Source organism: Mobula hypostoma, chromosome 6 (assembly GCF_963921235.1).
Source record: "Mobula hypostoma chromosome 6, sMobHyp1.1, whole genome shotgun sequence".
Lineage (NCBI taxonomy): Eukaryota > Metazoa > Chordata > Chondrichthyes > Myliobatiformes > Myliobatidae > Mobula > Mobula hypostoma.
This window is the reverse complement of record NC_086102.1, coordinates 45,075,727-45,147,815: the sequence shown is the minus strand read 5'-3', so window position 1 is coordinate 45,147,815 and position 72,089 is coordinate 45,075,727. Positions and strand designations below refer to the sequence as shown.

Genomic DNA, 72,089 nt, shown 5'->3' with positions numbered 1-72,089 from the left:
AGAAGAAATGTCACCAAATCCCGGCCCATCTGGTCTTGCTTCAGGCTTTGTGAATCGCCATACAGAGAAGCAGATGAAGAGATCAGCTGCAGAGTGCAAAATATTTGATATAATAAGGATTACTTTTATTACTTAAATCAGATGTGGAAGGAAGCCTTGCGGCCCATAGGTCTAAGGCAGCTCCGATCAAAGCAGTCCCAACAGTCCCATTCCGCCTCCTTACTTTCTGTAATCTGCAATTTATTCTCTCTCCCTCACGCACCCATCAACTCCTTTCATCCTTCTACCATTAATCTACATCAAGGAGTCATTTACCGTAGCTAATTAATTTAGCAGCAAATCTTTGAGATATAGGAGGAAACTGGAGCAAAGTTACAGGGAGATCATTCAAACTCCACACAGCTAGCATCAGGATCGGGACCAAACACAATTTCTAAGCACTGTGGGCAGTTGCATCAACTGGTGCCATGCACCCCTAATGTTGTTTGTGGACAGAGTGATTCTTTGTGAATCAAGCAAAGATGTTTGCAATCTTCATGTTGGAACAGTCTTTAAAACTTGCTTCTGAGGCCATGTCACAGTAAATAATAATGAAGAAACTTCTGCCGTTAATAATACCTAGCATTTGCTTCTCTGCCATTAATTATTCTGTAAGGCTGTGTGCCTCTGCTCATCATTTGCTGTGAATACTTGACCACTAAACATGAAAACAGTTAGCAACACTGCTACTGTATCTTCTTGCCCCAAGTTCTGTTAATATCATCCCTCTGCTAACCAATCTCTTCTATTGTTTGATAAATTAACCCCACTCTTTCAAAAATTTCTCTTCCTTCACCATTCCTGTTAACTCTTCCAAAACTGTGCACCTCCAATCATGCCTCTGATGTCAGTCAATCTATGCATTGGTTTCAGTTGCTACTGCTTAAGACACTTACACTTCTTTTAAGTTCCTTTCTACCTCTTAGTCAAAGCTGTTTAAAATCTGTCCTTTTGACATTGTGTTTGGGTCGGCCACACTAATTTTCACCGAGCTTGAAAGTATGGACCTCCAGGGTTAAGGACAGCTCTTATCCTTCTGTAATAAGAATCTTGAATGAGTCCCTTGTATGACAAACATGATCTTTCACTCTACCCTGTCATGGCCCTCGCATCTTATTGCTTACTTGCACTGTGCTTTCTTTAACTGTATCTTTATCACCACATTCTGTATTTTGTTAATGCCTTTCCCTCAATTAACTTGTGTTTGGAATAATAGTCATACAATACTGCAGGACAGAAACAGGCCCTTCAGGCCATCTAGTCCATGCTTGAAAATTAAACTGCCTAGTCCCACCAACCTGCCCCCAGACCATACCTCTCCATACCCCTCCCATCATCTACCTATCCAAATTTCTTTTAAATGTTGAAATCGAATCCACATCCACCAATTCTGTAGGCAGCTCAGTCCACATTCTCACCATCCTGAGTGAAGATCCCCGCAAACATTTCACCCCGCCCTCTAGTCTCACCCAACCCCAAAGGAAAAAAGCCTTACATTTACCCTCAATTTTGTATACCATCAAATTTCCCTCATTCTTCTAACTTCTAAGGGAATGAAGTCCTCACCTATTCAGCCTTTCCCTGTAACTCAGCTCCTCAAGTCCTGACAACATCCTTACAAATTTTCTCTGCACTCGTTCAATCTTACTGACATCTTTCCTGTAGTAAGGTGACCAAAACTGCACACAATTAGGCCTTACCAAGGTCTTATACAAATTCAACATAACATTCCAAACTCCTGTACACAGCACTTTGTTTTATGAAGGCCAATGTGCCAAAAGCTTCTTTAGGATAGCTACCTGCGACAACACGTTCAATGAATTATGGATCTGTATTTGCAGATCCCTCTACTGTACTGCACTCCCAGTGCCTTACCACTCACCATGCAAATCCTAACCTGGCTGGTCCTCCCAAAGTGAAACACTTCACTTGTCTCTATTAAATTCTACCTGCCATTTTCCAGCCTTTTTACCCTAGCTGGTGCAGATCCTGTTGCAAGCTTTGACAACCTTCTTCACTGTCCACTACAGCCTCAGTCTTGGTGTCATCTACAAATTTTCTGATACAGTTTAGTACATTATCATCCAGATTGCAGCTTAAAGATAATGTGGTAAACTGGATCAGCGGGTACATAATCTGTATGAATAGCATGCAAAATAAAAATTTCACTATCTCAGTAAATGTGGCAATAAGGAACCAATTACAATGACAATTAATGTAGCTCAGTTGTCTGGCTGCTTTGAAGAGGTACTATATGCATAAAAAAATACTCAAGTTGCTGTGGTCTAATTTAGGAAAGGTAAAGCTGGCACATTACTTTATGTTTTAGAGTAGTTATAGCAAAATACCACTAGAAGGAGCCCTCTGCAAAGGTAAATGTAATTGTAGCAAGGCATGATGGAAAGGAACAATGCATCAGATGATAATATAGTCTTGCCCAACTGATGTAAACCTGTACGCTGTAGAGAAAGCATAGAAACATAGAAAACCTACAGCACAATACAGGCCCTTCAGCCCACAAAGCCATGTCAAACATGTCCTTACCTTAGAACTACCTAGGCTTACCCATAGCACTCTATTTTTCTAAGCCCCATGTACCTATCCAGGAGTCTCTTAAAAGACCCTATCATTTCCACCTCCACCACTGTCACTGGCAGCCCATTCCATGCACTCACCACTCTCTGTGTAAAAAACTTACCCCTGACGTCTCCTCTGTACCTGCTTCCAAGCACCTTAAAACTGTGCCCTCTCGTGCTAGCCTTTTCAGCCCTGGGAAAAAGCCTCTGACTATCCACACAATCAATGCCTCTCATCATCTTGTACAATTCTATCAGGTCACCTCTCATCCTCCGTCACTCCAAGGAGAAAAGGCCGAGTTCACTCAACCTGTTTTCATAAGGCATGCTCCCCAATCCAGGCAACATCCTTGTAAATCTCCTCTGCACCCTTTCTATGGTTTCCACATCCTTCCTGTAGTGAGGCGACCAGAAATGAGCGCAGTACTCTAAGTAGGGTCTGACCAGGGTCCTATATAGCTGCAACATTACCTCTCAGCTCTTAAACTCAATTCTACAGTTGATGAAGGCCAATGCACTGTGATTAATGAAAGCAGTTTTAAGCAGTACTTTTTGTCTAAATCCTGAATGTCAAACATTGACCAAAATTCTACAGTGCTTAAAAAAAAGTCTGTGAGTTTAGTAAGAGGGAAGAGTGGCATCATAAACTTAGGTCAAAAAATTCAAGAAACAGATCATCTAAAAGCTCGCGAGCACAAAATGCTGGAGGAACTCAGCAGGTCAGGCAGCATCTACTGAAATGAATAAACAGTTAAATTTTCAGGCCGTGACGCTTCTTCAGGACTTGAAAGGAAGGGGAGTAGTTGCCAGAATGGAAAGGTGGGGGGATGGTAAGGAAAAAAGTTAGAAGGTGATAGGTGAAGCCAGGTGAGTGGGAAGGGTAAAGGGCTGGAAAAGGAATCCGACAGGAGAGGAGAGCAGATCATGGAAGAAAGGGGAAAGAGGAGGGGCACCAGGGAAAGGTGATAGGTAGGTGAGCAGGAGAGGCAAGAGGCAAATGTGGAGAATAGAAGGGGAGGAATAAACTACTAAAACAAAATATAACCACCGTTTTCTTTGTAATTGCATCAATATGTTGGGCCTAGTATAATCTTCATGTTGATACCTAGGAACTTGAAACTACTCACCCTTTCCATTGCTGTTCCCTTGACTTGCCCTTCCTGAAGTACACAATCAGTCCCTTGGTCTCACTGAGTGCAAGGTTGTTGTGTCACCACTCAACCTTCTGACCTATCTCATCCCTCTACACTTCGTCACCATCTGTAATTCTGCCAACAACAGTTGTCACTGGAAAGTTTTAGATAGCATTTGAGCTGTGGTTTGAGCTACACAGTCATGAGTGTGAAGCAGTGAGCTAAGCACACATCCTTAGTGTGTGCTAGCATTGATAGTCAGCGACAGAGATGTTGCTTCCATCCGCACTGGCTGTGGTCTCCCGATGAGTGAGTCAAGGATCCAGTTGCAGAAGGAGGTACAGAGGCCCCTGTTTTGGAGCTTGTTGATTAGTACTATCAGTAATTCCTCCAAGACAGCAGCAGAAAGTGGCAACTCTTTGCATGCCGCTCCAAAGGAAATCCTGGTTAGGACAAGAACAGCTGAAATCAAATGCACCTTGGTTGAAGTTACTCCCTCCAGATTGTTTCCTTCAGTTTTGTGGTGAGAACCATGTCCATTTTGCCACTGAAGGGAAGTACCCAGGTTTGACAGTAGGCTCAGATTAACTTTTTGATTGTGTATATAAAACTGACAATGTCACTTGCGAAAAACTCCAGGTCTTATTCCTTATTATTAGAATGTAGTACAGTGTATTATTAAGTAAATAGGGTAGCTGGTATTCCAAAACACTGAAGTAGCAGCTAAAGTAATTCTAGCCTATAAAATTACAGAAAAAAAAAAGAATCATGCACAAGTAGAGTCTGGCCTTGTATTTTAGAAGATCAGCAGCAATGCTTTGCCAATGTGTGTTATGTTGAAGTACCAGTTCGTTAAATGAGGAAATGATAACAGCTCACTTTCAATTTCACTTCTGGCCAGAGTTTGCTGAATATTAGCTCACAGTTTATCTTGACTTGCATTACTGCCGCCACAAGAATTTGTTCCTAATGTCCACATACAAATGGAAATCAGATTGTTCAGCTCAAGTGAAAAATCTCTTACAGGTATTTCTAAAAGATAATCTGCTCAGTGTATTTTTCAATACTATCTTTTTCTTTTCTACTTAGATTATTTGCACATAATACAATTACAATCTAGGTATCATTCCCTTAAGTATCATGAGTTTCATTGCTTGAGAACAATTGTTTCCATAGATATGTAGTTCAAGCTTATCATAGGCAACATGCTAAACATTCTTTTTTGATTGATGCTCTTTTCTTTTTTTTGTAATTTTTTATTGAATTTCATCATCAAACAAACATTTCCACAAGATGTATTTCAGACACTGTACATATATATATCATATAATCATATTTGTCACAAATCTCCATATAATACTTATCTGAGGTATACACTTATAGAAAGGAGAGGAAAGAAAGAACAATCGAAAGAAGAAAACTATGTACAGAGTAGGGAGTGATTTTTTTTACGACATATTCATTGACTTGTGAAAATAAAATCGGGCCTATGAGGTGTTATGTAGTTAAACCATTTTTTCCAGTATGAATAAAATTGTTCCAACTTATGATTAACAGATGTTGTTATCTTCTCCATTTTGTAAATGTCCATTGTAATTTCCATCCATACATTTAAAGTTGGGCTCTCCTGTGATAACCATTTCCTGGTAAGGGTCTTTTTACCAGCCACCAGCAGTACATTCATTAAATGTTTATCTCTTTTCAACCATTCTTGAGGTATATACCCAAAATATATGGTCTTACTCTCTAAGGGTATTTCACATTTAAAGATGTCTTGTAGGGCATTGTGTATCCCACTCTAATAATCTTTGATAACGGGGCACTCCCAGAAAGTATGATAATGGTTTGCATTCTGATTTCCACAATTTCTCCAGCAAACAGGGGGGTTACTATCGTAATGGGATTTCTGAGAGGGTGTAATAAAATATCTTATCAAGTTTTTCCACCCGAACTCCCTCCATTTCTGTGAACTGGTACACTTCCATTGATACCTCCATATTATTGTCCAGTCTTCCTCAGATATTATTATCCCTCCTTCCTTCTCCCATTTTGTTTTAATGCATGAAGTCGAATGTGTTTTAAGATTTGACAAACCCTTATACATGCTTGAAATTATTCTATTACCGTTGTCTGAATTGTATGCTTTTCTAAATAGCTCTATCAGACATGTACTTGCCTTGGTTACATTTTTAACCGTCCTGTTAACATACTGTCGCATCTGTAAATACTGGTAAAGCTGTTGTTTTTCTATTAAGTGTTTCTCTTTGAACATTTCAAAACTGAACAGTGTTCCTTCTTTCATTATATTGCAAATAGCTGTTATTTCTTTAGCTGTCCAGTCCTTAAATCTAGCATCCAGTTTATTCGGCGTAAAATCCGAGTCATATGCACAGCTTTTAAGAATTGCAATGTCTCTCTCTAGTTTATATTCTTTTATAATAGTTTTCCATATTTTAAGAGTCCATTTCACCCACGGGTTGTCATGGAAAGAGCATCAACCTTACCTACAAAGTTACATAAATAAGATTGATGCTCTTTTCATATGTACTTCTATGAATGCTCTTGACATGAAGTCAACTGGTTTTCCATAAGGCCCTATGCCATTCCGGATGCATTGCATTGAAAAATTATCTCTTAGGTTTATAATGTTTGGGATGTGATGTTAAGCCTTTCTCAGTGCTCCTTCTTGGATTCTCCAAGACATTCTATGCCTGTCCTCGGTAACTGAATGTCTTCACCATTTCTGATGGATGACGGAATGATTTACTCCACCAATGAGCAACTCCTAACAAACATTAGATCCCTGTCACATATGTAAATATTGGCATCCCCAAAACTGTTTTAACCCTTACATACTAATCATATTCTATACTTTCACAGTATGGCCCGGGTCAATTTTGACCAGCTCAAGAATCCCCTCATAACAAGTGTCCATACCAAATTTTGAACCACAGATCTATTTAGAATGTATAAATAGCCTATCTGACATTAATAAATGGGTGATTAATCCTTAATTAATGTTTCAGAGAGCAGGGAGAGCATATTTTTTAGGTTTTACACCACTCGTTTATGGAGGTAAAACATCTACTATCACACAATGTCATGTCCTATTTTACTTAAGACATGAAAACATAACAGCCATAATGATTTAAATATATTTTACTGACGCTGAAAATGGCAAGAACATTCTGGAACTGTGGGGTTTATTATATAACCATTTATAACCATTACAACTATCAGACACTGTCCTCACTGTTATATCATAAAAAAATCCTCATAATTGCTATCTAATTATAACTACTAATTCAACATTAACTAACATTTAACCAACAAACAAAACAAAAGAAATAATTCCCACCTTCAAATCTCTTACTAGCTCTTCTTTCAGTTAGTCCTGACGAAGGGTCTCGGCCCGAAACGTCGACTGTACCTCTTCCTAGAGATGCTGCCTGGCCTGCTGCGTTCACCAGAAATTTTTATGTGTGTAGCTTAAAAAAAATTGCTATTTGCAAACTAGTCTTCGCATTCAAAGCAGTGTTAGAAAACCTTGCGTGTGTGGTGCTTGCATATGTGTTTCCCACATTTGCAGCAAGTTGCCCCTGTTTTGCAGTCCTTTTTTGCAGAGCAGAAGTTGCATCTCCTTCTCTTCTGTCCCCTTGTGTTGGCTTCTTGTGGGATGTGTAGTTGGTTAGGGCCAGGTTCAGATCGCTGCACTGCCCTTACCAGTGCTGCTGAGGTTGCAGTGTGTGGAAGGTGGTGACGCCTTTGTATAAAAGGAGTCACAAGGGCCTTCCAAGCTCCTCCAGAAAGAACCTCCTCCAGTTCCTCTTGCTTGCCTTCCAGGTAGGGTTCAGCTCACTCCATATGACAAAGGCATTGTAGGTCGATATGTCAATGATGTTATGGAATATGGCAAGAGGCCAGCAGGCTGTTCTCGTCTTGCAGCTGCATGTGTCTGTTACTTTATCAAGGTTGTCCACTCCTCCCTTGTTGGCACTGTAGTCAAGGAAGATGGCTGGTTTTCTGACCCCCTGAGCACTGACCTCTGCAACCTTATGTAATGTGCTCATAAGGATGACATTCTTGTTCTTCTTTTGCATATACCAGACAACTGTGGTGTCATGGGTGAAAGCATTAGTAGAAGACAAGATGTCTCTCCCCCTTGTTACAATCAGAGCAGGTGACAGCTCCAGCTTGTTCCGCCTCACAGTGCCCGCCATTGTGATTTTCTTCTTCGGGAGCGCCTGACCAGGCTCATGAGATGTGAAGAAGTTGTCACAGGTCACGTTGCATCCTCTTAGCCCTTCTGTCATCTCTAACACGACGCGCATGCATTGTTTTCTCTCTGGGGCTTCGCCAGCTGGCTTCCCAGTATATACCTGCATATTCCAAGCATAACTGGAATGTGCATCACCGGCTGCCCATAACTTTATTCCATATTTTCCTGGCTTGCTAGGCATGTATTGGCGGAAAGGACAGCAACCTGCAAAAACTCAGAAAGGGGAAAAAATCATTTGATATCACAACCAATAGCATGTGTACATTGAAGCAGTGATTAACTAGTCTAACAATAAAAGGGCAGGCATTTATTACCTCTGAAAGGAACCAGTCTTTCATCCACTGTGACCTCAGGACCAGGGTTGTACTCGAGAGGCAGTGTTTCACCCACTTGTCCTGGACATCCCTGATTGCTGCCAGTTTGTCAGTGGCACACCGCGCAGGTCTTATCTCACAGTTGTCAAACCTGAGCACCACCAATATGGTACAGAACATTTCCAGGGACAGGGTGGCACAAAACATTGCTCTTCCCGTCTCAGCATTCCAAAGACTAGGAGCAGCCTCACCTCAGGACCTATACACACCAGCAAGTATTAGAAGCCCCATGTAGGCATGTTGGGCAGTCACATCCATGGTCTTCCATTTTTGACCATACCATTAATCCCCTCCATGTTTCTCATTTCAATGACAATTTTTTCAATGGCTGGGGGGAGGAAGAGCTGGAAAGTTGATAAGATGTCAGATGCATGGGAAGTAGACAGTCTTTTTTTTTGGCGTGTGCGTCTGTATCCGTGTGTGTGCGTCCGTGCGTGCGCGTCTGCATGCCCTGTTGGCGGGACGATGTCTTTTTCATGCCTTTACAAGGCGTGGAGCAAGACAGAGAGACTGTGTGGCGGGCCACTCCTCACACAGACATTTTGCAGTATTTTTCCCTTTATTTTACCGGGTTGAGTTGTGATCTCAACACTTAACCCGGCACGGATGGAAAGCGGACTCAGGAGCGGCCCCGACTGGGTTCGAACCCGGGAACCTCCGCTCCAGAGTCCGGCGCTGATGTCATTGCATCACCAGCTTGCTCAGGAAGTAGCCAGTCTTGTGGGTCCTGGAGTCATTCGAATGACATTTCCCACTGCCATCCTGCCTGCAACCTGATATGGAAGTGAGGACCAACTGATTGCGTTATCCTTGGACATAAATGTCTCCCTCGCTGCCTGCTCCTCTCTCTCAGAGTCATCTTCATCTGAGGGGCTGTAATCAGAGTTTTCCTCCCTGTTGTCCTCCCGCTCTGACACTTCCTCCTCCAAACCACTGTCTGCTTGCTCATCTTGGAAGACCAGATCAATGTACACTAAGTCTTGGACACTAAGTCTTGCTGTCATAACCTCAGTCACTGAGATGGCAGTTCAGGTACCTTTATAGTCCTATGACCCCTCCAACCCCTCTTTTGATCTGTTGGTTAGCTGGGTGCTTGTGCTTACAGGTGCAGATCTTGCGACAGTGTCAAGGCCTCTATGACCTCTGTCATGAGAGGTCATTTGACCAGAACGGCCTCAATGTACAAACATTTGTAGCACCTATACAAAAATATTTGCACTTTAGGAAAAGTCATCAAATTTCGGCTAAAACAAAATGGCAGTCACGGCGTCTGTTTCGCAGCTGCGGGTGTCAATAGATAGGGGTCAAATTTGACCTGGAATAGCCTCAATGTACAAAAATTTGTAGCACCTGTACGAAAGTATAAAATTTTTAAATATTTTCATTTTTTGCGCATTTTAGGTCACTTTAGGAAAAGTCATCAAATTTCGGCTAAAAGAATGGCATTAGGGTGCTTTTTCCTGCTGTCAAATGTCAAAACGGGTCAAATTTGGCCCGAACAGTATGCATGGGTTAACTTTGGCTGTATTAGCATTGTCCTTTGACCCACAGCAATAAGTCCAAATAATTAACTTTTAATCATGAACTTTCATTGCATCCTTATTTAGAACAAGCCTATAAAAAAGCCATCTAGATGTTTATCATGGCTTTGAAATGATCTTCCAGCTTCCCTCCAAAGTCTACAGGCTCAAATTCATGGGCACCGATTGTGATCCCCTGAAGTTCTTCCACTAACTCAAAGAATTGGATCAGGTGAGCTTATTTGAAAGGAAAAGCATGAATGGAAAGTGGGTTGTTTGTAAGTGTGTGATAACAAATGTACAGCAGGAAGTGTGAAGAGTAAACTTGGTGCATTTAGGGAATTTAAAAATGCAAACACGAGAAAATCTGCAGATGCTGGAAATTCAAGCAACATACACAAAATGCTGGTGGAACGCAGCAGGCCAGGCAGCATCTATAGGAAGAAGTACAGTAGACGTTTCGGGCCGAGACCCTTCGTTAGGACTACCTGAAAGAAGAGATAGTAAGAGTAAGGAACCTTGGCTGATAATACATATTTCGGTTGATATAAAGTAGGAAACACACATTGGGTTTGGGGATCAGGGATATGCGATGGCCATAAGATAAATGATGACCATAAGATAAAGAATACATATAAGAGGGAAATCAGGAGCCAATTAATTCCCAGAAACATCCTTTGACTTTGTAGGATACTAGAAAGAAAATTGAAGGGGGTCTTGTGGAAATGTTTGCTTCATCATTAGCCACTTGTGAAGTTCCTGAAGAGTGGAAGGTGACCAGTGTTGTTCTGTTCTTTAAAAATGGTAGCAGGGACAAGCTAGGAAACACCAGACCAGTCAGCTTTATGGTGAAGTTACTGGGGGGGGGGGGGGGGAGTGGAGGCAGAATTCTGAGGGCCAGACTAGACCAACCTTTGGCTAGACAGAGTTTGATTAGGAGGAATCTGTATGGTTTTGTGCACGAGAAGTCATACTTGACAAACCATTTAGAGTTGTTTGAAGAGGCACCCTAAAAGGTGGATGAGCGCAGGCAGTGGATGCTGTCTTATTGAATGAGTTCCCGCTCACATGGAGCCTAGTGACTAGTGGTATGCCATAGGGATCTGTATTAGGAATTTTATTATTATTTACAGTGCCTATAAAAAGTACTCACACCCCCTTGAAAGTTTTCATGTTTTATAACATTGAATCACATTGAATTTGGCTTTTTTGACACTGATCAACAGAAAAATACTTTCATGTCAAAGTGAAAACAGATCTCTACAAAGTGATCTAATTTAATTACACATAAAAACACAAAATAATTGATTGCATAAGTATTCACCCCCTTTAATATGACACACCAAATCATCACTGGGGCAGCCAATTGGTTTTAGAAGTCACATAATTAGCTAAACGGAGATCAAGATGTTTCAATTGATTGTAGTAAAAATAGACCCATATCTGAAAGGTTTAACTGCTGGTGAGTCAACATCTTGGCAAAAATACACCGTGAAGAAAAAAAACACTTCAAGCAACTCCACAAAAAGGTTATTGAAAAACACAAGTCAGGAGATGGATACAAGAAAATTTCCAATTCATTGAATATTACTTGGAGTAATCAAGTCAATTGTCAAGAAGTGGAAAGAATATTGCACAGTTGTATCAGTTATGGCACAGTTATCTACAGCACCTTCAAAAACTGAGTGATTGTGCAAGGGGATCAGTGAGGGAGGCCAATAAGAGACCCATGACAACCAGAGGAGTTGCGGGCTGAGATGGGAGAAACCGTGTTGCCTGGGTGCTTCACCAATCATAGCTTAATGGGAGAGTGGCAAGGAGAAAGTCACTGCAAAAAAAAAATCGCACATGAAATCTCAATTAGAGTTTGTCAGAAGGCATGTGGGAGATTCTGAAGTCAGCTGGAAGGAGGTTCTATTGTCTGATGAAACGAAAGTTGAGCTTTTTTGCCAACAGACTAAACGCTATGTTTGGTGTAAGCCAAACACCGCTCATCAAAAACACACCATCCCTACCGTGAAGCATGGTGGTGGCTACATCATGCTGTGGGATGCTTCACTGCAGCAGACCTGGAAGGCTTGTGAATGTAAAGAGTAAAAATACAGGGAAATCCTGCAGGAAAACCTGATGCAGTCTGGGAGAAGATTTTTTTTTCCAGCAAGGCAATGGCCTCAAGCATAAAGTCAAAGCTATACAATAATGGGCTTAAAAACAACAAAGTTAATATCCGGGTGTGGCCAAGTCAGAGTCCAGACCTCAATCCAATTGAGAATTTGTGGCTGGATTTGGAAAGGGCTGTTCACTCACAATCCCCATGCAATCTGACAGAGCTTGAGCAGTTTTGTAAAGAAGAATGAACAAAAATTGCAGTGTCCGGATATGCAAAGCTGATAGAGACCTGTCCTCACAGACTCAAGGCTGTAATTGTTACCAAAGGTGCATCTACTAATTACTGACTTGATAAAGGTAAAGGCATCCGTTAGTCTTGCCAGACCATGGATCTGCGCCTGGAAAGTCTTCACTCTCCAGGGCGCAGGCCTGGGCAAGGTTGTATGGAAGACCAGCAGTTGCCCATGCTGCAAGTCTCCCCTCTCCATGACACCAATGTTGTCCAAGGGAAGGACATTAGGACCCATACAGCTTGGCACCAGTGTCATCGCAGAGCAATGTGTGATTAAGTGCCTTGCTCAAGGACACAACACATGTTGCCTCGGCTGGGGCTCAAACTCATGACCTTCAGGTCGCTAGTCCAATGACTTGAAGGGGGTGAGTAATTATGTAATCAATTATTTTGTGTTTAAGAATTGTAATACATTGTAGAAATTTGTTTTTATTTTGACATGAAAGTGTCCTTTCTGTTGATCAGTGTCAAAAAAGCCAAATTAAATCCACTGTGATTCAATGTTGTAAAACAGTAAAACATGAAAACTTCAAATGGGTTGAATACTTTTTTTTTAAAAAAATAGGCACTGTATATAAGTGGTTTGGATGAGGATGTACAAGACTTAATCTGTAGGTTTGCAGATGACATGACATTTCTTGCTGATAGTGAAGAAAGTCATAGATCACAAGTAGATCTTGATCAGTTAGGGAAGTGTACAGAGGAGTGACAAATGGATTTCAAAAGAGACACATACAAGGTGTTGCATTTTGGAAATTCAATTCAGTGCAGCACTTGTACTATGAATAGTAGGGCACTTGGGAGTGTAATGAAAAAGAGGGACCAAGAAGTACAACTGCATAGTTCATAGAAAGTGGTATCACCGATAGACAGGGTTGTGATGAAGGATTTTAGCGTGCATGCCTTCAACAGTCAAGGCAATGATTATAGTAGTTGGGATATTTAATTGTAGTTGTACAAGTTATTGGTAGAGTCTCACTTGGAGTACTGCATGCAGTTTTGATCACCCTGTTATAGGAAAGATTTAAGTGAGTTTCCGGTACTAGAGGGCCTATTTTATAGAGAGGAACTGGCCAGGTTAGGTCTTTGAATGCAGGAGAATGAAGGGCAATGTTATAAAAATATCTAGAATTATAGGAGGCATATTGAAAGTGAATGATAGCATTTTTCCCCCCAGGTAAGGAAATCCAAAACTAGGGACACAGATTTAGGGGAAGTGGGGAAAAATGTAAAGAGGCACCTGGGGTGCAACATTTCTTCCCAGAGGACGGTGGGTATGTGGAACAAGCTGCCAGAAGTAGCTAAGGCAGATACACAAGTATCATTTAAGGAGGTCTTGGATAGGAACATGGAGGGGCATGGCTTGGAGGGATATGGGCCAAATACAGGAAATTGGGACTGGCTAGGCGGGCACCAAGGCCAGCATGGACTCATTAGGTCAAAGGCTGTCTTGCTCTACAACTCTAAACTTGTGCATTTCTCTTTGGAAATCTGGTGCAGTAAAAGTACTCCCAAATCAGCTATGTTTCTAGCAACATCTTCCAAAAGCGGTATGAAAAGTTGTAAGATATAATAACCCTTCATGTAAACACATGCAAGGTGACATTTGAATATCTGGAGGCATAAAACCCTCAACAGATATCTATTTTGTATACAAATCTTCAAACACTGACAGTGGGTCAGTGTCCTTTTCACAGGTACATTCTAAGCCGGTGTCTGAACGTTTTCGCAGCAATCCATCTTTCTTAGATATTGGACCAAAATATCGAAACTGCCATGCAACACATTCCTTTAACATGCCACTTGGCAATGCCTCATCTGTCTGAGTACGAGAGTCTCTCCTTTGGTGACTCACACACTTTGCTCATCCCATTATTGCGCAAGGAAGTCACACGTCCGGCTCTTACATGCTGATCATGCAACACAACTATTTTTCACTTACCAGACAATGCCCAATAATATATTCTGTACACAATGCAGTTAATACAGTTGGGTTTGTCATGTCTCTAATTTATATAACAAGTAAGCTTTCAGAGATGGGGAGGTCTGCAACAAAGATTGGATATTCCCTTCAGTCACTTCATTCAGTGTCAGCTGCATGTGTCCTAGAACAGTAATCAGTCTGGAAACAAACTGGCATACTGTCGATTCAAACAGGTCTTTGGTACCCATGGCTGACATATAACTAAACATTGCAGTTTCTCAAACTGCAGGTGCTTGTGAGAGCTCTACCCTTCTAAAGTCTTATTTGGGTTATCCCTAGGGTCATACTCAGGCAGATGACCTGCCAAACATTGTCCTCATTGATCTGGCAAATCCTCACACTCCACCCTGATCGACTGCCTGACCAGCTCTCCTAATGTAGTCCGTTAATCCATCCCTTCCTGCAGTCCTCTGAAGAGCCTCATTGTTAGCAGACGACAGGTAGTTCTTCAGTCCATCGAGACTGCACTGACAGTCAACCACTCGATTCACTAATCATACATAATCTTTCTTTTCAAATCTTTTTATTATTATTATCCAAAATTAACACGAGTACATCGAAGTAAGCAACACTTACAATATCTCAAAAAAAAACACATTATTTTAAAGATTGAAAAAATTTTGGTGGTAAGAGGGAAAAAACCATAAGGAAGAAAAAATGAGAAATATAATCTCATTTGGTGTTCAACCGCAGAGCCATGCATCATGCAAAAAGCTTCGAAAGATAAACATCAAACCACCAGCAAGAAAAAAAAAGTACCAAGAATTTACAATTAGATCGTGGAGGAAATCTATCAATGAACTCAAATGATAATAACCAGCAAATGAACCCCATCTTTTCTCAAAATCAAACATAGGTTCAAAGGTTCGACTTCTAATTTTCTCCAAACTAAGACATAGCATCACTTGAGAAAACCATTGTGACAAAGTGGGAGACGATGTATCCTTCCACTTCGACAAAATGGCCCTCCTAGCTATCAACGTAACAAATGCAATAACATGTTGGTCAGACACAGAAATACCATGAATATTTTGAGGAATTATTCCAAAAAGCACAATTAATTTGTTAGGTTGTAAATTAATTTTAAGTGCTTTAGAAATTGTCAAAAAAACTGACTTCCAGAACTGTTCCAGTATAGAACAGGACCAAAACATGTGTGTCAGTGTAGCTGTCTCAGTGTTACATCTATCACAATAACTATCAACATTAGGGAATATTTTAGACAGTCTCTCCTTTGTCAAATGGTAACAATGTATAATTTTAAATTGAATCAGTGAATGACTAGCACAGATCGAAGAAGAGTTAACCAGCTTCAGAATCCACGTCCAATCCTCCATCATAAAAGTCAAATTGAGTTCCTTTTCCCAGTCTTGTTTAATCTTAAGTAAAGGACGCTTATCCCATTGTAATAGTAAATTATAAATTCTTCCAATGGAACTCTTCATCGAAGGGTTCATACTCATAATAATATCTAACAGGTCAGCATCCAATATGTAAGGAAGATTACTTAAGTATTTTTGTAAGAAATGTCTAACTTGAAGGTATCGTAAAAAGTGTGAGTATGAAAGAGAATATTTATCAATTAATTGTTCAAAACACATCAGTCTATCTTTTTTTAAATAAATCCAAAAAAGAATTAATACCTTTATTTTTCCAAAGTAAAAAAATTAGATCACTCAAAGGTGGCTTAAAAAAGTAATTTCGATAAATTAAACTACAAAGTTTACATTTTTTAAGATTAAAAAAATTGCAGAACTGGAGACAAGTTTGTAAAGAATGCTTAATCACAGGGTATAAGTTTAAATTAGCAACTTTAGCTAACTGCATAGGTAAAGCAGCTCCCAATAAAGAGGTTAAATAAAACTGTTTCATAACTTTCAATTCCAAGTCTACTCAAATCGTTCTTATCAACCCAATGTAACTAAAAGGACATGTATTGCACATTAACAGCCCAATAATACATTCTTAAATTAGGCAAAGCAAGACCTCCATCCTTTTTCAACTTTTGTAAGTGACACTTACTAATTCTTGGTCTTTTGTTATTCCAAATAAAAAAAAATAATAAAATCAATCCGATCAAAAACCTTCTTAGTCAAAAAACAGGGATATTCTGAAATAAATATAAAAATTTTGGTAAAATCATCATTTTGACTATATGGACGCGACCAACAAGTGAAAATGTAAGTAGACTCCATCTACTAAATAAATGCTTCATAGAATCTACCATGGGAACAAAATTGGCTTTATAAAGATCCTTATATTTTTTAGACATTATAACACTTAAATATCTAAAAGAATCCGTGACTTTGAAAGGAGTATTATCAAATATAGAAACAGATTCACTTAAAGGAAACAATTCACTTTTATTAAAATTTATTTGATATCCTGAAAAATCTCCAAATTCATTAAATAATTTTAGCAAGGCAGTAATAGATTCCTTGGGATTAGATTTATAAATCAATAAATCGTCAGCATAAAGAGAAATCTTATGAATGGTCTCATTCACAAAAATCCAATAAATATCCTTAGCTTCACGAAGAGCAATAGCAAGGGGTTCTAATATTAAATTAAATAACAAAGGACTTAATGGACAACCTTGTCTTGTCCCCCGTGAAAGCTAAAAAAAAGGAGACCTACAGTTATTAGTAATAACAGTAGCAATAGGAGTTTTATATATCATTCCAATCCAATTATTAAAATTAACACCAAAGCCAAATTTCTCTAAAACATTAAATAAATATTTCCATTTGACTCGATCGAATGCTTTTTCAGTATCCGAAGAGACTACGCATTGTGGAGTTTTAAAAGAGGATGAATATATAATGTTAAATAATCTCCAAACATTTGAAAAATAACAACCCTTTATAAAGCCTGTTTGATCTTTAAAAATAATTTTACCCAAGATATTCTCCAACCAATTGGTCATTATCTTTGACAGAATCTTAGCATCGACATTCAATAATGAAATAGGTCTATATGAGGCACAATCAGTAGGATCTTTATCCTTTTTAAGAATTAAATAAATAGAAGCCTCATAGAAAGTAGAGGGTAAATCACCTTTCACAAAAGAATCCTTAAACATTTCCAACATATACGGAGAAAGCAACTTTCCAAATTTTTTATAAAATTCTACAGGATAGCCATCAAGTCCAGGGGCCTTACCAGATTGCTTTGAAAAAATAGCTTATAAATTTCGGCTTCAGTAATTTGGGCATCAAAAGTTTTTTGATCTTCAACAGAAATTTTAGGAAAAGTAATCTTTCGTAAGAAAGCATTCATTTTAGAAAAATCTACTGGACATTGAGATTTATAAAGTTCAGTATAAAAATCTTGAAAAATCTTATTAATTTCTTCATATTCCCAAGCCAGGGTACCTTCTTTCCTACTGTCACACAGGTGAGAAACTGCTAGAAAATTCAGCAGTCTACTGAACAAGGAGGCAATTAAAAGAGAGAGAGGACTCTGACTTTGTTTTGATAACACTTTTAATTGTGACCTTGAGAGAGAGAGAGAGTATGGCGCCAGCTGAGACACGAGCTGGGACGTCACCATGGTAACAGCTCAGAGCGGTTGAGCTAATGGACAGTTGGAATTTCAGATGGATTATAAAAGTTGATCCTTTTGTCTGATAAGGCAGAGGAGACACGACACGGGAGAACTGCGGAAGCTACCTGAGAAACCACTGGTGGAGTTTAAGACCACCATGAGGGTGGAGGCCACGGACTGATTAATTTCGACCCGTGATTACCAGTGCGGCTAAGAGCTTGCCTGTGGGGGTCTGCTGGTGGTGAACCCGTGCCGTGGGTTAGTAGACCGTTCCCTAGAAGGGGATCTTCCATCTGTGTCTGTGTGGGGGTCACACCAAGTGACTCTGAAGACTTCGGAAGCAAGAAGAACTAAAGCTGCCAACTTGAACATCAACTCAATTAACCCTCTCTCTCCGTCAATTCAACTCGATGCAACACAAAGTGAACTGAGCTGCTTAAACTTACCTGACACCGTAAAACTGATATATACCTCCTGGATTATTATTTATTTTTGTATCCGCTATTATTATATATTATATTATTATATTTTTAATAGTTTATAACCTGTATCGTATTATCCAGTTTAATGATATTAATTCGAAGTAGTAATAAATATAGTCTTAATTTATAGTAAACCAGACTCCAGGTGAGTTCCATTTCTGCTGGTCCTTTTCAACCCGTCACGGGGTTCGTGACACTACGGATTTTCAAAATTTGCCTTTTGGCTCTAGCTGTTTTTATTTGAGATGCGAGCAGTTTATTATTTTTATCTCCAAACATATAAAATTGGTTCTTTAACTTAAGCAAATAGCCTTCAATAGGATGAGTTAATAATAGGTTATATTGTGATTGAAGTTCCACCCTTCGTTTGAATAAATCTGTATTAGGGAAAATTACATGAATATTATCTAAGTCTTTAATTTGTTTTGAAATCTTATCTAATTCTACTTTAGTCTGTTTTTTAAGCTTAGCTGAATAAGAAATGATCTGACCACATAAAAATGCTTTAAATGTATCCCATAGGATTAATTGAGATGTACCCCCTATATCATTAAAAAGAAAAAATTCTTTTATCTGGGTTTCAATGAAACTGACAAAGTCACAGTTTTGCAATAATGTCTGAGACATGCGCCATGGTGGAAGGGCAAGAATGACATCATCAAATTCAAAAGACAAACTCAGAGGCGCATGATCAGATGTAGCAATAGCATCGTATTCACAATCTTTAACACTAGGCAGGAAGTGAGAATCGATTATAATATAATTGATCCTCGAGTATTTTTATAAGCATGTGAAAAGAAAGAATATTCTCTGTTATCAGGGTGTAGATATCTCCATAATTCAATCAATCCAAAAATCTGTCAAAAAGGAGTTTATAAGTGATGCGAGAGCGATTTGGAAGTCGCTGATTGGTTGAGCTCTTGTCAATCAAAGGATTTAAACAACAGTTAAAATCCCCACCCATTATCAACATATGTTCATTTAAATCAGGCAGTAAAGCAAATACTTTTTTAAAAAAAAGCATCATCTAAGTTAGGACCGTACAAATTGACCAAAACAACTTTTCTGTTACAGATTACTCCTTTAACAACTAAAACTCTACCATTAAAATCTGACTCAATATCCTCTTGAGTAAATATATTGGATTTAATAAAGATGGACACGCCCTTAGTTTTACTCTGAGAAGTGGAGTGAAACTGCAAACTCCTCCACCATCCAAAAGATCTATTTTGATCTCCCGCCCTGATATGTGTCTCTTGGACAAAAATTATACCAGGTTGGAATTGATTTTAAAAGTCTTTTTTTGTTTGATAGAATGATTCCAACCACGTACATTCCAACTTATTACATTAATCCGTTTAAATACCATACTATAATTTTATTCTACTTTACACATGTGCAGAGCACATACCAATACAGGATTATCAAAAATGGCGGCGATGAAGAATACAACCACATAGAAAACACGCGTGCTCCGGAACCACCCAATGGGAAAAAAGCCCCGAACCCTAACCCCACCCCCCCTCCCCATAGTCCGAGAAAAAGCAGGCACCCTATGATAGAATTCAAAGCCAGGGGCTGCTCTGTCTGTACACAAAAAATGTAGAAAGATTCTCTCTCCCTCCCCCTAGTTAAAAAAAACCACTGACCTTGTAAGAGGAATGATGAAGTCTCAAGAAAGAAAAGTGTTTACATTCCAGCATCTACAAACTATCCCATGTTCATATTTAATCTTTTTTTTAAACAAGAAGCAAAATAATGTTATCTCTTAAAAAGAAAAACCAGCACCATTTTAAAATTTAACATTCAAACTCTAAAAAAAGCTTTAAATTCTGTCATAAGATGCTATAATAAAGCAGAAAAAAAGTTTATAGCATATTTAACCCAACTAAATTTTCGAAAATACCAATTAATAATAAAACTCTCTGTTTTCTTGCCTGTCACATTATTTGATCTTTAATTTTAAAGTGATGAAAACAAACCAAAATATACCTTGGTTTATTTGGATCTTTAGATTTCAAAGTAAAAACTCTGTGTGCTCTTTCTATAGTAGGCAGCTGTGATAATATGGTAGGTAATAAGGTATGAACAAGCTTACCAAAGTAAGCAGTTAAATCTCCATCTTCAGCTCCTTCTTGCAGCCCAACAATTCATATATTCCTTTGGCGAGACCTAGTTTCCAGGTCTATAATCTTATTTTGCTATCTTTCTAAACGAGTTGTAGCTTCAAACAATTTTTGCTTAGTTATCTTCATTTCCTCTTCGTGTAATAACTTGAGTTTCCAGGTCTTTAAGTTTGCCCAGAAATGACTTCATTGCATTACTATTCTTTTCCAGTTGGTCTTTAATTGACACATTCTGATCTTTAATTGAATTCAGTGTCCGAACCATATCTTCAGTCCATGGTGGCATTTCATCAGATCTTTCCTTTCCCATTACCTTTGTCACTAGGTTCAAACAAGTTCTTCCCACTCCTCGTAGACATAACATATTGTTCCCCCTCAAGAATCAGCAAATAGAAATTTTAAATTCGAAGTTTAAACTAGGAGGAAAGGAACAAAACTAAGAGCAGCACAAAACTGCTGCTACTCCATGTACAGACAGGTGCAATCTCCTAATCGTACATATTCTTCCCATTTTTTAATTCTCCCCTCCTTTTCATAAATTTCCTTATTCAACACATTTCATTATTCCTGCACCAATTGTGTTGGATCTCTTCAATCATTTCATTTTACTGTTTTATATTATCTGCACCTAAACAGAATGAAATTCAAATACATTTATTAAATGACATAGGATCCTAATGCTGTCGTACCTGGTGAAACACCAAAGTGACCTATTATCTGTGCTTGAAAGGGCCAATTTATTCAACGCTCTAAGGGTAACATTTTATTCTTGGTAACAGACACAAAATGCTGGAGGAACTCAGCAGGCTGGGCAGCATCTATGGAAAAAGGCACAGGAAAAGTTTCGGGCAGAAACCCTTAGGCAGGATTGGAGAAAAAATTGCTGAGGAGTAGATTGGAAGGAGATTCATTACCTAAGAAAAGCTCATGGTAAATAGTTTATATGCCTACGTTGACCATAAATCTCCAGTGTTTGGAATCAATGTTCAGGACCTATGGTTAGTCCTTCCCACCTCTGGGAAGGACTGTCACCTCCTCTAGTGGATCTGCCCTGGTGGTAGCAGAAGACACACCCAGGGATTTTGATGCAGAAGTTCTTCCAATTGTACAGACTGGACTGGGGAGAGGGATTCGTACATGATATTAGCTATTTTGTGGAACCTTTCTCAATATAGGTCCTCCCCAGCCTACAAATGTCTGACTTGAAACCAATCCATACATATGAATGAGCATTTGAGGGACTGCGAGTACAGATTAGCTGGCTGCAGGTCATGTGTAAACTTGGTTAACAGCCACATTTCTAATTTGCAAACTGTTTGGGTTACAAAAAGTTCACAGGAATGGAGCCCCGTAGGTGATGACCATGAGAAAACATTTCTCTTTGTGGTTTAAGTTACATGGAAGGCAATATTCTAGTATGTCATATGATACAGAATAGCATTGCAATAGCTTGTCAAAAAGGTTGTGAATTTCAGCTGGTACATTGAAAGAAAGGATCAGAGACAAAGAACAAACAGCAGAAGAGATGAAGAGACCGGGATGAAGGGCTGCACGTCTGCAGAATGACAACAAGAGACACAAGGGTAGCAGATAAACCAGAATTGATACTATCAAAAGTGTTCTTCGTTAGACGAGGAGGAGCTATATTTGCTTTGCTACGCGTCGTTCTTCTTTAATAAGCTGAGGTTTTCTACTTCAGTTTCCAAAGCAAAGCGATATCAATAGCGTTCAGGAAAATTTAATGTTCATTCTGGTCACATCAGACTGCACTACCCTTCTCTCGAAGGGTGCCCCAACGGGTCACCCCGTTGTCTAGTAATTACTAAAATGCAGACAAAAAAAACAGCAAAAAAAAAATCGGAGCCCTCAGGAATATTCTACAAACGACCCGAGGTCGTGGCGTTTCCACTCCAAGGTAGAGGTTTTTTTTAAAAAAAAGAACTCTCAAAATACTGGCATTTCCTTCTTATCATTTCACAATCCAGTTCCGGCGTGGCCTAATGTGAAAGGATTTCGGGGAAGGTGGGTATGTGGAGATCACCCCTATTCCCACTGAAGCTGGAGGTTCAGTTCTTCTGTTCCCTTCAACTTCCCACCACTTAGTATATTTTAAATAATCAAACAACTGCAGGTGCTGAAATGAAGAAAACGAACTCGCTGGAGCAATCAGCAGGTCAGGCAATATATGTGGAAAGCAGAAACGTTTCGAGCGCGGGACCCTTCATCAGAATCGTTCTGATGGAGGATTTCAGACCTGCTGAGTACTTCCAGCATTTCTGTTTATATTCCATCTCTCAGTACTTCATAACTCTTTCTTCCCACTCTGGACTGCCTCTTGGAGAAATTCTAGGTGCATGTACCTGGCACATCCATCTTCCGTTGAAAGCTGTCACTCACCTCACCGATCGTTATCGCTGTTTCCTCTGTTGATCAGAGCTTGTCCTGCCAATCACTCCCTTCGCTACAGCTCCATTTCAAACCCTTCCTCTTTCTGTTTCGCCCAGAACCGAGATGTTTTTGTCAGGCTGCAACAATCTCTAATAAATTTGCTCTCAATTCTGAATAAGCAATCACAAATCAGTCAATATGATTTGGTATCGAAAGTATTTAAGACAGCTGAACCTATTTTTTCTACTAGCTGCGTCAGGTAAGGATAGACAATTGCGGTTAATTGTTGTGCCTTAAATTGTACGGAGTAAATGTAATTTTTACAATGATATAAAACGAGTGAAATCTGTATAGCCCGTAAAGTTGCAATCCTTTGCTTTCCTTCCCTTCTGGTTGGCTGTTCTTCCGATGTTGACTGTTTAATGCCAAATATAAAATATTTGGCCAGATAATTCGTTGTAAAAACGCTTGGGAAAGAAGGATAATTCAACGCGGTTTTCCGACTGTACACTTATAATTGAATGTACTGAAACACATCGGTTGTATCGCTGATAGTTAGGATTTAACTGCTTCACGGTATCAAACTCCGTTCACTCTATTTACATAAAATACTGAGTTTGAACACTTGCGCGCACGAATAAGCTCTACACGCAAAAAAAAACTCCTAACAGGAGATTCCTCGTGATTGCAATTTGTACTTGTCAGCGTGAATAACTAGAAAATGCCCTCCCTATTTATAAACGCAAACACGAGGAAATCTGCAGATGCTGGAATTTCAAGCAACACACATAAAAGTGACGAAGGGGCTCTCGGCCCGAAACGTCGACTGTACCTCTTCCTAGAGATGCTGCGTTCACCAGCAACTTTTATGTGTGGCTCCCTATTTATAATACTCTTGGCTCTTGCAGACCTTTCATTTCTAGTTTTTTTTTTAAGTTTTTTTGTTATGAATTATGATACATTCTCCGAGGAAAGTAAAGTAAACCTTTCAACAAATAATGCCGAAATCTTAGAAGCAGGGTGATAAGTTTTGCCCGGCTTGAATATTAGCCACATTATCACAGCGGATCGGCAATTCATCCCGCAGAGTAGAACTGCTCTTTATATAACAGTTCATCAAAAAACACCTCCTTAGTACCTTGCTTTGGAGATCAAAATCTTATTTATGTATATTTCAGAGATCATTTTTATCAAATACACTCAAAACATTTGCTTTTTTTAAAAAAAACCCGCAGGAGTATTTCCTACAGCAAGTATCGAAAATGCGGAGATTGTTTACAGCGAACTTGGGAAATCAGCATTTTTACAGTCGCCGGATCTAATTTCCCTCAAAGCAAATGAGGTTCGATGGAGCAAAGGAAACATACGTGTTGCACGGTATAAAAACGGCTCTAAAGCGTATGGACATTTTCTGGGAAGGGTAGAAGTCCTCTTAAATGGCACCCTGAAATTTATCACCACAACAAGCAGTGATGAAGCGACATACAGCTGCGAAATATTTAATGAGCAGGGACACAAACAAGATGGCTGCACATTTACATTGTCTTTACTTGGTAAGTTTATACTCTTACAATTTCTTTTAAGACATGATCAGAGTTTGGTTGGAGTTCCAAAGCATTATTTGTAAGGTAGTTGTAATATTATGTTGTATAATGCTACATGATTTGTAACATTAGCCTATTAACCCGTATTTGTGGAGAGCTAACCATCTTTTTCATGAACAACTCTGTGCTCATACCTAAGGGGGACATGTTTGGTGTCTCAAGACTTGAAGAAAGGAGAGTGTAATGACCCTGGTCTGTCTCAGCCAAATTAGTAGTCAAACTGATCTGCTTAATTCTGTTCAACACTCTGGCTATGACACTAATGCAGATTTTGGTGTTAATGTGATACCGATCTGGCATTGCAAATGCCTGTTACCACTCTGCTATAAACATTTGATATTGGCCCTGCTCTAAAAACATCCAAAATTCATAGGAGTACCACTGCAGGTTAATTTTATAGGTTAAAAACCAACACTATGGATACTGGTAACCTGAAACAAAAACAGAAAATGCTGGAAAATGTAGATCACAAATGCACAATAAAGTAGGACTAAGGGAATAGCAGTTTGGTTTTAAATGATTGACCCCTCACTCTGTAGCTCCATGCCCTTGTTCATACCTTTCCTACTGGTGGAAACATCTCAGCATCTGCCTTATCAAACCCACCGGGGATCTCAGAAACATAGAAAACCTACAGCACCATACAGGCCCTTCGGCCCACAATGCTGTGCCGAGCATATACTTACTTTAGGAATTACCTAGGGTTACCCATAGCCCTCTATTTTTCCTAGCTCAATGTACCTGTCCAGGAGCTCCTTACGTGTATGAATTAAGGTCATCCCTCATTTTTCTAAATTCCAAGGAATACCGACCCAATCTATCTAATCTCTTGGTGGGTCAGTTAACCTGGACAGGTTCCAATGTTACTATATCCTTTTTCAAGGCGATTGACCTGTGCAGAGTTGTTCAGCTATGCTTTCACTCATTATCTGTACAGCTATAACAAAGCCCCACTGGTAATGCCCTTCCTGAAAATGACCCATTTATTCCAACTTGTTGTATTCTATGTGATGACAAACTTTGAACCCATACTCACACACATCCTCCAACATCTTAGAATCTTAATTTATGCACCAGCCTCTTATGTGGCACCTTATCAAATGCCTTCCTTGGAATCTAAATATATCTACAGGTTTCCCTCGATCAGTTCTCGCTGACTCATGATTAGAGAATTCAAACAGGTTTTATCAAGCATGATTTATCTTTCATAATACCACAGTGAGTGGGTTTATTTATGTTCATTGCCCCTCAGTGAATTAAATTAACAATTAAGGTCAAAAACTCATGTTCGAATGAAGGATCTTCAACCAGAAATGTTAATTCTGGTTTTCCTTCCGCAGATGTTGCCCGACCTGTTGAGTATTTTTAGCATTGTTATTTTTTGCATTATGATTGGTGGAATTCTCAGTGTCCTGCTATAGGTCAGTTATTTTAAAACGCAAACAACAGGAATTCTGCAGATGCTGGAAATTCAAGCAACACACATAAAAGTTGCTGGTGAACGCAGCAGGCCAGGCAGCATCTCTAGGAAGAGGTGCTGCCTGGCCTGCTGCGTTCACCAGCAACTTTTATGTGTGTTGATAGGTCAGTTATTGTCTGGTGCTGCTATATTTGGGTGGCGCTGCATGAACGCTTGAGAATTTGTAGCAAGTGGTTTTAAATTAATTGACACTGCTATGAGACAGTACAGTAACAGGCCCTTCCAGCCCTGATCCCTTGCCTCCCAGTTACAACCATGTGACCAATTAACCCTCTAACCTTGTCTTTGGAATGTGGGAGGAAACTGGAGCAGCCGGAGGAAATCCATACAGTCATGGGGAGAACATACAAACTCTGTACAGACAGTGGCGGAACTGAACCCAGGCCACCGGTGCTGTGACAGTATAATGCTAACCATTACACTACCACACTGCCCATTTTAGTGTATCTTAAAAGCTAAACTAAAGTGCACACCAGTGCACTATTCACTGTATCCTAAGGCTGCAAGTTATAGGATATCAGATCCAAAATCTGCTGACATTAACAGGTTTCGAGGCAAACAAGAATAAAAATTTAAAGATGAGTCATACCCAATGAATAGCTAGCGATTAGGCGGTGCTAATCAGAATCAGAGCCCGATTTATTATCACTGACATGCACTATGTCATGATATTAGTTGTTTTGTTGCAGCAGTACAGTGCAAGACTAATAGGTTACATATAAATATATAGGCCACTGTTCCTTCCAAATTGCGTGTGTGCGTGGCCACGCAGTAACCAAAATGCTCCTGTTCACATAGCCTTTGGTACTGTGTAGCTGGAATTTTCTTTTATGTAATGTGCCACACAGTCTTCAGGCCATGTAGAAGTTTCCTGCTCAGAGCAATGGTTGGTCTGTGCAGCTGTTTAAAAAAAAAACACAAATTAGAGGAAACATTGACATAGTGTAAAGGAGGAATAGTGAGGTAGTGTTCATGGACCATTCAGAAATCTGACTGCAGAGGGGAAGAAGCTGTGGGTCTTCAGGTCCCTGTACCTCCTCCGTGATGGTAGTAATGAGAAGAGGGCATGTTCTGAATGGTGAAGGTCCTTAATGATGGAAGCGCCTTCTTGAGGCGCCACCCTTGAAGATGTCCTCAATGGTGGGTAGAGTGTGCTCCTGATGGAGTTTGCTGAGTCTATGATCCTCTGCAGCAGTTTTTGATTCTGTGCATTGGAGCTTCCATAACAGGCAGTGATGCAACCACTCAGGATGCTATCCATTGTACATCTGTAGAAATTTGCTAGTCTTCGGTGACGTATCAAATTTCCTCAATCTCTTAATGGATTATAGCCACTAGCATGCCGCCTTCTTGACCCCATCAATGATTGGGCCCAGGAATTGAAGCTGCTCACTCTTTCCACCACTGAAGCCTCAATGAGGACTGGTATGTACTCTCCTGACTGATCCTTCCTGAAAGTCCACAGTAAATGCCTTGGTCTTGCTGACATTGACTGCAGGATTGTTGATGCAACACCGCTCAACTGGCTGATCTATCTTGCCACTGTATGACTCCTTGTCCCAATTGGAGTTTCTGCCAGTGATAGTGATGTCATAGGCAAATTTATAGATGGTGTTTGAGCTGTACCATCAGCAACAGCAAGAACCAATACCAAGCCACTCTGACCCATAATTTACAATAAAAGCTGAAGCATTAGCTCCCAAATCAATACTCATCTATAACAGATAACAATAGACTGTCAGTATTAATTCATTAGGGAATATCATTCCATTTCTTACTGGAATATACTAGTGTATTGTACCAAATATCTTGTTTCTGAACAGTACAATTTTTAAGTAAACATGTTTATAATATTGCCTCAATCAATTGTCCCAGTTAAGTTCGAAAAAAAACATGAAAAACTGCCAAGAAAACATATATTTGTAATATTTCCAGAATGATTCATAGGATATATATTTTTGGCTCTATTGAATCTAAATTTATCTTGATGGAGTTCTTCCGTCCTCTTTCATTTATTCTGTGAACTGGTACGAGCTTCTCTTGGGCAAATAATGGCATTTGATTTCATGGTGTAGATTTGGCAGCGATGATGTGTGATTTCAGAGTAATTTTGCATGACCCAGTCTCAAGTGTAGCATCTAGGTCATAGGTGGTTGACACGTGCATACATTGCAGACCCCTGATGTCAATTGTGTGGGTGAGCCCTAGCACCTGCAAAGATTGTTGTGATGGAAACAAAATTACAAAATGCTAAAATGGAAGTCTGAAATGCATGAAACAACCATATCTAGGTTATACTGTGTTCATTACACAACACCCAGTCCAGAATTGTCTTTCCTCTGTTGGGTTCAACCACAAGCTATTCTAAAAAGCCATCTTGCAGGGGGTGAGTATGGATGTCTGAGAAATGGAGGCAATGTGAGTGAGAGCAGCATCAATGGCAGAGGAAGGGAAATCCATTTCTTTGAAGGAAAAGGACATCTCTGGTGTCCTGGAAAGGAGAGTCTTAACCTGGGAACAGATGCGGTGGAGACGAAGGACTTGGGTAAAGTGAATAGTATATTTACAGGAGACAGGTTAAGAAGAGGTATAGACAAGATAGCCATGGAAATTGGTAGGTTTATATAAGATGTCACTGGACAGATTGTTTCCAAAGATAGAGGCAGAGGGATCGAACAAGTGGAGGGAGGTGTTGGAAATAGACCAAGTGAATTTAAGGGCAGGGTGGAAGTTGGCAGAAAGGTCTCTCCCCATCTTTCCGCTGCCTCAATAAGGATAGAATTCCTCTCATCCTCACCTACCACCCCATGAGCCTTCGTATTCAATACATCATTCCCCGCAACTCCTGCCATCCTCAATGGGATCCTACAATCAAAACATCTTTACTTCCCGTCCACTATATGCTTTCCACTAGGATTGCTCCCTGTATGATTCCCTTGTCCATTTGTTCCTCTCCACTAATCTCCCTTGTGGCACACACCCCTGCAAGAGACTGAAGTGTTACACCTGCCCATTAACGTCCTCCATTCAGGGTCTCAAACAGTCCTTTCAGGTGAGGCAACACTTCATCTGCAAATCTTTTTGGGGTTGTCTGCTGTATCTGGTGCTGCTAACGCAGATTATTCTGCATTGGTGAAACCTAATGTATATTGGGGGACTGCTTTGTCGAGCACATCTGCTCCATCTGCCAAGAGCAGTATTTTCCAGTGGCCAACCATTTTAATTCATATCCCCATTTTAAGTTCTATACCCTGTCTCTTATCCCCCTCTCAACATGTTGGTCCATGGTCTCTTTTACCACAATGAGGACACTGTCAGGATAGAGGAGCAACAACACATATTCTGTCTGGGTAGCCTCCAACCTGATAGCATGAACATCGATTTCTTCCTTTCCTCCCCTCCCGCTATTTTCTACTCCGGCCTCTTATCTGTTCTTGCCTGCCTATCACCTCCCTCTTGTGCCCCTCCTTCTTCCCTTTCTCCCATGGTCCATTCTCCTCTCCTCTTCCTTCTTCTCCAGCTCTTTATCTTTCCCACCTACTTGGCTTCATCTATCATCTTCTAGCTAGTCCTTCTTCTCCTCCCCTCATCTTTTTATTCTGGCATCTTCACCCTTCCTTTCTGGTCCTGAAGAAGGGTGTCAGCCCGAAGTGTTAACTGTTTATTGATTTCCATAGCGGCTGTCTGACCTGCTGAGTTCATCTAGAATTTTGTATGTGTTGCCTCTACTAATTTTTCCTGGAAGAATGTACCTTCTCACACATCTCAGCATTAAACAACGTGTCTGCTCATTCCATCAGCCTGCTTATATCCTGCTGCGATTTATCACTATCATCCTCACAATTCACAATACTGGTCAAGTTTGAGTCATCCAGAAATGTAGAAATAGTGACGAGCACCACAAGTGTAGATCATTAAAGACTGGCCAAAACAAACGTCAACCTTGGTGAATTCCACTATTCACTCTTCTCAAGATTGGTGGACAATCATTCACCATAACCCTGTTTTTTGTTGTTTCAACATCTTTGTGTCAATGTTCTATTTAAGCCATGCACTTTAACTGTGTGGTTATGTGGCATCCAATGAACAGCCATCTGGCAGTCCAGGTACACCACATTGCTCTCATCAGTTCTGTCTCTTAGCTCATCAAAAAAAAATCTATCAAACTTGTTAAATATTATTTTCCTTCATTGAATCCCTGTTCCCTTGCCTTCTAACTGTTATGATAAATGCTTCTAAAAGCTTTCTCTATTGGCGATTTTTGATATGGTGTAAAGTGTAATATTTCGTTGACTATTCTAACTGCAGCTAATGATGTCTTCCCATTTTGTAAAGTTTTCATTTTGTGACACCTTCTACTGTGGAGGTTTTCAGATGGAATTACATTTAAACATAGAATTAAGCTACTTAATCATATGTATTACCAGACTTGTATATTGGAAGATGTACTAATTTGTTAATCAATTTGATTTTAATTGCAGCTGAGTTAGTTACCCAAATCAGCTTAGTAGGATGTAAATAAATGAGCAAAATCTTTTCCATTGCCAGCTCATTCAATTAAAAGTATCTGGAAAGACTTATTATACAGATTACTATTGCAGATATAAACTTCTAATGATAAGCATTAATTGCAAAATAATCTAACTCATTAAACTAATCTACATACTAAACAATTAATAATATTCTGTAGAAGAAAGGGACAATATTTAGAGTTACATGCCATTGAAAACATAACATTCAATACGACCAATCCTATACCAAAGCGTAACCTTCAAATTAGCAGCAGTTTCTTTCACTCACTTTTCCTTTACACAACCTACCTAACATATTCTTAAATTATAACATTATTTTTCCTTCCATCAGTATCTGCATTTTCACAAGATTCTGCTTAATAGAATCTTCCTCTGATCTCTGACCTGAATTTCTATTTCCCCAAGTTCTACACGATGGAGTGAATAAAGTTTGTCTTTGCTACATTGCACCATATCTGTAACTCCATTTTGAACTGTGCAGAGCTGCTGATTATGAAGTACAATGAAATTTAGATATATTTTCATCACCCTGAATAACATGCACTTAAAAAAAAATTCTGGTGCAAGGTGTTTGGCAAAGAGCTGAGTGCAAGATTCAATAACTCGTTCCATTGTGTTAAAAACAATGGAATCAACATGATGATCTTGATATCACTGTTTAACAGCATCAGTTTTGTTAATTCTTGCATCACTTACACTAATTAGTAAGTAAGTCTTACGAGTCAATCAGTTTTGTTTTTGCTTCTGCGAATTTAACTAAAGCATATCCTACACCCCAAGTTATGGAAAATGTGCATTGAGGGAAGCTTGTTATCTGGACTTGAATAAACAGGTATATAACCATATACATAAAATGATTATGGAATTCAGCTTGAGGATTGAGCAGAAAGTACATATTATATTTGATGTCAGGCACAGATAGAGAAATGCAAAGAGGGGAAAGAATTGGTATACCAGCAGAGTGAATAATAAAAGAGGAAGTTCAAAAGAAAAATCACTTTTTTTTTCATTTTTTCTTTTGAGCTTCCATTGGCAGACAAGAACAGCAGCAGGCCATCAAGACCTTTGGTACTCCTGTGCCATTCATTAAGATCGTGGCTGAACTTCTGTCTCAGCATTATCCCCACATAACCTGTTTGCGTTGTTGTCCAGGATTCTGTGATAACACAATGATTGAAGTCCCACTACCATCTTAGTGAAGAAATGTCTCCCTATCTAAGTGTTAAACACCTTATCCTCTACTCTGAATCTATGTCTCCTGGTCCTAGATGTCTTGGGTAGGGAAACGTGTTAAACCCTCCCAGAATCTATGTTTCAGTTAGATCTTCATTCTTTCAGCTAAACTTTGGAGATTACAGTTCCAATCTGTTCAATCTTATCTTATGTCGAATACACCAGGTGTGAAATGACTCCTGGTGAATCAGTGCTGCTTTCTTTCTCTTCATGGCAAACACAGACTTTCTTGGGTAAGTAGGCAAGATGATGTGGTCTCACCAAGTTCAGCACACCAGCAGTATGATACCCTGCTCCTAGAATTGAAACCGAAGAGACTGCAGATGCTAGAGCTGGAGGTGCTTGGCGAGTTTAGTAGTGCACGTGCATCTCCTTAAATTATAGAGCTATATGCAATGAAAACAGACTATTTGCCACCATGTTCACACCAACCAGTAACCACCCATCTGTATTAATCCACCTTTCAGCACTAGGCCTGCAACTTTCTATGTTTAAGTGCTTATCTAGGCACTGAAATTTTCTCAGCCTCTGCCTCTTTCTCAAATGGTGCATTCCAAGTGCAGGGCTACTGTTTTGGTGATAAAGATCTCCCTTACATATCTTTTAAATCACTTATCCCTTACTGATTGTCTATGACCTCTAGTTTTATTCACCTCTGATAAGGGAAAACATGATCTATCTATGTCTCTCTCAATGTTATGTACCTCAGCCATGTCCCCTCTTAACCTTCTGTGCTCAAAAGAGAGAATTATCCTCACCTCTCTATTCTCATCTTCTAATTGAAATGTTCCACTGCAGTCGATACCTGGATGAATCTCTTCCGTACTCTTGCCAATATCTTTTCTATAGAACAGCATGTAGTTCTCCAGCTGAGGTCTGACCAATGTTTATTGAAGTTGGAACATAAACTTCCAGCTCTTGTATTCAAAGTCCCAAATAACGAAGGCCAGTATTCTGTATGCCTTCTAAGCCATGACATCCACGTGTGCTGCCATTTTCAAGGATCTTTGGACTTGTACAATTACTATTACTCAGTACTCCCTGGGACCTTACCATTCATGACATACTTTCTGGCTTCATTAGTGCTTCAATGTCTCGTATTTATCAGGATTAGATTTTACCTGCCATTACAATAACATTTCAATATTAGCATATTACCTTCCCTTCACGCTGTCAACAACTAAACCAATCTTCACACCATCAGCAAATTGACTGCTCATGCCTTCTCCATCCACGTCCAAATGTACATACAACGAGGGATAAATCCTGGGGAACACCACAGGTCACAGGCATATCATAAAAATAACCCTCTAATATCAGCTTCTGTCTACTAATGCCCAGCCAACTTTGGATCCAATTTTCCAACTTGTCCTAAATCCTATAGACCCTAATCTTTTGGACCATTCATGCCTTGTCAAAGGCATTTCTGAAGTCCACGTGAATATAACCACTGCACCGTCCTCACCAATAAACTTTGTTCCCTCCCCAGAATATTCAATCAGATAAGATCTGTTCTTGATAAAGCTGTGTTGGCCATTTCTGATCAGTCCCCACCTTTCCAAGTGATCTTTATCTTTTCTCTCAGAATGTTTCCAATAATTTCCTGCCTCTGTAGGAGTTTAGAACTGTGAAAGGGACTTTAATGAAAGATATGCACTCCTGAGGAATTTTGACAGGGTGGATATGGAGAAGGTATTTCCTCTTTTGGGAGAATTCAGAACAAGAGCTACTGTTTAAAATTATAAAGTCACTCATTTCAGAAACACCAGGAAGTTTGTTTTCTCTCTTAAAGGCCTTGAATCATTTGAACTCTCTACCTTACAGGACAGTGAAGTTCTTCTCTCAAACTCAGATTTGCTCTGATGAAAGGCCGTTAACCAGAAACATTGATGTGTTTCAGCGTCCAATAATGTCAAATGGTCTTCTGAATATTCTCATCGTCCACTGTTGAAAATAATTGAAATGAAAGAAAGAGTTCAAAGTGAACGTATTATATATGTGTCACCATATACATACATTCAAATGAAAATGAATGCTGTTCCCATTGTCAAATGTATTCATAAAATGTAATTCTTTTTATTTCAGAGAAAGTCTCAGACCCTGTCTTGGACATCACCTGTAATTCTCCAGAAGAAATCAATATAACCTGCAGTGTGGAGAACGGAACAAAAATCAACTTAACATTACACAGTGACTCACTAACTGAAACAGTTCAAGGCCATCATTTAGAGAGAAGATTTTCCTTTAAAAAGACAGGAAACAAGACCTATATCTGCATTGCTAAAAATAAAATTAGTGAAGCTCAGACGGTAAAAGTGAATCATTGTGCAGGTAATTGATGTGTTTGCTGATATACTAAGACCATAAGACAAGGGAGCAGAATTGGTTCATTCGGCCTATCAAGAATGTTCCGCCATTTCATCATGCTGATCCATTTCCCTCTTAATCCCATTCTCCTGCCTTCTCCCCATAACCTTTCATGTCCTGACTAGTTAAGAGCTCTGCCTTAAATACACCCAATGACTTGGCCTCCAAAGCCAACTGTAGCAACAAATTCCACAGATTCACCACCCTGTGGCTAAGGAATTTCCTCCTCCTCTTCTGAACCTGTGCCATCTGGTCCTAGACTCCCAGACTATAGGAAACATCCCCTCCACATCCATTCTACCAAGCCTTTCAATATTCGGTAGATTTCAATAATATCCCCTCTCATTCTTCTAAATTGCAGCAAGTACAGCCTTAGAGCTATCAAACACTCCTCGTATAATAACCTTTTCATTCTGGGAATCATTTTCGTGAAACTCCTCTGAACCCACTCCAACGTCAGTACATCCTTTCTTAGATAAGGGGCCCAAAAACTGCTCACAATACTCCTGTGAGGCCTCAGCAGTATCTTATAAAGACTCAACATTATAACCTTACCTTTATGTTCTAGTCCTCTTGAAATTAATGTGAACATTACATTTGCCTACCTCACCACTGACTCAACCTGCAAGTTAACCTTAGGGGGTCCTACATGAGGACCCCCAATTCCCATTGCACCTTGGATTTTTGAATTTTCTTCCCTTTTCGAAAGTGGACTATACTTTTAATCCTTATTCCAAAGTGTATGACCATAAACTTGCTGACACTGTATTCCATCTGACACTTCTTTGCCCATTCTCCTAACCTCTCTAAGTCCTTCTGCAGTTTCCCTGCTTCCTCAACACTATAAGCCTTTCCATCTATTTTTGTATCGCCCGCAGACTTGGCCCCAAGGCATCGTTTTCACCACGCAGATCATTGACATATAACGAAAAAGGAAATTCCCCTTAAGGAAACTGTGCTGACTTTGGCTTATTTTATCATGTGTCTCCAAGTACCTTGAAGCTACATCCTTAACAATCAACTCCAAAGGGTTCCCAATCACTGAAGTCAGGCTAACTGGCCTATAATTACTATTCTTTCTCCCCCTCCCCTTTCTTGAAAAGTGGAGTGACATTTGCAATTTTCCAGTCCTCTGAAACCATTCCAGAACCTAGTGATTCTTGAAAGGTTATTAATACATCCATGATTTCTGCAGCCACCTCTTTCAGACCCTGAGGTGTAGTCCATCTGGTCCAGGTGACTTATCTACCTTCAGACCTTTCAGCTTCCCAAGCACCTTCTCCCTACTAATTGGAACTGCACTCACTTCTGCCCCTGACACTTTCAAACTTTCAGCATACTACTAATGTCTTCCATAGTGAAGACTGATGCAAAATACTTATTCAGTTCATCCACCATTTCCTTCTTCCCCATTGCTACCTCTCTAACATCATTTTCTAGCAGTCTAATATTTACTGATGCCTCACTTTTGCTCTTTATATATCTTTAAAAGTAGCTTCGGTATCCTCTTTAAGTCCTCTGCAGCAGAACTCTAATGGAGTTCCATGAAACTGGCCATGCCTATGTTCATCCCCTCCTGTACAGGATGAAGATCACCAGAATTTATCTTCTCAACATGTGCATATTCTGTCTCTAAGCTATTCCATAAAATTCCCTCACTGCCATTACTGTGAGTGTGCAGTTGAGGTTTGTAATCTCTTCATTATCACTGACACTTTACTCTCTACCTCGGTCTGCCCAGGTTTCAGTACTTAAACTGGAAATGAAACCAAGAACAGAGCTGAGGTGAAGTGAAGGGTGTAGAGAATAAGCTGTGTGCGCTTGTATTGTCCAAACCTTTTGAAGTAAGGAAATTCACGGGAGATGTAGGGAGGATTAGGTAGGAGAAGCTTTTTTAATATACAAACGTATAATTGTGGTCCCAGCAGTGGCCAAATCTCAATAATTGCTAGTCCAGCAATGGTGAACTCTGTTTTCACCATAAGGATGTAGACATAAAGACGTGACCTGCAGCTTCACTGTTGCTGCTTTCAGCTGTACGCAGCTACATCCAGCATGAGATAAGAAACTGTGTCAGAGACTGCAGCACCATTTGTTTGGTTGATGTGTCATTGTTGAATAGTTAAGGGTTACGGATGTGTGAAAACCCTGCAGTGCGGCTAGAAGTGTCAGCTGCGGATCCTGGCCATTAGAGACTGTCAGTAGATCTGAGGTTCATTGATCAGTGTTGGGAACCAATGGTGCATTTGATTGAACATATTAAATACAGATTCACTGACCTTGACGATGTGCATGAAGTATCCTTGGCTTCTTGCAGCATTCAGAACCTGACACGTTGGTTTCAAGGTTTGATACCATTTCTTACAGCTTTCTTGCCCCTTTGGATAAAGCAGTTATCCACCTTCTCTACCAAAGATCCAGTGCAGCTGCAGAAAATCTTGAGACATATGTTCTTCACCATTCCCCCAGGTCAGCTTGAGTTCTGAAGGATCCCAGTAACACTTTGCTGAGATACTTGGGCTGGCTTTAGATAGTGTTAGTTTTAGGTCCTAACAATTCTGATTGTCATTAAGTAGAAAATTAAAGTTCAAAGTAAATTTATTATCAAAGTACATGTATGTCACCATATACAACCCTGAGTTTCATTTCCTTGCAGGCATACTCAATAAATCCGTAATCGAGTAATAACCATAATATAATCAATGACAGACCACAGCCAACTTTGGCATTCAACCAGTGTGCAAAAGTCAACAAACTGTGCATATACAAAAAGAAGGAAATAATAACTAGATCAGCCATAAGTATTCAGAATATGTAATAAAGAGTCCTTGAAAGAAATGCCATAGGTTGTGGGAACATTTCAATGATGGGGTAAGTGAAGTTGAGTGAAGTTATCTCCTTTGATTTAAGAGCCTGATGGATGAGGGGTAATAACTATTCCTGAGCTTGGTGGTGTGAGTCCTGAGGCTCTTTTATCTTCCTCCTGATTGCAGTTGCAAGAAGAGATCATGCCCTGGGTGGTGGGGGTCCCTGATGGATTCTGCTTAGTCCCATTTGTAATGAACAGAATAGATAAATAATTTAATAGGAATTTAAGTAGTGATTATACACTATTGTCTAGGAATGAAACAGTTATCTACTTGCTGGAATTCAGAAGGATGAGGGGGGATCTCATTGAAACCTTTCGAATGTTGAAAGGCCTAGACAGAGTAGATGTGGTAAGGATGTTTCCCATGATGGGAGAGTCTAGGACAAGAGGGCACAGCATCAGGAAAGAAGGGCGCCCTTTCAAAACAGATGCGGAGAAATTTCTTTAGCCAAAGGGTGGTGAATTTGTGGAATTTGTTGCCACATGCAGCTGTGGAGGCCAGATTGTTGGGTGTATTTAAGGCAGAGATTGATAGGTTCTTGATTGGACATGGCAGCAAAGGTTATGGGGAGAAGGCCAGGAACTGGGGTTCAGGAGGAGATAGAAAAAAGGATCAGCCACGATTGAATGGTAGAGCAGACTCGATTGGGCAGATGGCATAATTCTGCTCCTATGTCTTATGGTCTGACATGCAGATTATTTCATATCTTAATATTTTCTGTTTGAATACATATTGGCAGGGGGCGTCACGTGATGACGTGGGATTGAGACGTGTAAATTCAGCTCTCCCGCAACAAATCAGTAAAGTACCGTTTAAATAAAACAAAGTTGGTAAATATTTTTTGAAAACTATTTATAAACTTTGTAAGACTACTTTACGGTATGCCTCCTAAACCGCAACAAAAGAAGTCTGCTGTTGCGAAGCAGCCGCGAGACGGGAAGAAAAAAAGGGCCTACTGCAACGATGGAGCCTCGGACTCAGGTTGGATCTCCTTCGGTAGAACAGGGAGCAATGGCGGTGGCAGAGGTTGCTCCGAAGAAGACAACGGAATTGCGCATGCGCAAAGAAGAGCGCATGCGCAAATCAACACAACGCAAACTACAAGAACCGACACCCACTGCAATTGAAAATGACTCGGAGTCAGAACTGGATTCTGCAGAGAACACAGATGAAGAAGAGGAGGAAGAATTGAAAGTGAGTGGAAGTAAAGGAGATGATAGAGACATAAGAGAGGCTGTATTGCGATCAACAGCTGAATTAAGAAAAGTAAGAGAAGAGCTTAGAGATACGAAAAGATGCTATAATAAAGTTATGGAAAGACAGGACAAAATAGAAAAGAAGCTTCAGAAGATGGAAAGAGAAATGGGGCTTATGAATGATAGAGTGGAAAAAACAGAAAATGATTTGCTTGTCTGGAACTCAGAAAGAAACCGACTCTTGGAGAAAGTGGACATGTTGGAAAATTTCAGTAGACGTAATAATATAAAAATTGTTGGTCTTGCAGAAGGTATGGAAGGAGATAAGCCAATAGAATTTTTTCAAAGATGGATCCCGGAGGTTTTGCAAATGGGAGAGGAGGCTCGATCAATTGAAATTGAGCGGGCACATAGAGCTTTAAGACCAAAACCAAAAGATGACCAATATCCACGATCGATTTTAATAAAATTCTTAAGATTTCAAGACAAGGAAAGGATTCTACAGGCGGCTGTTCGAGCTGCCAAAGATAGAAAAGGGCCATTGATAATTAAAGGGAAAAGAGTTTTTTTCTACCCTGATATAAGTTACGAACTTTTGAAGAAAAGGAAGAAGTTTAATCCAGTGGAAAAAACCCTATGGGAGCATGGTTATCAATTTATACTGCGTTATCCTGCAACTTTGAAGATTTTTTTGTCTGGTGGAGAAAAAAGATTTTTTGATGACTACCAGAAAGCAGAGCAGTTTGTGCAAGATTCTCTGAATATTCACCAGATACAAGAACAAACTCAGGAGAGGGAGATAGATTGAAGGTGAAGATTGGGTTTAAGAATGGATTTGTTGGATTTTTGAAGCTGGATGAATGTATAAATATAGTATTAATTATATGAGGGGGGTAAGAAAGGTTAATACTGGAGGAAGTTAGCTGGGAATAATAATACTAATTTTGTTTATATATATATAACTTTTTTTTTGTTGCGGGGGAGCTGGAAGAAGCACTGATCGATTGCTACGTTAATCATGTGTGCAAGCGTGGCTTTTGCCGCGACCCGTAAAATGGAGGGGGGTAGTGTTGTGTATCTTTTCATTCACAACATTAGTGGGGGGGTATTTTGTTTTTTCTTTTTTTTTCTATCTTTTTTTTCTCTTTTTGCCTGAAAGGTTGTGGGGGGGAACACATAGCATCATGGTGAAGTTTAAAGTGATTCCCCAAGGAACTATGAGAGTTGAGAAGATAAGTAATGTTTTAGATTGGAGTAACTTTGTTAAGAATAATGACTAATTTATTGAATTTTTTGAGTTTTAATGTTAATGGGCTTAATGGACCAGTGAAAAGAAAAAGAATCTTAACATATATTTAAAAAAATGAAGATAGATTTAGCTTTTTTACAGGAAACGCACCTAACAGAAACAGAACATCAGAAACTAAAGAGAGATTGGGTGGGTAATGTTGTTGCGGCCTCATTTAATTCAAAAGCGAGGGGAGTAGCAATTTTGATCAATAAAACGTTACCAATTAGGATACAAAATGTAATAACTGATTCTGCGGGGAGATATGTGATTATACATTGTCAACTTTTTTCCGAACTATGGACTTTTATGAATATTTATGCACCAAATGAAAATGATGCAAAATTCATACAAGAAACTTTTTTGAATTTGGCGGATGCACATGAAAAAATATTAATTGGAGGCGACTTCAATTTTTGCTTAGACCCAGTCTTAGATAGATCAACCAAGGCTGTTATAAAATCGAAGGTAGTAAATCTAACTTTATCATTGATGAGAGATTTAAATTTGATTGATATATGGAGAAGAATCAATCCTAAAGAAAGAGACTATTCGTTCTATTTCCACAGACATAAAACTTATTCAAGGATAGATTTTTTTCTATTATCAATGCATATTCAACACAGAGTGAAAAATATGGAATATAAAGCAAGAATATTATCAGATCATTCTCCTTTATTAATGACAATAATAATGGCTGATAAGGAAGAAGTGGCTTATAGATGGAGATTTAATTCAATATTATTAAAAGGTCAAGATTTTTGTGATTTTATGAAAAAGCAGATTCAATTTTTTTTGGATACAAATTTTCATTCAGTGGAGGATAAATTTATATTATGGGATGAGATGAAAGCATATCTTAGGGGACAGATAATAAGTTATACGTCTAAAATTAAGAAAGAATATATGGCAGAACTAGATCTATTGGAAAAAGAGATTACAAGAATAGAAAAAGAATCACAAAGATATATGTCAGAAGAAAAACGAAGACAACTTGTCAATAAGAAGTTACAATATAATACACTTCAGAGATATAGAATGGAAAAAGCAATTATAAGATCTAAACAAAGGTATTATGAGTTAGGTGAGAGAGCACATAAAATTCTTGCCTGGCAGTTGAAAACAGAACAAGCTTCCAAAACAATAAATGCAATTAGAACAAGGGCAGATAAAATATCTTATAAACCTCTTGAAATAAATGAAACATTTAAAAATTTTTATTCTGAATTATATCAATCAGAATCCCAAAATGATGTTAATGAGATAGAAAGGTTTTTATCACAAGTTTCTCTTCCAAAATTGAATTTGGAAGAACAGAGGGGATTAGATATGCCTTTTACATTAAAAGAAGTTGAAGAAGCTTTAGGATCACTTCAAAGTAATAAATCTCCAGGAGAAGATGGTTTTCCACCTGAAGTTTATAAAAAATTTAAAGATTTATTATTTCCTCTTTTTATGGAATTAATACGTCAAGCAGAAAAAATACATAAACTTCCAGATTCTTTTTCAACAGCGATTGTAATAGTATTGCCAAAAAAGGACAGAGATCCTATGAAACCAACATCATACAGGCCTATTTCTTTATTGAATACGGATTATAAAATAATAGCAAAAATTTTATCGAATAGATTATCTAAATATTTACCAAAATTAATACATATGGATCAAACAGGATTTATTAAAAATAGACAACTGGCAGATAACGTAACTCGGCTACTCAGTATAATTCATTTGGCACAAAAAAGGGATGAGAAGAGTATAGTAGCTTTGGATGCAGAAAAAGCATTTGATAGATTAGAATGGGATTTTTTATTTAAAGTATTAGAAAAATATGGGTTAGGAACATCTTTTATAAACTGGATTAAAACTTTAAATTCTAACCCTAAAGCTAAAGTAGTGACAAACTCTCAAATTTCAACACCATTTCAGCTAAAAAGGTCAACTAGACAAGGTTGTCCACTATCACCTGCTCTATTTGTATTGGCGATAGAGCCATTAGCAGAACTAATTAGATTGGATCCAGATATTATGGGTTTTAGAGTTAACCAAGAGGAATATAAAATTAATCTTTTTGCCGATGATGTTTTGATCTATTTAACAAACCCACAACATTCGTTACATAAATTATCTTCTAGATTGGATGAATATGGGAAGGTATCAGGTTACAAAATAAACTGGGATAAAAGTGAAATTTTGTCTCTTACTAAAGGAGACTATAGTCAATGTCGATTAGTAACCCAATTTAGATGGCCGGTAAATGGTATAAAGTATTTAGGTATAAGACTTGATAGTGATGTAAAGAATTTATATAAATTTAATTATTTACCACTATTGAAAAAAATTCAAGAAGATCTTGACAAATGGATGATACTACCAATAACATTAGTAGGTAGAGTCAATGTTGTAAAAATGAATATATTTCCGAGATTACAGTATTTGTTTCAAACATTACCAATATAATTGCCACAGAAATTTTTTCAAGAGTTAAATAAATCTGAGAAAATTTCTTTGGAAAGGTAAAATGTCAAGAATATCATTGGAAAAACTGACATGTAAATTTAGGTTAGGAGGGTTACAACTTCCAAACTTTAAAAATTACTATAAAGCAAATCAACTTAGATTTATTGCATCTTTTTTCGATGATCAAAAACCAGCATGGATTAAAATAGAACTAGACAAGATAGGAGAAAATAAACCTGAAGATTTTATATATAAATGGGAATCTAAATGGATACGGGAAAAGAAAGAATCTCCTATATTAACACACTTGATTGATCTATGGAATAAGATAAATGTTGATAAGGAAACACAGAAATCTCTATTAGCAAGGAGACCTTTGTTTCAAAACAGACTTATTCCTTTTACAATGGACAATCAACTTTTATATAATTGGTACCAAAAAGGGATTAAATTTATAGGAGATTGTTTTGAGCGAGGTATATTGATGTCATTTGAACAATTAAAGGATAAATATAAAATATCTAATAATACTTTCTTTTGCTACTTTCAGTTAAGGGCTTACTTAATAAGTAAGCTGGGTCAAACAATGTTTTTGCTAAAAGCTAATGAAATTGAAATTTTAATTCAAAAAGGGAAAATTAAAAAATTTATTTCTTGTATGTATAATTTGATTCAAGAACAGACAATTAAACAAGGAACCCATAAGTCAAAGCAAAAATGGGAAACAGATCTGAATATTAATATTGATGAAATAAATTGGTCAAGACTTTGTCTGGACAGTATGACAAATACAATAAATGTTCGACTTAGATTAGTACAATATAATTTTTTACACCAATTATATATTACACCACAAAAAATAAATAGATTAAATTCAAATCTATCTGATAAATGTTTTCGGTGTAATCAAGAAATTGGTACTTTTTTACATTCTACTTGGTCTTGTTTTAAAATTCAACCCTTTTGGATAAATTTAAGAGTCTTATTGGAACAAATTACTGGAATTCAACTTCCACATAACCCTGTATTATTTCTATTAGGTGATATTGAAGGGATAAAACCGAAACTTAAATTGAATAAATATCAGAAAGAATTTATAAAAATTGCATTGGCAATAGCTAAGAAGACTATAGCAGTTACTTGGAAATCTGATTCGTATTTAAGTATGGATCGTTGGAATAATGAAATGGCTAGTTCTATTCCACTTGAAAAAATTACTTATAATTTAAGAGATAATTATCTAACATTCTTGAATATTTGGTGCCCTTATTTACAAAAGATAGGATGTCATATTTAAGTGCTCTGACAAAGAATTTGGTTACTTGGGGAAAATAACGAATAATTATACCAAATTTATTTTGAATCCCATGGAGCATGTGGAAACCTTCCAATACCCAGGCGGCTCTTCTTTTTTTTTTCTCTTTCTTTCTTTTAGGTAGACTATATATATGGGGGGGGAGGGTTAAGGGGAGGGGGGGTGGGTAGATTTTATCTTTTCATGTATTCTTTTTGAAAATTCAATAAAAATTATATAAAAAAAGAATACATATTGGCAAATTCATACTGTGCTGTTTTGTTGGTATTATTCATATTTTCATTTATTTCTGTTTTACAGATAATGGAACACCAAATAGTTATATTAAAATTCTGTTAATAGCAGGAATAATAGCAGGGGCAATGATCATATCATTTGTTCTGCTTTGTTTAATTCGGAAAAGTTGTCGATCGCGAAGACAAGGACAAAGAGGTAAGTAATCTGGCTTCTGGTAGATACCAATCATATATGTAATATCTAGAAAACTGGCAATATCAGTAATTAAAATAGTGCAACTGATCAAAAATGGCAATATAAATGTAGTGTATGGGATGTGAGACTTGATTCCATGCATTAATAAACTATTAGTTATTCATTTGCATTCTTGACTAAGTATTCTATGGAGAAGTCCTAAGGGCACGCGCTTCACAACTTGCAGCCTCTGCCCTGACAAACTTTACATCAATGCTGAAGGTCTGTAATGATTGACTTCCAACACTCACAGCTGCTTTCTATTTTGTCGTGTACAATTTGAGTTAGGGTTGTCTTCTGCTTTTGAACTTACCTATCTTATTTTGGTCAATTGACTCTGATGTTCAGCCAACTGCCTGGTCACAGCTATTGTCATTAGTGTGATTGGCTGAGCTCTGCCAGCACTGTCCTCTTGTGGAGTTTCTCCACCACTCTTTTCTTTAAACTGTGCAAGTGGATGACTACGAGTGACTGAAATGCTGTCCCCCATAGACCCAATCAGTTCCCCTCTACCACCACTCTGCTCCGTCTAGCGGAATTAGTCCTTACTCTTAATAATTTCTCCTTTGGCTCCTCCCACTTCCTCCAAACTAAAGGTGTAGCTATGGGCACCCGTATGGGTCCGAGCTATGCCTGCCTTTTTGTTGGGTTTGTGGAACAATCTATGTTCCGTGCCTATTCTGGTATCTGTCCCGCACTTTTCCTTCGCTACATCGACGACTGCATGGGCGCTGCTTCCTGCACGCATGCTGAGCTCGTTGACTTTATTAACTTTGCCTCCAACTTTCACCCTGCCCTCAAGTTTACCTGGTCCATTTCCGACACCGCCCTCACCTTTCTAGATCTTTCTGTCTCTGGAGACAGCTTATCCACTGATGTCTACTATAAGCCTACTGACTCTCACAGCTATCTGGACTATTCCTCTTCTCACCCTGTCACTTGCAAAAATGCCATCTACTTCTCGCAATTCCTCCGTCTCCGCCGCATCTGCTCTCAGGATGAGGCTTTTCATTCCAGGACGAGGGAGATGTCCTCCTTTTTTAAAGAAAGGGGCTTCCCTTCCTCCACTATCAACTCTGCTCTCAAACGCATCTCCCCCATTTCACGCACATCTGCTCTCACTCCATCCTCCCGCCACCCCACTAGGAATAGGGTTCCCCTGGTCCTCACCTACCACCCCACCGGCCTCCGGGTTATTCTCCCTCCCCTCCCACCTCTGCTCTCCGCAGGGATCACTCCCTACGCCACTCCCTTGTCCATTCGTCCCCCCCATCCCTCCCCACAGATCTCCCTCCTGGTACTTATCCTTGTAAGTGGAACAAGTGCTACACATGCCCTTACACTTCCTCCCTTACCACCATTCAGGGCCCCAGACAGTCCTTCCAGGTGAGGCGACACTTCACCTGTGAGTCGGCTGGGGTGATATACTGCGTCCGGTGCTCCCGATGTGGCCTTTTATATATTGGCGAGACCCGACGCAGACTGGGAGACCGCTTTGCTGAACACCTACGCTCTTTCCACCAGAGAAAGCAGGATCTCCCAGTGGCCACACATTTTAATTCCACATCCCATTCCCATTCTGGCATGTCTATCCACGGCCTCCTCTACTGTAAAGATGAAGCCACGCTCAGGTTGGAGGAACAACGCCTTATATTCCGTCTGGGTAGCCTCCAACCTGATGGCATGAACATCGACTTTTCTCACTTCCGCTAATGCCCCACCTCCCCCTCGTACCCCATCCATTATTTATTTATATACACACATTCTTTCTCTCTCTCTCCTTTTTCTCCCTGTGTCCCTCTGACTATACCCCTTGCCCATCCTCTGGTTCTCCCCCCCCCCCCCGTCTTTCTCCCCGGACCTCCTGTCCCATGATCCTCTCATATCCCCTTTGCCAATCACCTGTCCAGCTCTTGGCTCCATCCCTCCCCCTCCTGTCTTCTCCTATCATTTTGGATCTCCCCCTCCCCTTCCCCCTCCCACTTTCAAATCTCTTACTAACTCTTCCTTCAGTTAGTGCTGACGAAGGGTCTCGGCCTGAAACGTCGACTGTACCTCTTCCTAGAGATGCTGCCTGGCCTGCTGCATTCACCAGCAACTTTGATGTGTGTTGCTTGAATTTCCAGCATCTGCAGAACTCCTGTTGTTTGCCCCCATAGCCTTCATTGTCTTGCAGCTGGAACCTTCATTTATATTAAAGCTTTATTAAAGTGCCGCAGTGTTTTCAGGCTATGTTTTTTTAAAAAATTCCTGTTAACAGCAATGGACTGCACAGCTGCAAAACAAAAATAAAGGAAATATTGTTCTGCATTCAACACACACAAAATGCTGGAGGAACTCAGCAGGCCAGGCAGCATCTATGGAAAAGAGTACCGTCGATGTTTCGGGCCGAGACCCTTCAGCAGGGCTGCAGAATAAAAGATGTCAGAGTTAGAAGGTGGAGGGAGGGGAGGATGAAGCACAAGGTGATAGGTGAAACTGCGGGCGGGGGAGGGCAAGGGTGAGGTAAAGAGCTGGGAAGTTGATTGGTGAAAGAGATGCAGGACTGGAGAAGGGGAAATCTGATTGGAGAGGACAGAAGGCTATGGAAGAAAGACAAGGGGGAAGGAGCACCAGAGGTCGGTGATGGGCAGGTAAGGAGACAAGATGAGAGAGGAAAATGGAAATGAGGAACGGTGAAGGAGAGTGGGGGGTGCGGCATTACTGGAAGTTCGAGAAATTGATGTTCATGCCACAGGGTTGGAGACAGAATATAGGGTATTGCTCCTCCAACCTGAGTGTGGCCTCATCACAATAGTAGGGGAGGCCATGGATTGACATGTCGGAATGGAAATGGGAAGCGGAATTAAAATGGGGGGGGGGGGTCGCTGGAAGATCCTGCTTTTTCTGGCGAATGGGAAGTGGAATTAAAATTCTGCCGGAAGAAGCGGGTTCTCCCAGTGGCCACCCGTTTTGCTTCCACTTCCCATTCCTTTCTGACATGTCCGTCCATGGACTCCTCAACTGTTGCAATAAAACCACACTCAGACTGGAGGAGCAACATCTTGCATTCCATTTGGGTAGCCTGCAACCTGACAGCTTGAACATTAATTTCTTGAACATCCAGTAATGGCTCCTCCACCTTCAACATTCCCCATTCCCTTTTCCCTCTTTCGACTTATCTCCTTATCTAGTCATCACCTACCTCTTGTCTTTCTTCTATGGCCTTCTGTCCTTTCCTATTAGATTCCCCTTCTTCAGCCCCGTATCTTTTTCACCAATGAACTTACCAGCTTTTTACTTCACCCGTCCCCCTGCCCCCTCCCGGTTTCACCTATCACCTCGAGTTTCTCCGTCCCCTCTGCCCTCCTTCTAACTCTGACACCTCAGCTTTTTTTCTCTAGTCCTGCTGAAGTGTCTTGGCCTGAAACGTCATCTATACTCTTTCCCATAGATGCTGCCAGACCTGCTGAGTTCCTCCAGCATTTTGTGTGTGTTGCTTGGATTTCCAGCATCTATAGATTTTCTCTTGCATGTGGTTTATCTGCATTCCCACATTTATTGCCCACTACGCCTTCTCCCATAGCGTATCCAGGCATTGGAACTCCCTTTCAGCTGAAGCGCATGTGGTACGAGGCAGCCCTTAAAGTAGATGTCAGTAAACTCTAGAGTAGAGTATCAGAGTTTCTAAAATTCACAACCAGGAACAGGAAAGGATCTGTTTAGGTTTAGATTCAAAGTTAGTTATTGCAATGAGCAAACCAATAGGACAAAGAATTGTTGACAGCCAGTGGACTATAAATCTCCTGAATCATCTAAACACAAAGGAAATTATTGTAATGTTGGGACAGTGACCACAATATAATAAAATATAACTGCTTTGATATAGAAATGGCCATGACTAGATGGTATTTTATTTTTAAGAAGTCAATTTAATAAAATGAGGGAGCAGAATAAGTGAACAAAGTGGGAAAGGTTAGTCTATAACATATGAGAAGAAGTTAAATAACTTAATTCTACCCAGGCAGAATAAATGCAGGCCTAAAGGCAACAATTTGACCTATTTCAGTTCCATATAAAATGGATTGTATTACCTGGAGACAGTATGGAAGATCCTGGCTGATCAGTCCTCTTGGTTAACTTGAGAAAACTGAGCTGTAGTGTTATATTAGAATTCAGAGAAAGAATCTCTACTGTTTCTAATTGACATCAATAACTGTATATTTTAGTTTTAATAAAGAAATACTTGTATTAAATAACATCCTTCACAGCCTCAGGATGTCTCACAAACTTTAATGTAATGCTGATTAATCTATCCATAATGTCTGTGTTAATATATAATTCTGTATATTCAGTGCCGATACTGAATGGCTTTGTGAGCCTGAACCAGGTTTTGGGAATGTTTGTTGGTGGTGTGCTTAGAGTGACTACTAGTTCAGTATTAAAACATAAAAAAAACTTATTACTTAATAAAACAATGAATACCAATCTATGAATTTTGATCACCTTAATTCACAAAAGCTTTTGATGAACTTGTTACCTGGATTTACTGTAATACTACATGAATTTCTATTATAAAGACCCAACAGGGCACTGATAATTAAACAAAGTTATTATCAAATCTAAGAAAAGTACTTGATTATATATACAATCTGCTGAATTTAACAATTAGCATTTCTGGGTTTCCACATGGAAAATTAACCGGGGGTTTCTGTTTCTGATTGTTATCGGTTGTGTGTTCTGGTGACTCTAGGTAAATAGAAACTTAGGAGGAACAGTGAGGGGGACGGTAATAAGCTTGAAAATGTGGGCAGGCTGGCAGGGAGGTGACATTAAATTTATTGTTAAGAAATACAAGTTGAAAGAATGAGAAAGAGACAATGCAAACTGGAGGCACATTCTGAAAGTAGTGCAGCAGAGAGCAGAGTGTGTAGTTCATTGGATGTGGTTAACAATGGAGGCATATAGTATCTGAAGAAGAAATTTAAAGTCCACTTTTATAAAAAGAAGATGAGAGAGACTGAGGAGCTGGAATCGGGAGCAACACACACAATGCTGGATGAATTCAGTTTCTCTCCATAGCTTCTGCCTGTCCTTTTGAGTTCCTCCACTATGTTTTGTGTTGAACTTATGCCACATTTTAAGAAAGATGTCAAGACTTTGGTGAGGGTGCCTTAAGGACCCGAAATTATTTCAGGGATGAGGAACTTATCTTATCAAAATATTGAGAATCTGGTTGGTAGAACAGAGGAGGTTGCAAGGAGATTTGATAGAGACTTTAAGATTGTGAAGGGATTGAACAAAGCAGAGGAGAACTGTTATTGTTGGATGATGTGAGAATCTGTGGTGCATGGAAGGAAGGTAAGTAGCAGAAGAAATTAAAGTGAAGGAAAAGGTTTGAACACGGAGCTTCTTGGCAGTGTGCATTGCACTGTCAGAGTTTGTAGTTGAGACAGATTGAAATGTAAATTCAAAGTGGAGCTGGCTAAGGAAGTTGCAGAGTTATGAGTAGGGGTGAGGGAGTGAGACTGCACATATTTAGTGTTGATGCAGTTATGCCAGTTTATCTGGTGTCATTTTGTGATTATGCAAACAAATTATGCCTGGCTGTGAACTTTGTGTGACCGGGTAGTTTAAGAATATTCATTCTTTAAGCTCACACATTAACAGTAGTTCTATGATCAAAGTCACAGAGGCTTTGACAAAAACTAAAGATAGTTATCACGGGCTAGAAATAGGAAGCAATGGAATATATAGTGGAGGCAAACTAATAGAATGGAGAAACTCCCGTACCATTGGTGCAAAGGCAGTGGACAATTCCTGCTTCAGATGATTTCGTTCACCCCACTAACAAAAGCACTGCTTATTTCATCTGAATCAATCCAGCAGAGGTGAGGAGGACCTGATTCCACATTTCTGTGGGTTCTTATATGGCTGTTTTTTTTTGCGGAATCTTTCCGCATACCAATAACTTTGTGGGAAATGGAAGCGGCTGATAGAAAATGATGTTTTTTGGAGGTTCTGCCAGTAAATATAACCTCCCAAAATATCACCATCATTCTTATAAGTACAGTACATGTGACAGGTCTGGCAGATAAATTAGAGGAACATCCTAAAAGATTTTAGAAAAGTATTATGAGCAAAAGAGTAGCTAGAAAGAGAATGAAATCACTGTGATGTGTGGGATCTTAAATTAATACTTCCATACCTATTATGAGGAAGATCATGCAAGTTAAGGAATTAAGGGATATGAATGGTCATGTATTGAAACATATCCACATAACAAAAGGGGAAGTACTGAGGGTCTTGAGACATATTGATGTGGACAAGGATCCAGGACCTGTCATGGTCCCGTCTGGCAATCCCCCACCTTGCCATTTGCCTCAAGAATTGGGCCTCAATCACCTCATTTAGATTCCAGTCATTCCCAGGTTCCACTAACTACACGCACCTACTTCCCAACAGAAACGGCAGGATTAAAAACCCTGTGACCACAGCAGGAAGCTGCCAGTTTGTTGGTTGACTCTTGTGAGAGTAAATGTTGTTTCCTATTCCTGAGAACTGAAATGAGGAAAGTATTCGAGCAATCCATTTGGGGAAAGGATGCCGTGAAATGGTTGCTTACTCTTCGTCAAGCTTCGTGAAGTGTGGCCAACTATGCCATTGAGTTCTGGACCTTAGCCGCAGACTCCGGGTGGAATGACGAGGCCCTACGGGAGGTGTTCCGACGGGGCCTCTCGGACAAGATAAAGGATGAGTTGGCTGCGAGGAATGACACAGATCGTCTGGACTCATTCATATCGCTAGCCATTTGATTAGATTATCAACTTCAGGAACGTCTGAGAGAAAAGGCCAGTCGCCCCCCTCCTCGGATCAGCCCACGTCCCACCTTACCATCTTCTATCAGCACTAATCTCTCTCTTCCTCCTGTTCCTCTCAGGGCTCCCACTCCTACTGTCCTGATGAATCAAACGACCCTCCCTTCAGCAACCCAGTCTCGGATGTAGATCCCGGCAACCGTGAATTACCAACAACTGTCCCTGTCCCTGTCCCTGTCCCTATCCGCTTTGGTGGATTCCGGTGCTGAGGAAAATCTGCTGGATGAAGAGATAGCCGCCCAGGCCGGAATACCTTGTGAGCCGCTAACCACCCCCCTGGAAGCCCGGGCCTTGGACAGAAAAGTGCTGGCTCAGGTGACCCACTGTATGCCGCCCCTGACCTTGATCCTATCCGGCAACCATTGGGAGGAGGTAAGATTCCGCCTCATTCATTCACCTCAAGCTCCGGTAGTTCTAGGGTATCCATGGCTGACCCAACACAATCCCATATCGACTGGTCTATTGGGAGGATAGTAAAATGGAGCCCATCTTGCCATGCCAACTGTCTGCGGTCGGCCCCATCCCCCAGAGAGGCTACCACGACCCCGCCTGTGTTGGAACCCCTCGACCTGTCCCATGTCCCCACAGAGTACCATGACTTGGGACAGGTGTTCAGTAAACAATGGGCCCTTTCCCTGCCTCCGCACCGCCCATATGATTGTGCCATCGACCTTCTCCCTGGGGCCCTGCTACCCACCAGTCGCCTTTTTAACCTATCCCGACTGGAGAGAGAGGCAATGGAGAAATACATAAGCGAGTCCCTCGCAGCGGGCATTATCAGGCCTTCATCCTCCCTGGTAGGCGCTGGTTTCTTTTTTGTGGAAAAGAAGGACGGGACACTTCACCCTTGTATTGACTACCGAGGCTTAAATAACATAACAGTTAAGAACAAGTACCCTCTACCACTCATTAGTTTGGCTTTTGAGCCACTGCATGGAGCCACTATCTTTTTGAAGTTGGACCTTCGCAATGCCTACCATTTAGTCAGGATAAGGGAGAGGGACGAATGGAAGACGGCCTTCAATACACCTCTGGGTCACTTTGAATACTTGGTCATGCCCTTTGGCCTCACTAATTCTCCCACTGTTTTCCAAACCCTGATCAATGACATACTGAGGGACTTCATCAATCGATTCATATTTGTTTACCTTGATGACATCCTGATATTTTCTAGTAGCCCCCAAGAACATGTATGCCATGTCCGTCAAGTCCTCCAGAGACTGTGGGAAAACCAGTTATTTGCAAAGGTAGAGGAACGCGAGTTCCGCGTTCCTTCGGTCAGCTTCCGAGAGTATATCATTGAAAGCGGGCAGGTAAAAGCAGACCCCGAGAAGATCCGGGCAGTGGAGGAATGGCCTCAACCCACGAGACGTAAACAACTTCAATGATTCCTGGGCTTTGCAAACTTCTATCATAGATTCATCAGAGACTACAGTCGAGTGGTGGCCCCCCCTTACCCGGCTTACTTCACCTACCACACCGTTTTGCTGGGACTCCGAAGCGGACTCAGCATTCATCGACCTGAAGAGGTGTTTCACCACCGCTCCCATCCTGGTCCATCCGGACCCATCACGTCAATTCATCATTGAGGTGGATGCCTCTGACTCCGGGGAAGGAGTGGTCCTATCCCAACGGTCAAGGTCGGATGAAAAGCTTCACCCCTGCGCCTTCTACTCTCACCGACTGTCCCCCGCCGAGCGGAATTACGACATGGGGAATTGCGAACTACTGGCAGTCAAGCTAACACTGGAAGAATGGAGGCACTGGTCGGAGGGGGCAGAACACCCATTTGTGGTGTGGACTGATCATAAGAACCTGGGGTATGTTCAGTCTGCCAAACAATTGAACTCCTGCCAGGCACGTTGGGCATTTGTTTTTTGGTCGGTTCAAGTTTACCCTCACGTACCATCCAGGATCCAAGTATGGAAGCCGGACGCGCTATCCCGCCAGCATGACTCCAAGGATGACACGTCCAGTCTCGAGACTGTCCTCCCACCATCCTGCGTGGTTACCACCCTCACTTGGGAGATCGAGGCTAAAGTAAAGGAAGCTCAGCGGGATGACCCCGACCCGGGCAATGGACCCGGCAATCGCCTGTACGTGCCTGTTTCTGTCAGGTCTCAGGTTCTCCAATGGGGGCACACATCCCGGTTCACCTGCCAGCCCGGGAGTGATCAGACCCTGGCTCTCCTGAGGAAGCACTTTTGGTAGCCGTCCATGGAGGGGGACACCCATTCTTATGTCTCAGCTTGTTCCATCTGTTCTTGGGGAAAGGTCTCTCATCGACCACCTGCAGGACTACTTCATCCTCTACCTGTCCCTGGTCGTCCCTGGTCACACGTCACCTTAGACTTCGTCACTGGTCTACCCTCCTTCCCGTGGAAACACCACTGTTCTCACCGTGGTAGACCGATTCTCCAAGGCGGTGCACTTTGTGGCCTTCCCTAAATCTCCTTCCCCTCAGGAAACCGCAGATCTTCTCATCCACTACGTCTTCCGCCTCCACGGAATCCCCGCGGACATCATCTCCGATCGAGGTTCCCAGTTTGTCTCGCAAGTATGTAAGGCCTTCTGTCAAGCCTTGGGCGCATCAGTCAGCCTGTCTTCCGGCTTCCACCCCCAGACGAACGGGCAGACAGAACGGGCAAACCAAGACCTGGAGGTGACGCTATGTTGGGTAATGGCAAACAACCCATCAACCTGGAGCGACCACCTCCCATGGGTTGAGTACGCCCACAACTCTCTGGTGGGTTCTGCCATTGGAAGGTCTCCCTTCGAGTGCTCCCTTGGGTACCAACCCCCGCTGTTTCCCACACAAGAAGAAGAGATTGCAGTACCGTCGGTTCAAGACCATATTAATTGGTGCCTTAAGATATGGGAGGAGACACGTACTGCCCTACTCAGATCAACAAATCGAAATAAGAAGACAGCCGACCGACACCGCATCCCAGCGCCGGAGTACCAACCTGGGCAGATGGTGTGGCTGGCCTCCAAGGACATCCCGCTCATAAAAGAACATAAGAAACTCGCCCCTCGCTTCCTGGGACAATTCAAGGTTGACAGGGTTATCAACCCCACAGTGGTCCGCCTAAAGCTGCCAAGATCCATGCGCATCCACCCAACCTTTCATGTGTCTCAGTTAAAGCCAGTTTCCATCAGCCCTCTGTGTCCCCCTGCCAAGACTCCCCCACCTGTCCGTATCATCGACAACCATCCGGCATACACCGTCCGACGACTACTAGATGTGCGCCGTCGGGGCAGGGGTCTCCAATACCTGGTGGACTGGGAAGGGTACAGTCCAGAAGACCATTCCTGGGTCCACCGCTCCTTCATCCTAGACCCTTCCCTCATCCAGGATTTTCATCGGGACCAGACAGGCCTGGAGGATCGCCTGGAGGCTCCCATTGAGGAGGGGTACTGTCATGGTCCTGTCTGGCAATCCCCCACCTTGCCATTTGCCTCAAGAATTGGGCCTCAATCACCTCATTTAGATTCCAGTCATTCCCAGGTTCCACTAACTACACACACCTGTTTCCCATCAAATGGCAGGATAAAAACCCTGTGACCACAGTACGAAGCTGCCAGTTCGCTGGTCAACTCTTGTGAGAGTAAACCTTGTTTCCTATACCTGAGAACTGTTAGTTCTAAGCTTCGCATCGTCTCCTGGATATTGGCTCCCTGTTTGCGGTGGGGCTACGCCTAACGACTCTGCCTCAGCATCTGTGTCCTGCACTAGGGTTCATCTCCAGCCACACCCTTGCAACGGGACCTGTCTAAGTGTATCTTCAGATCTTGTAGGAAACTAGGGAAGAAATTGCAGAGGCCCTAGTAGAGATATTTGTATCTTTCCCTTAGCCATGGGTGAGGCAGCAGAAGATGGAAGGAAACCTAACCTAGTGCCTTTTATTGAAGAAAGACTGAAAGGACCAACGAGGGAACTACAAGCTCGTGAGCCTAACGGTGCTGAGAATATTACAGGTGGGGACTCTGAGGGTGAGCATCTACCAACATTTGGAAAGGTGAAGACTGATTGGGGAAAAACAGTGTGGTTTTGTATATGGACAATCATATTTCACAAATGTGGAGGAATGTTTGAAGAGGTGATGAAGATGATTGAGGTAGGGCAGAGGATATTAGTTAGGCATTTTGATAAGGACCCTCATGATAGGGATATGTAAGAGAATAAAGAGTGCGTGGGATCCACAGTGACTCCGTTGATCGGATTCAAAACTGGTTAGAAGATAGTGATGGAAAATTGTTATTCTGATTGGAGGTCTGTAATTAGTGGTGGTCCACAGATATGAGTGGTGGGACCCCCATTTATGTTATATGTAAATGACGTGGACAAAAATGTAGATGAGCTGAATAGTAATTTTTCCAATGACACAAAATTAGTTTAGCTGTGGATAGTGAAATAGGCTGTTAAAGGATGTAGCAGGATATCGACCATTAGCAGATATAGGTGGAGAAGTGGCAAGTGGCTTAATCCAACCAAATTCAAGTTCATTGTCATTCAACCATACACAGGTTTACAGCTAAAGAAAACATCATTCCTCTTGGGCCAATTTGCAAAACATGGTACACGGCACATATAGTTACAATCCAGCATATACAGTCACAAGATAATATGAACACATGTCCCTGATTGGCATGGCTTGAAAATTGACAGGTTGAAGTGAAGTGCAAGGTGCATATTTCTGTAAGACAGTGTAAAGTTACCAGCATTACTATAATAAAACAGGCAGTAGTATAAATATATGAATCATCGTCATCATTATGTGCTGTGTCTCATGGTGTGGGTGGTCATGGTCACTGACCATGATTGCTCTTGGCAAATTTTTCTACAGAAATGGATTGCCATCGCCTTCTCCTGGGCAGTGTCTTTACGCGACGGGTGACCCCCAGCCATTATCAATACTCTTCAGAGACTGCATGCCTGGTGTCAGTGGTCACATAAACAGCTGCACATACATTTACCCACCACCTCCTCGCATGGCTTCATGTGACCCTGATTTGGGAGCTAAGCAGTTGCTACACATTGCCCCAGGGTGACCTGCAGGCTAGCAGAGGGAAGGAGCACCTTACATCTCCTTTGGTAGAGATGTATGTCCACCCCCACTGCCCAATAAATACAAGTAGCAGCAATGAAAGATGAAAAGTGACAAATGCAGGGTGAGAGTGTGTCTGCAAGGTGGGGGGAGGGAGGGTGTTAGAGCATTCAAACAGGGTGTACATGTGTGTCGGGTGGCAGCAGGGTGTTAGTCTAACAGTCTGGAGGAAGGAGTTGGACAGTTCTGGTTCAAATGCTGTGGTACCTTCTGCATGATGGAAAAAGACTGTGGGAAGGATGACGGGTCCTTGGCAATGCTGGAGGCACTGTGTAAGCAGTGAATATATGTGAAATGTTGCACTTTGGGACGTCAAATGTAAGGGGAACTTTAAACAGAAAATGGCAGGACCTTAGCAGCACTGATATACAGAGGGATTTTGGGATCCAAGTCCATAGCTCCCTAAAAATGGCAACAAAGATGGACACGGTGGTAAAACTTGCTTGCCTTTGTTGTTGAGCCATTGTATACAAGAGTCAGGAAATCACACTGCAGCAGTATAAAACATTGTGTTGGCCACATTTGGAGCATTGTGTTTAGGTCTGGTCTGTCCATTACATGAAGGATATGGCGGCTTTGTAGAGAGTGCCAAGTATGTTCACCAGGATGCTGCCTGGATTGAGAGCGTTATATAGAAGATGGAGCATCTTTCTCGGGGTAGAGATGTCAGATACTGGAGTGAATAGCTTTAAAGTGAGAAGGGGAAAGTTGTTATTAAGAAATTGGTAAGTGTCTGGAATGCACCACCAGGTGTGGTGCTGGAAGCAGACATGATAGTTGCATCTTTTAGAGGTATTTGGGTAAATAGATGGGCATTGGGGGATATGGATCCTGTGCAGGTGATGGGTTTGTTTCACTTGGTACCACGGTTTGCGACAGTCTGTATAGACTGAAGAGCCTGTTTCCATGCTGTACTGTTCAATACTCTGTGATGTTACTGCACTGGTGGGTTTGAGTGACAAAGTGAAAGTGGATAGGCTGGGACTTTTTCACCTGGTGCACAGGAGGTGACCCTACAGCGGTTTATAAAATCATGAAGTGCACAGATAAAGTGAATACTTAGACTCAACTACCCTGGGGGAAAAAGACTAAAACTAGAGTGCTTGGGTTCAAGGTGAGAGAGGAAAGATCTAAAGGAGACACAAGGAGCAATTTTTTTCACAAATGGTGCAGTGTATATGGAATGAGCTGCCACAGGACATGGTAGAGGCAGGTACAGTTGTAACATTTAAAAGACAATGAGACTGGTACATGGACACAAGGTTTAGAGGGACATGTGCCAAATGCAGGGAAATGGGACTAGCTCAAGAAGGTTGGCATGGGCATTTTGGGCTGAAGGGCCTGTTTCGGTACTGTATAACTTAATACATGTGCTGGTTTGCAGTGACTAACCTAGATTCATTTTTTTAAAATACATATTTACATATAAATGTGAAATTAATGACCTTTTCTTCCCCATCTAGCAAAGCCACGTCCATCCCAAGGAGAACGGAAAGAAATTACAGAATCAAATTTTGTGAATCAATCAATGCCGCCAACAATACCTGCAAGAGAGCACCTGGAATATAGCAAACCATATCCACAAACAAAATCCCGACCAGCCCAGGAATTTGGAGAAAGAATGGATGAAAAACAGAGAGCACGTAGAGCAGAAAGAACAGATGGAGGCAGGAGGGGCCTGAGAGAAGATAGGAGCCCAAAGGCAGGGATAGCACCAAGAGAAAAGGCATATCAGGGAGGGACAGCACAGAGAGGAGGAAGAGCACCAAGGAACGAAACTCTTGAACGAAAAGGAGGGAGAGGGCCACTGCCTATCCCACCTCAATGAGCCATCAATTTTGGCTAAAAAAATAGTTGCTTCAAAAATATTTTTTTCTATTGAAAATATATACAATTAAAATTATTGTCTCTTCAAATTCAGCACATGGTCTTTGGGTTTACTTCTACATTGACTGAAATTTTCTGTAGGTCGCATGTGAAAGATCTAAATTTTCAATAGTAATTTTATAACTGGCTTTCAAACTTTAAGACATTTTTTACTCAGTTTACAGAAATATAAATGATAAGGGTTTTGTTCTTGCAGTAATTGTTATAATTTGGAAATTTGTTATTAAGTTCATTTTGTATACATTTTATATTTTTATATATTTCGTATAGATTCTGGTTAATTGTGCCATTGGTCAATGGGGACAGCCACTTATTTTGGCCAACACTTAAATTATAAACGCTAATCAAGAAATAGCCAGGACTTCCTATGTTTATTTGGGTCATTATGTCACCTAAGTGAGACAGGAAACTGCTGCCGAAGTTTCTAACTACAGCCAGCCGCATTGCACCTGTGTGACTATTAAACACTACACCGTGCTTAGAGTGAACAATTTTTAAATAGCATCAGTTGCTTGTGTTTATGTCAAAAAGCAGTGATTTTTGCCACCAATAGTTGGTGAGAAATAAAGCAGCAAGACAATTCAGATCTCTTTTGCTCACTGAGGTTTCAAACATTCAGGGTTGGAGATGCCAGAAACAGCTAGGAGTGAAAACGAAATGATTTTACAACTTCAACAAATTAGGAACTATAAAAACTAGAAGATATCGACAATCATCTTGAATGTTATAATGAAAGTGAAGATTTGTAGGATGCAAATTTTGAAAGCATTATATGAAGGCAGTCCATTATCTCCACTAGGTGTCTGTGATGATTTTGTTCATTTACAGTCACTGAAAAGAACATGGCAGCGTACACAATGAATGAATTCCTCCATCAATAACTATTATGAACTACAGTTTGCTAGTACTGTAGTATTGTTAGTGTTCTTAATTGCTCTGTATTTTATTCAAATACATAATTTATTACTCAGTTAAATGGTAATTTGTCTTTTTGATACATTTTTAACTATTTCCATGAAATTTCTGCTAATTGGCCAGCCGCTTAATTGGGTTAAAATATGTTGGTCCCAATGAGTCCCAATTAACCAGAATCCACTATATTTTTATTAGTAACTAAAAACAGATTAAAATATTTTAAATAAAATCATAAAATGCTTGAGGTGTTTTGACAAAAAGTCATTCAATCTGTGTTTGGATTTTCCAATGAGAAGATTACATTGTGCAATACCATAAATTGGACATTCAAGTAAACCTCTGCTTAACCTGGAAGAAGTGCTGGTCGCTGGATGGTAGAAAGAGGTAAAAAGCTGGCTTTTCTATTTTCTGCAGTTAATAAGGAAGATGAAGAGTGAACCATGGAGTAACTGTGGGGACAATGCATTTGGTATGCTGAGAGTGGAGGAGAGGATAAGTCACTGGTTAAGTAAGTGGAGGTTATGGAAGATGATCTGTTGAATGTGGGGGCAGGTGAATTGGAAGGTTAGGAGAAGGAGAACACCATCCTTGCTCAGTAAGGGAGGTTAGGAGATGAAACAAAAAATGTAAGTAATTGAACAGGGGAGTTGAGAGTCTTGAGAGAAAAAACAGTCAAGGAGAAAGGTATCCCAGAACCACTGTTGTGGTAAGTGTTATAATCAGAACAGGGAGGACGGTGATGGAGAAACTGGAAGAGTGAAATGGAAGACTTTCATAAACAGGGAAGAAATTTAGTTGAGATGGATGCTGGTTTCTGCAACTTGTTGTGGATATTGGTTATTAATCCTACAACCTAAGACATGAATAATGATATCATGGTGGAAAAGGGAAGTGTCAGGAGTGAACCAGAGGAAAGTGAGATGAGAGTAGAAGTTGTCAGCAAAGTTACTGAAATTTTTGAGCTCAGCATAAGAATAAGAAGGAGCAGCAATGCAGTTATCAATGTACTGAAGGAAGCTAAGATGCAGGAGACAGAGTAGGACTGAAACAAGGACTGTTCCATGTATTTTGCACACAAACAGGAATAATCTGGAGTTACAAAACTCCCTGTTGTCACACATTTGATTTGGTGAAAGTGAGTGGAGTTAAAGAGAATTTGTTCAATGTGAGAAAAAGTTCAGCCAGGCAAAGGAGGATGGTGGTTGAGGGGGACAGGGTGGGCCTCTTCCGAAAAGAAGCAGGGAAACCAAGCTGTCCTGGTGTGGAAAGGAGGGATAGAAGGATTGGATATTTATGGTGAGAATGAGCTGTCATTGTCCAGGACAGAGAAAACCTGTTAACGTGGTGAAGGACATTAGAGGTGTCTTGGATTTTCTGAGTTGGAGATTGATCGCAGATATTTTATTTTAAGCAAATCCTCTTTTTCTTCCTCACTACTCTTCCCCCCCCCCCACCCACTGCCACCTCTTCTAATATTGCTCTACATTTCAACACTCCCCACCCTGATTTCCCTCAATGTCTTGATGCCTCCGACAAACTGAAGACCCGATCCTTCGCACTGCACAATGCATACCCCAGGTCCACCACCACACTGCTCCAGTTATCCTGGATCAATGCAACTTCTCGCACTTACCTAGTAGTTGTATACTTAGGAGAGGAAAGTCTTGTGCAGATGTAGACCTGCAAGACCTTCCCTATAGTGCACAGTGCTTTCAGGTTTTTGCCAACAGAATTTAGCAACAGGGGTGGGTGGTGGTGGGTGTTGCTTCATGCAATGTGATAACAGGCATCACTTTCTCCATATTAATAAAGATATGTTAAAATTCTAGATCTTCAGCTTTCAATAATGTTGGATTATGGGCCATATCAGTTCAGCTCTTGAACATTAATAGTGATTTTTAATTCTACTGGTGCTAAATAGCACAAAAATATTCTCACAAATAATTACCACTGTTGGTGCCATGCATCTGTTCTCCATCTGCATTGTATTCGGAGTTGCATGTTTATTTATGGTAATTAGTCACATGAATGAGGGCATAGTTAAAGCAAAGTGAATAAGTGACATACTTGTGGTTTGTTTGAGAGTTTGGAGCTGAGGGCCAACAGATGTCGTCTTTTTGTTGAATGCTTAGTTACAACTTAATTTATGCTTATTTAAACTCAAGTATGGTTAAATTTCATTGCTTTAAAATTGTATGTTTGTTAATTGCTAATAAAGGATCAAATACATATCTTTGACTTTGGTGCAATCATCATTAGAGTGATTGGAGGGCATGTCATACAAGTATAACAAATCTGTGGGGGTAATCAGAAAAGCAATTGTTTTGGTTAGAATTGTCTGCTATAATCACTCCAATGAAAGAAAGAAGTTATCATCTATTTCCTTGCATTTTGAGGGACCTTACTGTTAGCAAACTAGTGATCATATTTCTGTACAATGATAAAGCATCAAAAGGATTTATATAGCACTTTTGAGTCACCCTAAGATCATGAAAGGAGCAATACATGGCCATTTCATGTACACATTAGTTTTCTTTGAAGGACAAAAGATACCACATCTGTATAAATAAATCTAAACACTTTTCAAATTGACTGTAAACTGAGTAATTCTTTCCACTTTTGTGATGAAGGAGGGGTTTGAATTTTCTTAGTGAATAATCTTTGTGCATCAGTAAGTTTCATGACCTTGGTTTCAATATCTCCTCGTGCAAATTGATCTTTGATTTCCTTGCTTGCAGACCCCGGTCAGTCTGGATTGGCAATAACATCTCTTCCACAATATCGGCACAGGTGCACCACGAGGCTGTGTGCATGCTTAGCCTTCTGCTCCACTTGCTTTGTACTTATAACTTTGCCGGTAAAAATAGCTCTAATGCCATATCTAAATTTCCGGATGATGTCACTGTCATAGGCTCAATCATAAGTCAAGATGAATCAACACATAGGAGAAAGATTGAAAATCTGGCTGCCTGATGTCACAACAACAACCTAAGGTCAGCAAGACCAAGGAGCTGTTTATTGGCCTCAGGAGGAGGAAGCTGGAGGTCCATGAGCCAGTCCTCATTGGAGGATCAGAGGTGGAGAGGGTCAGCAGCTTTAAATTCCTTGGTGTTAATATTTCAGAGGACCTGCCCTGGGTCCAGTAGGTCAGTGCAATTACAAGCCAGGCCTCCACTTCCTTCGAAGTTTGTGAAGATTCGACATGACATCTAAATCTTTGACAAATTTCTGTAGACGTGTGGTGGTGAGTATATTGACTGGCTGAATCACTACCTGGTATGGAAACACCAATTCCCTTGAATGGAAAATCTTACCAAAAGTCGTGAATACAGCCCAGTCCATCACAGGTAAAGCTCTCCCCACCATTGAGGATATCTACATGGAGCACTGTTGCAGGAAAGCAGCATCCATCATCAGAGAACCCCACCATCAAGGTGATGCTCTATTCTTGCTGCTGCTATCAGGAAGAAGGTACAGGAGCCTTAGGACTCAGAGCACCAGGTTCAGGGACAATTATACCCCTCAATCATCAGGCTCTTGAACCAAAGGGGATAACTTCACTTGCCCCATCACTGAACAGTTTTCACAACCTATGGACTCACTTTCAAGGACTCTTCATCTCATGTTCTCGATATTTATTGCTTATTTACTTATTATTATTTCTTTTGTTCTTTCTCTTTGTATTTGTACAGTTTGTTGAGTTTTGCACACTAGTTGCCTGCCCTGTTGGTGTGGTTTTTCATTGGTCCCATTATGGTTATTGACTTTATTGAGTATGCCCACAAGAAAATTAATCTCCAGGTTCTACGACTCATCTATGTGCCAGGAGCAACTTCCAGTGGCCAGTGAGGACACCAATCCAATTTTTTGGGATGTCAGAGGAAAATGAAGCCGCCATTTGGGAGAGAATGTGCCATCTGCACACAGACAGAATCCTGAAGCCAGGGTTGAATCTCGGTTTCTATAGCCATGAGGTAGCAGAGCTACCAGCTGCACTTTGGTACTAGTCTCCAGTATTGGCCCTCATCAAGGACTGTGAGTGGAGAAACAGCTTCCTATTATGGTGTTACTCAAATCCTTCCTCAACCAGCATAAAAAGGATTGTTCTATTATAATGGAAGCACAGAAAACTATAGCTAAAAACACAGAAAAGCATAGTAGAGAAACGAGACCTTCTGTACACTATGTCTACATCAACCATGATTCTGTACATGATCTGTATCTCTCTATTTCTTGCTGAGGCATAGAAACATAGAAGTCCTACAGCACAATACAGGCCCTGTGCTGAACATGTCCTTACCTTAGAACTAACTAGGCTTACCCATAGCCCTCTATTTTTCTAAGCCCCATGTACCTATCCAGGAGTCTCTTAAAAGACCCTATCGTATCTGCCTCCACCACCATTGCCGGCAGCCCATTCCACGCACTCACCACTCTCTGCGTAAAAAAACTTACCCCTGACATCTCCTCTGTACCTACTTCCAAGCACCTTAAAAATTTGCCCTCTCGTGCTAGCCATTTCAGCCCCAGGAAAAAAACTCTGACTATCCACATGATCACTACCTCTCATTATCTTGTACAACTCTATCGGGTCACCTCTCATCTTCCGTCGTTCCAAGGAGAAAAGGCCGAGTTCACTCAACCTATTCTCATAAGTCATGCTCCCCAGTCCAGGAAACATCCTTGTAAATCTCCTCTGCACTTTTCTATGGTTTCCACGTCCTTTCTGTAGTGAGGTGACCAGAACTAAGCACAGTACTCCAAGTGGGGTCTGACCAGGGTCTTGTAAACTCAATCCCACGATTGAAGAAGGACAATGCACAGTATGCCTTCTTAACCACAGAGGCAACCTGCGTAGCAGCTTTGAGTGTCCTATGGACTCAGACCCCAAGAGCCCTCTGATCCTCCACACTGCCAAGAGTCTTACCATTAATGCTATATTCTGCCATTATTTTTGACCTACCAAAATGAACCACCTCACACTTATCTGGGTTGAACTCCATCTGCCACTTCTCAGCACAGTTTTGCATCCTATCAATGTCCTGCTGTAACCTCTGACAGCCCTCCACACTATCCACAACACCCCCAACCTTGGTGTCATCAGCAGATTTACTAACCCATCCCTCCACTTCCTCATCTAGGTCATTTATAAAAATCACAGAGAGTAGGGGTCCCTGAACAGATCCCTGAGGCACACCACTGGTCACCGGCCTCCATGCAGAATATGACCGGTTTACAACCACTCATTGCCTTCTGTAGGCAAGCCATTTCTGGAACCAGAAAGCAATATCCCCTTGGATCCCATGCCTACTTACTTTCTCAATAAGCCTTGCATGGGGTACCTTATCAAATGCCTTGCTAAAATCCATATACACTACACCTACGGCTCTACCTTCATCAATGTGTTTAGTCACATCCTCAAAAAATTCAATCAGGCCCCTAAGGCACAACCTGCCCTTTGACAAAGCCATGCTGACTATTCCTAATCATATTATGCCTCTCCAAATGTTCATAAATCCTGCCTCTCAGGATCTTCTCCATTAATTTACCAACCACTGAAGTAAGACTCACTGGTCTATAATTTCCTGGGCTATCCCTATTCCCTTTCTTGAATAAGAGAACAACATCTGCAAACATCCAATCCTCCGGACCCTCTCCCGTCCCCATTGGTGATGCAAAGATCATCGCCTGAGGCTCAGCAATCTCCTCCCTCACCTCCCACAGTAGCCTGGGGTAGATCCCGTCTGGCCCTGGTGACTTATCCAACTTGATGCCTTCCAAAAGCTCCAGCACATCCTCCTCCTTAATATCTACATGCTCAAGCTTTTCAGTCTGCTGCAAGTCTGCACTACAATCACCAAGATCCTTTGCCGTAGTGAATACTGAAGCAAAGTATTCATTAAGTACCTCTGCCATCTCCTCTGGTTCCATACACACTTTACCACTGTCACACTTGATTGTTCTTATCTGTCACATCTTATCCCCTTGCTCCTCACATACTTGTGGAATGCCTTGGGGTTTTCCTTAAACCTGTCCGCCAAGGCCTTCTCATGGCCCCTTCTGGCTCTCCTAATTTCATTCTTAAACTCCTTCCTGCTAGCCTTATAATCTTCTAGATCTCTATCAGTAAATAGTTTTTTGAACCTTTTGTAAGCTCTTCTTTTCTTCTTGACTAGATTTACAACAGCCTTTGCACACCACGGTTTCTGTACCCCACCATCCTTTCCCTGACTCTTTGGAACGCATCTATGCAAAACTCCACGCAAATATCCCCTGAACATTTGCCACATTTCTTCTGTATGTTTCCCTGAGAGCATCTATTTCCAATTTATGCTTCCAAGTTCCTGCCTGATAGCCTCATATTTCCCCTTACTCCAACTAAATGTTTCCCTAATTTGTCTGCTCCTATCCCTCTCCAATGCTGTGGTAAAGGAGATAGAATTGTGATCACTATCTCCAAAATGTTTTCCCACTGAGAGACCTGACACGTGACCAGGTTCATTTCCCAATACCAGATCAAGTACAGCCTCTCCTCTTGTAGGCTTATCTACATATTGTGTCAAGAAACCTTCCTGAACACACCTAACAAACTTTACCCCATTTAAACCCCTCACTCTAGGGAAATGCCAATCAACTTTTGGGAAATTAATATCTCCCACCACAACAACCCTGTTATTATTACTCCTTTCCAGAATCTCTCTCCCTATCTGCTCCTTGATATCCCTGTTACTACTGGGTAAAAAACACCCAGTAGAATTATTGACCCCTTCCTATTCCGAACCTTCACCCATAGAGACTCCGTAGACAACCTCTCCATGACTTCCTCCTTTTCTGCAGCCGTGACACGATCTCTGATCAACAATGCCATGCCCCCACCTCTTTTGCCTCCCTCCCTGTCCTTTCTGAAACATCTATAGCTTGGCACTTGAAGTAGCCATTCCAGCCCCCGCACCATCCAAGTCTCTGTAATGGCCACAACATCATAGTTCCAAGTGTTGATCCACGCTCTAAGCTCATCCGTTTTATTCATAATACTCCTTGCATTAAAATAGACACATCTCAAACCATCGGTCTGAGTGTGTCCCTTCTCTATCACCCACTTATCCTCTCTTTCACACTGTCTCCAAGCTTTCTCTATTTGTGAGCCAACCTCCCTTTCCTCCGTCACTTCAGTTCTGTTTCCACCCCCAGCATTTCTAGTTTAAACTCTCTGCAGTGGCCTTGGCAAACCTCCCTGGCAGGTTATTGGTTCCCCTCAGATTCAAGTGCAACCCATCCTTTTTGTACAGGTCATCCTGCCCCAAAAAAGGTCCCAATGATCCAGAAATCGAAATCCCTGCCCCCCTGCTCCAATCCCTCAGCCACGCATTTATCCTCCACCTCATTCTATTCCTATACTCACTGTCACGTGACACAGGCAGTAATTCTGAGATCACTACCTTTGAGGTCCTGCTTCTCAACTTCCTTCCTAACTCCCTGTAGTCTGCTTTCAGGAACTACTCCCTTTTCCAACCTATGTCGTTGGTACCAATATGTACCACGACCTCTGGCTGTTCTCCTTCCCACTTCAAGATATCGTGGACGTGATCAGAAACATCACAGACCATGGCATCTAGGCGGAAAAATACCTGTTGCGTTTCTTTCCTGCGTCCACAGAATCACCTGTCTGACCCCCTAACTATACAGTCCCCTATCACTGCTGCCATCCTCTTCCTTTCCCTACCCTTCTGAGCCACAGGGCCAGACTCTGTGCCAGAGGCGCGACCACTGTTGCTTCTCCCAGGTAGGCCATCTCCCCAACAGTACTCAAGCAGGAGTACTTATTGTCAAGGTGTTCAGCCACAGGGGTATTCTCTAGTATCTGTTCTTGACCTTTCCTCTCCTGACTGTTACCCACTTATCTGTCTCCCAAGGCCCCAGAGTGACTACCTGCCTATTGCTCCCCTCTATCACCTCCTCACTCTCCCTAACCAGACGAAGGTCATTGAGCTGCATCTCCAGTTCCCTAACGTGGTCCCTAAGGAGCTGCAGTTCGACGCACCTAGTGCAGATGTGGCCATCCAGGAGGCTGGGAGTCTCCCAGACATCCCACATCTGACACTGAGCACAGAAAAACGGCCTCACACACATTCTTTCTGTCTGCATTCTAAACAGTTAACCTACCTCGCTTTGACCCATTATCGCCGAAGCCCCATTGAGCCAAAGTCTTCCTACTCTGTCTCCCACTACTTTTACACCCGCTCTGTAAAGCTGTCCCCTTTTAAACTCTCCCCACTGTTCTCACTGGCCGACTTCCACGCGCTTACGCAGTCGTGCCCTATTCAAACTGCTGAAGAAATAACTGTCACCTTTGCGACTCCGCTTGCTTTTAAACTCTTCCTGCTGTCCTCACTGGCCGACCTCCATGCGCTTGTGTAGTTGTGCCCCGTTCAAACTGCTGAAGAAATAATATGTGTGTGTCCAAATGCTACTTACACATTTCTGTTCCCTATTTCTATCATTTCACGTGGCAGGAAGTTTCAGGCACCCCGCACTGTCTATGTAAAAATTCTTATCTTCCACACTTCCTTTAAATTTTTCTCTTGCCTTAAATAGCAGATGCCATCTCATTGGCTGTTCATTCAACCCTGAAACATCTGGACAGCATAGATGCATACATCAGGATGCTCTTTATCGACTACAGCTCAACATTCAGTACCATCTTCCCCTCAAAACTAATCCATAAGCTCCAAGACCTTTGGCCTCAATACCTCCTTGTGCAATATCCCCCTGATTTCCTCACTTGCAGACCATAGTCAGTTCAGATTGGCAGCAACATCTCCTCCATGATTTCCATCAGCACAGGTGTACCACAAGGCTGTGTACTGTTCTACTAGCTTTACACTTACATCTGACAGTGTGGTTAAGCAGAGCTCCAAAGCCATATTTGTTTGCTGATGATACCACTGTCATAGGCCAAATCAAAGATTGTGATGAATCTGCATATAGGAAGGAGGTTGAAAATCTGGCCGAGGGGTGCCATAACAACAACCTCTCACTCAATGTCAGCAAGACCAAGGAGCTGATTATTGACCAGGAGAAGGAAGCCATAGTCCTGATTGGAGGATCAGAGGGGAGAGGGTCATCAAATTTAAATTTCTCGGATATTTTGGAGCACTTGCCCCCATTGCAAGGATAAGTGCCAGGAGGGAGATCAACGGGGAGGGATGAATGGACAAGGGAATTGCATAGGGAGTGATCCCTGTGGAAAGCAGGGGGAGGGGGGAGGGAAAGATGCGCTTGGTAGTGGGATCTTGCTAGAGGTGGCAGAAGTTATGGAGAATTAAGTGTTAGAAGTAGAGGCTGGTGGAGTGGTAAGTGAGGACAAGAAGAACCCTGTCCTTGGTGGAGTGGCAGGTGGATGAAGTGAGGGCAGATGAGCACAAAATGGAAGAGATGTATTTGAGGGCAGCTTTGATGGCTGAGCAAGGGAAGCCCCGTTCATTGAAAAAGTAGGATATATCCTTCATTCTGGAATGAAAAGCCTCATCCTGAGGGCAGATGCAGCAGAGATGGAGAAGTTGAGAGAAGGTGATGGCGTTTTTACAAGTAATAAGATAGGAAGAGGTATAGTCCAGGAAGCAAGGAGAGTCAGAGGATTTACAATAGACATTAGTAGATAAGTTGTGTCTAGAGGTAGAGACAAAAAGATCAGGAAAGAGGAGGGACATGTCGGAAATGGACCAGGTAAATTTGAGGGCAGGGTGGAAGTTGGAGGCAAGTTGGTGAAGTCAATGAGCTCTGTATGGGTGCAGGAAGCAGCACCAATGCAGCTGTTGATGTAGCATTGGAAAAGTTGGGGTGTGATACCAGTAACACACACAAAAAGCTGGTGGAACGCAGCAGTCCTGACGAAGGGTCTCGGCCCGAAACGTCGACTGTGCTTCTTCCTATAGATGTTGCCTGGCCCACTGAGTTCACCAGCATTTTGTGTGTGTTGCTTGAATTGCCAGCATCTGCAGATTTTCTCGTGTTTGTGATACCAGTGTAGGCTTGGAAGATAGACTGTTCCACATAGCTGACAAACTATATAAAGCAGGTATAGCTGGGACTTACACTTGCAAGCTGAACAAGTGCTACACCTGCCCCTACACCTCCTCCTTCACTACCATTCAGGACCCTAAACAGTCCCTCCAGGTGAGGCGACATTTCACTTGTGAGTCTGTTGCGGTCATCTACTCTGTCTGGTGCCCTGGGTATGGCCTCTTGTATAACGGTGAGACCCGATAACGTCTGGGAGACCGCTTTGCCGAACACCTACGCTCTGTCCGCCAGAAAAATCGGGATCTCCCGGCAGTCACCCATTTCTATTTCACTTCCCATTCACATTCCGACACGTCAGTCCATGGCCTCCTCTACTGTCGCAATGATGCCACAGTCAGGTTGGAGGAGCAACACCTTATATTCTGAATGGGTAGCCTTCAACCTGATGGCATGAACATCGATTTCTTGAACTTCTGGTAATGCCCCCCACCCCCTTCCCCATTCTCACTCTCACCATATCTCCTTACCAGTCTATCACCTCCCTCCCTCTGGTGCCCTTCCCTCTTTTCTTTCTTCCATAGCCTCCTGTCCTCTCCTATCAGAATCCCCCTTCTCCAGCCCTGCATCTCTTTCACCAATCAACTTCCCAGCTCTTTACTTCAGCCCTCCCCCTCCACCCCTCCTGGTTTCACCTATCATCTTGTTGTTCTTCCTCTCTTCCCCCCACTTTCTTACTCTGTCCTCATCTTTTTATTCTCCAGTTCTGATGAGGGGTCTCCGCTGGAAATGACAACTGTACTCTTTTCCATAAATGCTCCCCGGCCTGCTGAGTTCCTCCAGCATTTTGAGTTTGTTGCTTGGATTTCCAGCATCTGCAGATTTTCTCTTGTTTGTGACTTAACCCCACTCAACTTCACTTGCCCCATCATTGAAATGTTCTCACAACCAAACGACTGACTTTCATGGACTCTTCAACTCATGTTCATGATACTTATTGTTTATTTATTTATTCCTGTTATTTCCTACTTTTTATAGATTGTTGTTATCAGCATTCTGGTTGAATGCGCAAGCTGGGCAGTTTTACATTGATTCTGTAATGATTATTATTCTATAGATATATTGAATATGCCATAAGAAAATTACTCTTAGGGTTGTATATGGTGACATATATGTACTTTGATAATAAATTTACTTTGAACTTTTTTGAATTTTGAACCTATACCCTCCATTATTTAACATTTCCATTCTGAGAAAAAGACTCTGACCACCTACCCTATCGTAATTTTATATACTTATGTCAGGATTTCCCTCAGCTTCCAGTGCTCAGGAGAAAACCATCCAATCGGTGAAGTTTGTCCAGCTTCTTATAACTAATACACTCCAATCCAGGCAACGTACCAGTGAACCTCTTCTACACCATCTAGGAAACATTCTATATCGTATCTGTGGTGCGATGACCAGTACTCCAAATACGACCTAAACAAAGCTTTATGCAGCTGTTGCATGATTTCTCAACATTTCTGCTCGGTGCCCTGATCAGTGAAGGTAGGGACGCCGTATACCTTGACCATTCCATCTACTTCTGATGCTTCTTTCACTCTTTTGCACCCAAAGATCCCACTGTACATCAGTGCTCTTAAGGGACTTACCATTCATATTTTCCTCTTGAATTTAATCTCCTAAAATGCAACACCTCACACTTGTTTCAATTATATTCCATCCGCCATTTCTCTCAACCCACTTCCAGCTTCCAAAGGACCTCGAGTGGGTGGAAAGTTTCATAGAGATGTGTGGCACAGAAACAGGACCTTTGATCTAACGTGCCCACAATAACCATCAACCAATCCTTTGCCCTTCCCACACATCCTTTTTTGTATTCTTCCCACATTCTCAACAACTCTCCCCAGATTCTACCCTTCACTTTACAGCAGCTAGAGAACCTACAACCTGCAGGTCTTTTAACCTGTAGGATAAAACCAAAATGCCCGGGGGAAATCCAGACTGTCACAGGGTGAATGCACAAACTTCACACAGACTGCATCTGAGGTCAAGTTTGAACTTGGTTGTCTGTCACTTGTATCATTGAGTCGTCCTAACATATATCCTGCCATATACATTGACAACCTCCCTCTTTATCCACAACTCTGCCAATTTTCATGGCTAAAAATAAAACCAAACCCCTACAGATACCATGTGAAGCTGAACTATGTCACTTATCTTCTAACACGTGATTGGTAACACAGTTGCATTTTCTATTCTTCTTGTGCAATTCATTTTTGGCAATTATTAGGTGCTTTCCTGACCTATAGAGATATGATGCTCCCTGTCCTTTAGGTTGCTCTTCCAACATGATCATCATCATTATCATTTTGTGCTGAGTCATATGATGTGGGCCATCACGGTCTTCGATCTGTTTTTAATCCGCCTGTGGGAAAAACCGACTTCATGCTGTTATTCTTACTCATTTCTCTATCCATGACCATGATTGTTCTTGGCAAATTTTTGTACAGAAGTGGTTTGCCATTGCCTTGTTCTGGGCAGTGTCTTTACGAGACAGGTGACACCAGCCATTGTCAATACTCTTGAGAAATTGTCTCCCTGGTGTCAGTCACCTCATAACCAAGACTTGTGATATGCATTAGCTGCTCATATGACCATCCACCACCTGCTCCCATGACTTCACATGACCCTGATCTGGGGTGGGGGGCTGAGCAGAGGGAAGTAGCGCCTTACGCCTCTTTCGGTAAAAATGCATCTCCACCTAGCCACCCATCCCAACGTAATGCCAACTAGAAAAACCACTGGCTAAAAACACAACAACAGGAAAGTAATGATTTAAATTAAATAGAACAGAATTACAATTCAGGTACAGAACATGTAACATGGAAACAAATAAGAAACAAGGTACAACAAGAATGAAAATTATTCCATGTTGTAATGAATTCAGAGGAAGCACTTGTGAAAGAGAACAGCTGCAGTGGACAGCTTAAATAAACTCAAGGCTGAGACTGACCTCCCCAAGAGAAGAAATACGAAGGAACAACAGAGAGGTATTAGTATATTCAGAGAAACGGGTACACTCAAATCAAACACCTTGGGTGTTGGAACTCTGAAACAACATTAGAAAATGCTGTCAGTAATCACCAGGTCAGACAACAACGGTGGAATGAAAACAGAATTAATGCAATGACAAACATAAGAAAGTCTGCAGATGTTGGAAATCTCAACCAACACACACACAAAATGCTGGAGAAACTCGGCAGATCAAGCAGCATCTGTAGAGAAGAATGAAAGTCGACATTTCAGGCCAAATCCTTCTTCAGGACTGAGAAGGAAGGGGGAAGATGCCAGAATAAAAAGGTTGGGGGGGGAGGGGAAGGAGGCTAGCTGGAAGGTGATAGGTGATGCCAAGTGGGTGGGAAAGGTCAAGGGCTAGAGAAGAAGCAATCTGTTAGGAGATGGGAGTGGACCATGGGAGAAAGAGAGGAAGGAGGGGCCCCAGGGGGAAGTGTTAGATAGTCGAGAAGAGGTAAAAGGTCAGAATGGGGGCGGGGGGATTTGTTTACTAGAAGGAGAAATCAATATTCATGCCATCAGGTTGGAGGCTGCCCAGACAGATGTAGGGGTGTTGCTCC

At 41.1% G+C, this 72,089-nt stretch overlaps 1 protein-coding gene and 1 pseudogene across 1 annotated transcript; one reads left to right on the top strand and one right to left on the bottom strand.

The window, feature by feature from the left end:
• Window positions 1-7,285: 7,285 nt before the first annotated feature.
• On the bottom strand, window positions 7,286-9,405 carry LOC134348710 (piggyBac transposable element-derived protein 4-like; annotated as a pseudogene).
• Window positions 9,406-22,287: 12,882 nt separating this feature from the next.
• LOC134348709 (T-cell surface antigen CD2-like) lies at window positions 22,288-60,706 on the top strand. Its single transcript, XM_063052518.1, has 5 exons — window positions 22,288-22,375; window positions 24,084-24,401; window positions 33,783-34,028; window positions 43,494-43,625; window positions 57,093-60,706. Exons 1-5 carry the CDS (start codon window positions 22,288-22,290, stop codon window positions 57,455-57,457), a joined length of 1,149 nt encoding a protein of 382 aa, XP_062908588.1. The 3' UTR covers window positions 57,458-60,706.
• Window positions 60,707-72,089: the final 11,383 nt, after the last annotated feature.

Coding starts and splice junctions, on each gene's coding strand:
- LOC134348709 (XM_063052518.1), top strand. CDS start 22,288: ATGCAGACAAAAAAAACAGCAAAAAAAAAATCGGAGCCCTCAGGAATA. Junction 24,402..33,782: donor ATTTACATTGTCTTTACTTG/GTAAGTTTATAC, acceptor TTTTTATTTCAG/AGAAAGTCTCAGACCCTGTC. Junction 43,626..57,092: donor GCGAAGACAAGGACAAAGAG/GTAAGTAATCTG, acceptor TTCCCCATCTAG/CAAAGCCACGTCCATCCCAA.